The 72089-nt window shown below is 29.5% G+C and overlaps 1 protein-coding gene, 1 long non-coding RNA gene and 1 other non-coding gene across 5 annotated transcripts; 1 reads left to right on the top strand and 2 right to left on the bottom strand.

Annotated features, from left to right (window-relative positions):
• Positions 1–40225: 40225 nt before the first annotated feature.
• Positions 40226–47341, bottom strand: LOC129311740 (WD repeat-containing protein DWA2-like). Of its 3 annotated transcripts, none has more exons than XM_054954175.1 (14): positions 47219–47341; positions 46290–46444; positions 46109–46192; positions 45911–46043; positions 45257–45368; positions 44817–44916; positions 43500–43627; positions 43095–43164; positions 42816–42904; positions 42109–42154; positions 41490–41560; positions 41329–41405; positions 41198–41256; positions 40226–40841 (listed from the first exon to the last, which is right to left on the bottom strand). In XM_054954175.1, the coding sequence occupies exons 2-14, from the start codon at positions 46332–46334 to the stop codon at positions 40800–40802; spliced, it is 1056 nt and encodes a 351-aa protein (XP_054810150.1). In that variant the 5' UTR covers positions 46335–46444; positions 47219–47341; the 3' UTR covers positions 40226–40799. The 3 variants fall into 3 exon arrangements, with proteins under 3 accessions (XP_054810150.1, XP_054810149.1, XP_054810151.1); XM_054954174.1 differs by having other exon boundaries at positions 47182–47335; XM_054954176.1 differs by having other exon boundaries at positions 41329–41402; positions 47182–47335.
• A 6859-nt stretch (positions 47342–54200) lies between these two features.
• TRNAN-GUU (transfer RNA asparagine (anticodon GUU)) lies at positions 54201–54274 on the bottom strand. Its single transcript has one exon. It is a non-coding gene; the product is annotated as a tRNA-Asn (tRNA).
• A 15650-nt stretch (positions 54275–69924) lies between these two features.
• Positions 69925–70634, top strand: LOC129312073 (uncharacterized). The gene is made up of 2 exons (XR_008593449.1): positions 69925–70247; positions 70397–70634. It is a non-coding gene; the product is annotated as an uncharacterized LOC129312073 (long non-coding RNA).
• The last annotated feature ends 1455 nt before the right edge of the window (positions 70635–72089 follow it).

The raw sequence follows: 72089 nt of genomic DNA, 5'->3' as shown, positions 1-72089 counted from the left end.
GGAGCACTTAATATCCTAAACTTTTGTTTGGAGCAATTTTGTCTTGAAACTTAAAAAAAAAAAGTGTTTTTTCACCCTTGTTATTAAATCCATCAAATGTTGACCGTTAAAACTTAAGTTTGGCTAATAGAAATCCTTGCTGGAATTTGTAAACCTGACATGTGGAGTTTGATTGATGACATGCCTTGTATCTTTCTTTCCCTTTCATCAATTCTATGTAATTTTGTCACCAACCCTTAATGACTACTATTATACGAGCATTGAAGTGAAGATCTAGAGCTTCTTGAGGTTGTACGAAAGGTCAATTGAGTGAAGGCATGGTTGAATCAACCTCTCATACAATGAGGGGAGCTCGATGGAGGCTTGCAACCCTTAGGCGATAATGTGAGGTGCATCATGAAGGTTCAAGGAGGTTCTGTCATTATGGTGTGGTGGCTCCACAATAGACATCATGAAGTAAGGAAAATCCAAAGAAGGTTTTATGGCTACTATAACTATCATGATATTTTTGTCTTCTTGCATTATATTTTTCATTTGGGTGTTGTGTCTTCCCCATTCTTGAAAGTAGGGTTGTTGTCATTAGTTACAGGGTGAGTATGGTTTCTTCAACTAGCATGATGGTAAGATGGGGAAGAGGGCAAATGATGTAATTAATGAGTTTCTCTAGCATATGGAAAATTTGTCTATTGAGAATAATGAATGTGGAAGACATGATGAAGGAAATTTAATTGATGCAGAGGTTGATGCTATGTATGAAGAAATCAAGAAGATGCAAAGGAGGTTGAAAAAGAGCTTAAATGTAGCCTTATCCTATATGACATTGTCCTGGGTGTTTTTTTAATGTATAAGGGTGTATAATTTCGTTCCTAATCACTGGTTTAGGCATTAATAAGAGTCCCTTTTGAAAGGCAAACTAAAGGGGTTGCTTCCCTTCATATGTTGTAATGTTTTGGAAAGACAATAGGTGTTGTAATACTTTTGATTGATTGGCAATGAATATTACTATTGAAAAAAATTCATAATTCCAAATTTTCATTCCAATAGTTTGTATAAATCCCTATTTTGTTAAGCATTTAACAAATGAATTAGAGGAATGAAAATGAAATAGCACTGTAAGAATAAAACTTTAACATAGAAAGTTGATTCACAATAATTGAAAGCAACACTTGGTTCTATGTATAACCATTCCATGTCACACCTGAAAGTGTTAACAATTGGCGTGACATGGCTAAGCCAAAACATAAAGTGTCATACATGCATTTCTTGAAGACTTGATTACACCAAAAAGTTCAGAGTATTAGCACCATATAGCCAAACCAAAACATAAATGTCATACATGCCTAAACACAGAGTGTTACATAATGTCACCAAAAGTCATACTAGCCTACAATATTAACTTAAACTTAGTAAATATAAATTTCAAATCAAATGCTTCTATGAGTAGAATTCCTCCTCATATATCCAATTCTCTTTTCTCTATGAGCCTGAAGCTGTGAGGTTGTCATACTTAGTTCTCCTCCCCTTTTAAGGATTGTTGGATCAAAAAGAAAATTTTGAAGGTCCTAAATCATTTACTAAATGCAATCTTCTTGTAGTCTTCCTTACTTGTATTACCTTCTAGAATTTTTTCCTTCTCACTAGCAGTAACTTTTCCCTATGACTATCAAGGTAGGTTTCTTTATAGTAGCATTAGGAAATTTAAGTCATTGGGTCTATTTTGGCATGATAAAAGGCACAAATAGCATGTTAACAAAGGCTACCAGTGAGATCCCAAATCCTATAAGTGCATTTCTTTATGTTCAAATAAATATTATACCTATCCAAACCCTCTATCACCTCATATCCTTGATCGCCATTAAAATTTACCCTATATTTTACTACTAGATCCCTATTTGTGTTAAACATATACAAACACTTAGGGCTAAAATCCCCATTCCATTTCTCTACATCTTTTTTATCCCCCACCCATTTGGCTATCATCTGAAGCCTAATATCATCTAATATTCTAATCATTGGCAAAAACCTAAAGTCATCCATCCATGCATTAAGGCTTTCACTAATATTTTGCCCACCATCCAAGATAGGCATCTTGAGCTTAAGTATGCCTTTACCCAATTATTTAGAGGATATATGAATATTGCCTTTGCTACTTGCTCGCTTAACCTACCTAAAGCTTTGAGATTATTTTTAAATTGTTCCTCAAATGTAGTTTACGCATAAGTGAAAAACTTCTTCAACTCCATGTCTCTCTATTTCTTACTCCAATTGGCTTAGATATGTATAGCACACAATCTATACTTGGCTAGTGGAAACATTTTCTTAATAGCATCCATTAAGCCCTACATCAACATTTCAAAAATCATCACATGTGTTTAAGCAATATGAAAAATATCATGAATTGACAGTAGCTTGTTGTTTTCATGTTCGAAATTATTATTACCTTCGACTCATCCTTAGGCTCTAATAACTTTTGGAGCCAATGTATGAACAAGGTCCAACTTAGGGTATTTTCTTTCTGAGTTAGTCTAAAAGCAATAGAAAACAAGCCATTATCAACATTAATCCTTGTAGCAGCGAGCAAAATCCCTCGAGCATGACCTTCAAGGAAAGTCCTATTTTCTTAGTCTACAACCTGCTTTCCGACCAGCCTTGTAAAATAATAATATACGACATTTAGATCCATCAAGTAAACTAAACAAAATATATAATCAAAAAATTAAATTTCATCTTACCTTTAAAGAATTGAAGGACATGTAGAGCTTGCTTAAAACCTTTTTGCCATTCCCTAAAGCTTCTTTACTTACTTCAACACTTAAAGTAGAAACTGAATTTAAAGCTTTCACCTCATTACAATATGCTTCTATATTGTTAAACTCATCCTTGTAGCTTCCTCTATTTCCTTCATAATTATCTTCTTAGTAAGTTTGCACTTGTGTATGCTCATTTATAGTTTCAAGTTATCCTCTACATCCTTCTTTGTGTCAGATGTATTATTATATTATGGCCTTTCTTGTACCTTATTTTTGAAAAAGGAAGTTAGCCATTTTATTGATGCCCTTAGGTTCTTATAAACTGTTATGCATATATTGGCCAAACATAGTGTCTTCATCTTCATTACTAGGTTGGATCCATTCTTTGTGACATGTACTTGGAATGTGAAACCCTTTTGACAAATGGCCTTTACTCTAAAAAGTTTAGTCTATATCAACTTCAGTTTCACCCCCTTCTAATTTCATACCTATCAATAGCTTTTATGATCTCTTTTTTATCTACAAATATTTGGCCTACTATGAAAAATGGCCTAGTCTCATGTCTATAATCATCAATAGGCCTTCTTTCCTCCCCTACGAGCTCATTGTCATCATACATCCCTATTTCAAGGTCTAACACCTCATCTTCAAGTCCAGTATTCGATTCGTCCTTATCTAACTCATCAATTTCTTCTCCATCAACATAATCCCTATCCTCACTTCTTGAATCATCTTTTTCAAAGGACACTTCATTATTTGCTACATTGTCATGCACTAACCCCTTAGTAGCCTTATCCCCTTCAATATCATGAAAAAAATCTGTAACCTCAACCCTTTTTTCAACATTGTCAACAAAATTGTCCCTATCACCATCATTATTCAAGTCATAAGCAACCTTATACCTATTTAAATTGTCTTAGTCAATTGACACATTGTTAACATCAACTATTATTTCCTCACCTTTATGTTTCTCACAAACCTTTTCTTTACCTCACAAACCCTCTCCATCTTAATTTACCTTCTGCTTACCTCCATTTCCCTTACCTTGTTCTTCTTCACTCAACTTTCGCATACTTGTTTCTGACTTATCCTCAGTACCAAAAGCTATAATACATTTAGCTATTAAGTTATACCCTCTTAAGTTGTTCTCTTAACTTATACCACTCTTTTTATCTCCTATTAGTTGTGTCAAAGTATCTATTAGTTGTATCCCAATTTGTGTCCCTTCTCGTTAAACGACATCTCAGAATTTACAATGCTAAAATAGAAAATAGATTAAATTGACTAAGGATTCGAAGATTTTTCATTGGAGTAATGAAAAGCAATATCATTGCTAGACCTATGCATAGGCAAGGTTAGGTAGGCATACCCGTAGCCCTGCCTTAAGTCTCTTTGAACAAAAAAAAACCTTTCTCAAAGCTTGACCCTACTTGAAAGATGTCTGTTAATGTAAGGTTCGGGTGGGCATGGTTGAGTAGGTTAGGCTAAATGTCTAGACCTGCTCATCTTTTTTTTTTTGGAACATTTTAAAGCTTATTTGTTGGACCTAAAAATTGTAATGCCCTCACTAACATTACTATCCGATTCTCCACGTAATCTACTAAACAATTCAAAAAAATTTCTTTGAGAGGTTGGGATCTTAACATAAAATTTTTGCAAATCATTTCAAAAGTGTTCTATTCATAAAAACAAATAGTATATAGCGGAAGCAATTCATTTATGTATGTAAAAGTCAACTAAGAGAAGTATTTCAAACAATTAAATTTTGCAATACAAAACCTGTGTGCCATGGCTCATACCACATGTGCGGCAGCATGTGGCACAGAGGAACTAGCTCATGCTTTATGCCATACGCTGCAGTGCATATATCAGATTCTGTTATTAAATAGCAGTTTTTGAGGTGAATTTTAAATATACATGATTTTCACATTTGATGTCTGATTGGAGTGATTCAAGCACCCACACAAGGCTTGTTTCACAATCTAACCAATGACATTGATTTTATTTCAATTCAATATCTCTATCAAAAGTTAGATACCTAAGTGCATTTTGACCATTGTAAGTCAAAATCAATCACTTGAGTATCACTATTTGAAACCACAAGTCATTAGCCTTATCTAGGGCTTTGACTACATTCAAATGGACAACTTATACCTAATTGAGCAATTATACATGCAATATAATATGCATACACACATTTGACCTACAAACCAATCATTTCATATAGACTTGGGTATAATAACATTTTCTCTTATTTCAAGCATATGAGTAGCCAAACTTCCACATACATCCCATATATAATATATCCACACATATATGTATCCATTCTCTAGCCCATATTATCATATTTGCATCAATACATATACATACACCACATCGGGCTAGGATACAAAATCACCACACACATATAAACATTCATAACAATATGCACATATATCCAGATCCTATAGCAACTTATATATATATATATATATATATGCACACAAATACAACTTATATCTTTAAGTCATTACACTAATTCTTACAATGGGCTTTTCAAAGAAATTTCTATTCTCCACCCAATTCTTTTCCCTTCACTCCACTACTGCCAGAACCTGAAAAATGTAAATAACCACAGGTGAGATCAAAATTTCAATAATCAAGATAGCTCATTTAATGTTCACTAATACAAATAACCATATGAAAGTAACAAAAACCAAATCAATAGTTTATATAGCAAAAATAACATAGTTTCTCTTTATCACGAAGCATTTCATACAATCACATTTACTAGCATGATCATCTATCCACCGATCCTCCAAAGCTTCCCGACACAAAACTATAGGCTCTAATAGACCAATCACATATTGACCCAGGTACTCCTTTGGTAGTAGAAACACCCAACTAAAGATATCCTATCCCATCTCCGGACTATAGTTTCCCTTATCTCACACACTTATGATAGAGGTGTTGTTGACTCCTAACCTTACCTTTTCAAGCATTAAGGAGTTAACAGACTGTCCAGATGTCCCATGGTAATAATCTCAATATAATACTATACTTGATGACCTATGGTACTAGCTCGAATATAATGCTGCACCGGATGTCCCATGGTGCCAACCCAATCATATAGATTTGTTTGCTCACATCTTCACACACATACATCCACACATACCCTGGGTGATCTCTCACCCCCTATGATCATGCTTTTCACATATAATTTACTACTTTTCATATGTTATATTATATATATATATATATATATCATTTAAAACTAAAAAAATCATCGAATATTCATTCTAAAAATTGATTTCATGCTAAAACCATTTACATTACAAAACCATGCATAGAAATCTTATAAATAATGAGTTCATAATTGTACATTTACTTCTACACAGTTATAATAGTTAATAAACATAATGAACTATATAGTTACCTCAGCCCTACTATCCACAAGAAAGGATTACCCGTATTCCACAACCTTACTCAAATCTCTTTTGCTATTTAATTCATCACACACGAGAATCTACACAAATATTGACAACTAGAGTCAATTGTCTTATTGACTAATAGTGCCAATTATAGTAATTAAGCACCTAATTGCTATCACTTATTTTACTCATATCCATTCCAACATTCTACACTCAATAACTACTCAATTCAGGTACTGACACACCTACTATCAAATTTCTTTTAGTTTTCTCCCTCTAAATTAGGTTAACTTGAGCTTACAGTTTCAAAACTTTATTGTTCTGACTCAAACCAGTTACAAAGTCCTATTTTGCCCTAAGGAACCTATTTATTACTTTAGGATAAGAAATCATCTCCTTAAAAACCTTTAAATTTAATTTCTCAATAGTTTAAACTAAGAGAAAATATGGTAGAATAAGAGGTTAAGATAGTACAAGACTTACCCAATAAATAAGAAGTCAAAAATGTTGTCTTTGCTCTCAAGATTCATTGCCTTAGCAGAGCTCCTCTCCTTCCTCTCCCTTGTGCTTCTTTCTCTATTTTCCTCTCTATTTCCATGAGCAAGACATGTCCCAATTCATCAAAATTTTGTGTCATGCACTCTCTAACCGTGGCATATGGCATAGTAAGGAAATTCCTCGCTGCGCTCACACAATCTAATTTGCAATGTCGATCTCTCACTCTAATCTGTTCGCATAATAGCTCAAAGAATCAAAATAACACTCTACCATTCAAAATCCTAACTCACATTAAATTACTTAATTCATCCCTTAATTAGTATAAATGCAAAAATCAAGAATTTAGGATGTTACAAACATAATATTAGGCTTTAAAAAAATATTTCTAATAGAAATATAGCTTATCTAGCAACTCCTAAAAATCAATATGAATTAAATCATTTTTACCTTAATTAGCCCCTAAAATAGACATTTTCTAACAAAAAATTTTAGGTTCAATAACTTGAAAATAAATTTGAGCAAAGGAAATTTAAGATGGAATAAAGCAAACTAAATAGTAAATACATTCATCATCCATAAGCATAAATGAGATATGAGTGGATCTATCAGCCATTATAGGTTTAATTTTCTATTTAATGAAAGCTCCTTGATGAGTGACAAAACACCTAAAACTTAAACCCATTACACACTATCGTCCACAGCCAAATTAGAAGCAAACTCTTACAACTCACAAACCATAATACTTTCATCTTCTCTAAGTTTCAAAGAGAGATAAAGAAATATAGAGAAAAATTTGACACCCTTTTTATATGGGTAGCGACATATTTACAATCAATGACAACAAAGAGATCTAAAGCCTCAAAAGCAAAAGCCATGGCTTGAAGTTGCCTCCCTACAGTATTTTTTCAAAAGGATCTTAAGCTCTAAAAGAGATAAACCCAAGCTCTAAAGAGACCACCCAAAGCGAATCCAACCTCTAAATCTCACAAAGACCATGAGATGGATGACTAACAAAACTCTCTGAATAAGTAAAGCTCTCACTCATGATGGTTGAAGTCAATGGAAGGATGAATGATACTATCAAGTACTGACTGTAACATCCTAAATTCTTAATCCAAAAACTAATTACTAATTAAGAATCAATTAGTAAATTCATGGATTAATTGTATAATCATGATTTTTTATGGTGAGATGACTTTTTAGGTTGATGGTTGATTTAATGGATAGGATTGAATAGAAGAATGGTAATCTGGAGTAGAATATATAACAATAGTGAGAATTTTCTTACTTTCCCACACGTAACAAAAAGGAAAAGGGTGAAAAATGTGAGAGAGGGAGGGAAGGAGAAGGAAGACCTGGCTTAGTAAGGGCAAGAGATTTTCAAGTACTGGGAGATATTTCTGACTTGTTGCTTACCGAGTAAACTTCATATCGCCTTATGCTTCTATTCTAGGTTTAGGATATAGAGAAATTAAATAGGGGAGTTTTAAAGGTTTTTTTTTCTTAGCTTTTGGTAATGAAAAGATTATTAGGAAATTAAGATTTTATGACTAATTTAAAAGTTGACAATTAAGCTTTGAAGCGACAGGCTCAATTTAGCCTAAATTGAAAGGTTGAGAGGAGAGAGAGTTTGGTATGAAAAGTATTGAAGCCTATAAAAGTGATAAAAGGCTTAACAAGAATGATTAGAACTTAAGATGGTTAGATGAAAGTAATCAAATGGTTAACTGTGGCTAATTTTGATAATTAGTGCTTACGGTCCATTAGTTAATTGACTAACGGTACTCTTTTATATAGATTGATGTATTACACGTGTGACTTGAGTTAGTAGAAGCTAGTCGCTTAAGCGTATACCACGGGTAACCTTTTCAGAAACAAATGGGTTAAGGTAACAAGATAATTCATTCTGTTTATTAGCTAGTTTAACTTTTATAAGTAAATGTGCAATATAATATATATGACTTGTAATCATTTGCATGATTTGGAAACTTGCATGACCTTATAGGGAAAATTATTTGAATCACAAGGTATATTACTAAAGAATTTTTTGAATAGATAAAAGAGGTGAATGATTTTTATATCATACATATATATATATATATATATATGGATATAATAGAATTTTAGATAAAACACGTGTGGAAAGGCATGATCATAATAGGGATAGGAAGGAGTTATGTAAAAGATCATATGTCAACTATTCTCCTTAGTGTTTGATGGGGTACGGTGTTGAAAAATTTCTGTCCTTATTGCCTATATGGTATGGTGTTGGAGACTTTGTCCTTAATGTCCATATGGTTGCAATGTTAGATATTTACGCTCCTTAGCATTTAAAAGATGCATTATTAGAGTAATGACACCTCGATCGTGTATATGATAAAGGAAATCCTTAGCTAAGAAGTGGGACAGAATGCCTTTGGTTAGGTAATTCTACCATTGAAGGTGTGCTCAGATCAATATGTGTATAATTAGTCCAGTAGAGCTTATGGGTTCAATCGGGTGATATGAAGGTTCAGATGGATAGAAAGATCATGCAAGCATGTGGAAATGGTTTCAAGAGAAGTGAATAATTATATATATGTTTATATTAATGTTTGAAATAAGTATGATAATAATCATGTTTTATTTATTTGTTCATAGTTATTCTTATTAATAGATAGCTGTGAATTATTATGGTTACTGTGACTTTGTCTCACTTCATGATTACTATTTTATAGGTCCTAGTAGTGAGCAAAACAAAGGGAAAAATTCAGGCCAGGCATAGTGGTGCTACCGCCAAGTTATTGGAGTTTTTTGTAATGAATTTGTGTGGTGTAAATGTTTAATGAAATAAGTTGCCATAGAAAATGCAAAAGCATATTTTGATAGACTTGGGTGAATGTTTTATGTGTACCTTAGCCCTGTGTTGTGAAAATGTGTGAAATAATGTGAAATGTGATAGGAAAGGCTAAGAAACTTATACAAGTATATAAATGTGGGTTTGGAAGTGATAAATGTTTGAAATTTATCCAAGTGTATATATGTGTGTGAATATGGATAAGCCCCAGTGTGTGTGATAAAGGGTAAGTAAGTGGTCAAATTTGTATGTACATGTGATTTTGAGTATACGATTGCTTAATTAGGTGGAAAATGTCCCATTGGATGTGGTCAAGCCCTTGAAAGAAGTTAGTGACACTTGGTTTAGATTTGAGACACTTGGGTAAGCAAAAATGACATAAAGTGGTCATTTTACATCTAGGTGTCTAATTTTTAAATGAAATATTAGATTGAAATTAAACCTATTTCATTAGTTAGATTGTAAAATAAGCTTTGTCTAGGTGCTTGAATCATCCCAATTGGACATAGTATGTGGAAATAGCACAAATCGAAAGTTCATATTAGATAAACTATCATGACAACAAATTTTGTTATGTGCATCGTGGCATAAGGTGTTCATGCCATGGCACACGGCACAAAGTGTGGGTTTATGATTCTGTACCATATGTTGCAACATATAGCCAAGTTTGACTACAATTACTGTTTGCCCTTGTTTTCTCAATTATGATATTTATGCATTTTGAACGCTTTCGTTATGTATAAATATGTGTGATTAGATGGTTTAAACTATTTTTTAAAGGTTTTTAGAATCCCAACCATTTTTAGATAATTGTTTTTCTATATGTTTAATAAATGTGACTTATGGTAATATAAAGATTTAAGGACTTTTAATTATTTTTGGATAGTGTGTATAGATAAGTTTGATAATGTTGGAGAGGATATTACACCAATGACTGATAAAGTGAGATGAGGGGGTGTCATTGTGGAAAGGAGACAACTACATTTGAGGAGAGGAAAGGAGTGACAATGACATGATTTTGAGTGAGGAAAAAAAAGGTGTGTGTGACTAGAACTAGGGTTTCATTGCCAGCCAACAAAAAATTACCCTTATTGTAACACTTGCCCCGAGTGTTATTCAAAAATCACACAATTCAAATAAACTAAGTATGGTTAAGGAGTTAATCCTAAAACTAACTTAGGAAACAAACCATTTAAATCACTAAGCAGATGCATAATTGCAAAGTAAACATATAAAACCTTTTTTAAATAAAAAAATTTATAGGTTTTACCTATAGCACACGGAAGCAAGCTAGGCGAAAGTGAGGTAAAAAGATGCTATCATGACAGCATTAAATTGTTGTCATGATAGCCCTCTCAGGCTAACTTTCGGGAGGCGTCGTTCTGTCATCTAGTCCCCGATCGAAGAAATTTTAAAGTTCGCACATTAAATTTAAAGAGTACTACAAGTTTACTAAATTTTAAAAAGATCCAATAGTTGGATTAAAAATTGGACATGTTACAAGTTTGGTCATTTTTGCTGTCATGACAGCTTTTTTAGTTGTCATGATAGCACCTCCAAACTAACTTTCAGAGTACACCATTTCATCATCCGACCTTCAATCGGAGCAATTCTAAAGCTCATATGTCACTTTTAAAGAGTAATATTAGCCTATCAAATTTTGGAAAGATCCAATAGACGGATTGAATTTCGTGCATGTTGCAACATCATTACTGTTGCTGTCATAATAGCTCCTCTAGACTAAATTCTGGACTGCGCCGTTTCTCCGTCTGATGTCTGATCAACGTGATTCTAAAGCCCACACGAAGCTTATAAAAGGTTTTACTTGTGACCTAAATTTTAGAGAAGTCCAATAGTCGAATTAAGATTTCGACACCCGGATACAAAAGTATAGTTTTTTAGTAAAAATCATTTTCAAAATTATCTAAATCTCATCCTAATGGTCACAAACTTGTGAGAACACTTTGGGCATGTTAAATAGGACTAAAAAAACCTGATAGAATATTTAAATGATAAAAAAAAATTTTATACCAAAATTTGACCACTGAGGTGCCATTTCCCAAAATGAACTCTAAATCCTTAAAATGTACAAATCACACAAGAGTGGCCAAAACTATTTCGAATATCATATACACATATGAATACACATGCTAAACATTTTTACTTAGCTCAGAGATCTCTATGGGGCCCATACACCCACTCTCTCTATCCATGGTGTATGTTTGCCTATAACACACCATTTGTAATGCAACCACTTTGCATTTGCTTGTAAAATTACATATATACCAAGATAAATATTTGCTTGTAGTGAAAACTTGGTCTACTAAATAAATCTATCAAAACCACACACCATAGCCAAGTTTTCTAGCCACAAGTCTACAAGTAAATAAAAATTCATACACAAGCCATACAATCCACACATACTCACACACATATATATAATCACATCCTACTAGCACCCTAATTCTAAATACATTATAATAGATTTGCTCAAAAAAGGAGTTGTAGTTCTTTACAATTCACAAACAACCTCTAGCTCTGCTCCTTTCTCGGTCCTCCACTTATTCCTTTACCTAGACCAGGAAATATTGAAAAGAAAGGGGTGAGACAACCACAGTCTCAATAACAAAGAAATCTTCATTGATTATTACAAAGTAAGCCATAATCGAATAAATGAATAATAAATTCAACATAGTATATAATTTAGCCATTTAAAATGCATGAATGCATTATATAAGTCGGTATGACCTTTCATGACCAACAGAATGCTCCTTGGCACTCTTTAACTCACAGGTAAATCTTATACCCACTTGTACCTCCATAAGCACAAAATATAATCTAAGACATGATCTAATCCACCGAACCACTTATGCCCCTTCGACGTGAATTCTGAGCCGTCGAAGCTAACTCCCTCCCAGAGTTAGCCCAACTTACTCTCCATGTGAGGGCTACCTTGGCCTAGGCACTCAACGTCATACTCATATGTCGGATTCCCTCCCTCACTGAGAGGTGTCCAACACTCAATACACTAATCACTTTAATGCACTGAGCCCACAATACGTAAGGCAACACTAAGTACTGGCAATGTGCCATATAATATCAAAAGTCCACACCTTCTTATTGGTGAACTCCCATTGAGATCATGCCTTTTACTCATATCTACCTTTCTTGAGTATTGACCACTTCAATACTCCAAGGTAGGATGACATTTATAAATTTCTCTTAAACGATTCCTTAACCTATCTAAGGTACCTTACTTAGTTATACTTCCTTAAGTGCAACTTCTATTCTTTATGATTACAATACATGCAAACAAATCTTGCTTCCATAAAAATATTGTTATTAAGCAATTAGAAAATATATTTGCACAATAATCAAAGTAGTACCTCATAATCCCTTATAAAACACATTTAATCTTTTAAAACATGTAATGCATGATAGCTAGTAATATTTATTTAAAAATAGCTAAAACAAAGTAATAAGAAATATAAATTTCCCTGTTACCTTAACCCTTTGGTATCAAAAGAGTTTCTCTTCTACAAAATAGGACTTGGCTTATTCCTTAACTTCTCAATAAATTTCACCAACAATTTCCTACAACATATAAGTGATCCACATCACTTATCATGACAAATAGCATTAATGAAGACTATAACTCATACCGCACAACTTGGATAAATGAGTCATAATCTATTCTAATAGTCCATATATTAAACCAATCATTCACATAGTATCACTTAACCACCAAAACCATTTATTAGCTATCACTAGGTTAATTTTTAATTTATATAATTTTTAATCAATTAAAAACCTTCACTTAGTGTCACTAACTTTTACCATTAGCCCTTATAATGAAAACTAAACCTTAATTTAAATCTTATTAGGCTCAAATAAAAAAATTATAACTAAATTAATAGACTTAAATCATTGAGGAGCAAAACCCAACCTCTTAGGGTTTGACTTGTGCCTAAACCACCTCTTTTTATCCAATTATCTACTTAAAATATTATATCACTATATAGAAACTCAAAACATCCTCTCTAAGATTCAAAGAAACTAAAGCTTACAAAAATAAAGCCTTTGTGAGCAAAATTCAAAAATTTTCTCTGCTAAAAATTGAAGAAAATCAAGAGGGAAGGAAGAGGATTGAAGTAGGGAATTTAGTTATTATGTAGCTGAGCTTGCAACGATCGTAAAGCCTCCTAGATCTAAGCCTAACTCCCTCTCTTTCTCCTCTCTTCTTCTCTCTCTCTCTCTCTCTCTCTCTCTCGTGTGATTCCTTCCTTTTGGTTTTCTTGCTTCTAATTTCGTTTCTGCAACTAGCTTTTAAACAAAAAATTGAACTTAACACTTTGGAAAAAATTACAAGAAATGGCCTAACATTTTTTATTATAACACAAAAACCCGGGTCAACTTTGATAATTTTTTCATAGTTAAAAATCAAATAAAGCTAAACTTTTGCTGGAAAAAATTTAAACTCTAGATCTCTATCAAATTATTCAAAATTTTAATTTAATTATATATATTTTATTTTATTTTTTAAAATAAATTTGAGTTTTAAAATTTTTGGGATTTTACACTTATGACCATATGTTTCCTTAAAAATGACATCCTTTTAATTTTAAAAATAAATATATATATATATATATATACTCTCTAAGGTCACGCAAGCCTAATTGGTAGGACAACCCAACCTTGGGCCCTACCCAACCTTAGGTTCAGGCACAACTTGACCATGTCCATTTATTTTTTGGTAGTTTTTTACAAGCACGGGTTGGGCAAAAAATCATTGGGAAAGTTAGGCAAGTTGGGCTTTTGGGCTTGTTGTTCAGCCCTAATCACATTGAAAATGAGATTCCTAACCTGTAAAAGTTGATGATTTTTTTATGATGTACTATCCTCAAAGCCCTAAAGATTCAATTCCTTACATTTACCCCACAATCACACACTTAGCACATTTATTGCATTTGGGTTATCTTCTCTTTGAAACAAGTGGCTTGTCTACTAGCACACTCACCGCCTTCATGTCGCCTACTATTCAAACCAAATGGCTCATTGACTTGCACACTGTCACATCCTCACTTCTACTTACCTTTGCTTCTTACCCTAACTCTTCCTTCAGAGGCTTATAACCTAATATGATTAGTCAATAAGAGTGAGATTCGAGAGAACCTTAGTAGCAAACAATCACCACTCAAACATATAAGGCAAAGCTTGGCATTATAACATGCTTGCAATTAATTAAACTTTCATACATTACTTGAAACACACATAGGCCTATAACATGTCTCAAACATAATCTTATGTATAAATGCATGACTTCATATAATCATTTAACATAACAAACACACCAATTCATGTAAAGTTTGCTACCTCTAACTTTCTAACTCCTCTTGCTTTCTTTGTTTTCCTATACTTCCATACATGAAACTTTTGTCCAACCCTCCATTTCAACTTCCATATTACAATTGTTAGAGCCAATAATTGCATTTCTAACTCTTAACAACTTAAACTTATTTAATTCAAACTTTCTTTATCTTAATTTTTTACTTTATTTTCTATTTGACAAAATATTCTCACACCATCATTTTCCTACTCAATTTTTCATAAGGAATTCATTTTTCAAATCAAATATGACAAATTCCAACTCCTTACCCTTGAACCATGGCCACCCTTGGTCGGAATTACGGTATTTAAGACCATAGATTGTGCTTGTTTCCAAGATTTTTCATGCTTTGTAATTTCACATGGCTAAATGATAGGTTTAAATCATATTTCATGAATTTAAACTTGATTAAGTTCATTGCCTTATCTTGAAAAAAATTGGACAGCACCTTCCCTTAAATTCAGGCTTTCCAATTTTCACAAAATTTGCTAAACTCTTATTCTATCATGCCTAAACAAACTTCTTTCAACATCATTTCCATGGCATTACCATCATAAAAATCCTAAGTTTCCTCTTTACAAAAACAGGGCAGCAACATCTCATCATAAAGACTTAATTAAACTCAAAAATATTTAGCTTAAAATAAAGCTTGTGCTTACATCTTCTCTATGCACTAGCTTGTTTTTGCTTTCCCCATTTCTTCCTCTTTCTTTGCCACATCAAACTCGTCCTCTTGAAAATATAAAACCACATTGCTCTTAATAAGAGGAACAACTTTTGTGAAGAGTATTTTGAGATTTAAGGTGGTTTAGTGAGAGATTTAGCTTGGTTTTTCCTTTCTCTCTCTAATTCTCCATGGAAGCTCAAGCTTTTAGTAATAACCTAGAAATTTTAAGGTTGAAAGAGAGAGAGAGAGAGATGTTTACATTAAAATTAATTAATTAAAATTGATTAAAGTAAAATTAATATTATGGTAAGGTATTAAAATATATTCTTATTTTATTTATATTTATTTATATATAGGAATAGATTTATCAAATTATATAGAGGTCTAATGTAATTTTTCCTAAAAGAATTATCTTTATATTTTTGTTTTGTGTTATTTTTAGCCTTTTAAAAGGGAAAATGACAATTAAGGACCCTTTAAAAATATTAATTCTAATTAAGGATCATAATATTTTGAAATCTCAGTTAAGGACCATGGTTCTTAATTGGGTTAAAAAAATATAGTTTGTGAGGTAGGATTTACTAATGCCATTTAAAAATTCACTAACTCAAATTGAGAAAATTCTAAATGTATATTGTGAAAACATGAAACTACACTTGAGAATTAATTGTTCAATAAAATATCACTTGAAAATTCACTAACCAGACTTGAAAATTTTTTTAACGTATATTGTGAAAACATATAACCCCGCACTTGCGAGGTTATATGTTTTCACAATATACGTTAAAAAAATTTTCAAGTCTGGTTAGTGAATTTTAAGTGGTGCTTTTTGTTGAAGAATCGATTCTAAAGTAGAGTTTTATATTTTTACAATAGAAATTTTTTCAAGTCAGGTTAGTAATTTCCAAGTGGTACTTTTTGTTAAACAATTAGTTCTCAAGTGCGATTTCATATTTTCACAATATACGTTAGCAATTTTATTAAGTTAGGTTAGTGAATCTCCAAGTGACATTAGTGAATCATACCTTACAAACTATATTTTTTTATTTCAGTTAAGGACCAACTGGGATTTCAAAATGTTATGGCCCTGAATTGAGATTAGTGTTCTCAAAGGGTCCTTAATTGTCATTTTTCCTTTTAAAATTACTACAATACCCTTAATACACACATCTTAAGTAGTAGATTTTTCTCTTCCTCTTCCATTTCCTTCTCATTCATGACTCTACTATTAAAAAGGAATGGAGAAAGAGTAAGAGAGAAACCCATCGATTCTTCTTTCGGTCTTCGTCCTTTAACCTGTCGTTGGTATGGGTAAGTAAGGAACTTTGTTTGTCACTACTACAACAAGTTTTAAATATATCTAGGTTCCACTTCTCCTTCTATGTCGCACTCTTTTCTCCATTTCCCTTCTCTTATTTCGTGTTGGCACTAATTTGGCTAAGGGAGGAATTTTGAAGCTTTTTATCCATCTCTTCTTTTGCTTCTCAATAAGTTTAATCATAAACCTCTCCCTGTTATGTTGATGCTATGTGGGCTTTGAGTTTAAGGTAGATGTTGAATTTTACATTTTTTTTCCTTCCTTTGACTTAGTTGCTATGCATGTAAGGGAGGGATTTGTTTCTTGAACAATTCCTAAATTGTAGGCTTTAAAGCTCACTCTAGGTAAATGTGTTGTCTTAAGAATTTTTTTTATTGCTATACAATATATATATATATATATATTATTTACATTGATTCTTGATAAAGGATTACTTAAGAAGTATAGTTATTCAAATATTGGTATTTAAAAATTATTGGGTAAGATCTTAAGAGTTATGAAACTTAATTGATTGATTTGAAGATTCATGCATTAAAAGGAGTATGTTAAAAGACCTAAGAAGGAATCATATTACACTTGGGTAATTATTTGTGATGGAAAGAAAATAGACAAACTTTGAGATAAAGAAATGGTGATAATTTTAGGAAAAAGTTTATTTAAGGATTATAAAATATAGGTTTTACTTGTATTTCAATTGGGTTACACTTTGATATTTCAGGCTATGAGATATTGGTATCATAGCTTAGATTTTTCTATACTTTCATGGAGTAAGTGTTCTTTAGTGAGGTTTCAATTATAATTATAAATTTGGGTATAATTATATTGAGGCATTATTGAAATCCTTATAGGTTTTATAATTTTATTTTGTCTTTCTTGGTTTCATGTATATATTTTGACTTGTATAAATAAGTATGATGAATTTAATTATTTTTATGTTCTCTCTTATAGGAAGGATGCCCCTAAGGTCTCAAGTGCATAGTTACAGAAATGAAGCTTTTATAGAGTACATATTCAGTTTAATCCTTTACCCCTTAAGGGTCAAGGGCAAAGTCATACTCGAGTCTGTGGAAGGGGAAGAGGTAGGGATGGTAGAAGTACTAGACCTCTCATAAGTGTTGATCCTAGGGACGAATCAAATTTTTTCAATCTACTAATGTTGCTACATCATCAGTTCTAACTACTGAAGAAGGACCTCAAGTGATTGTTGAAAAAAAAAGGTTGCTAGAGTAAGCTTGATAAATTTATTAAACTAAAGCCCCCCACTTTCTTTGGATTTGATTTTAAAGAGGATGCAAAACAATTTCTTGATGAAATTGAGAAGCTTTGCCAAGCACCTAATTCTTTTGATGAGCAGTATGTTAAGTTTGTTACATTTAGATTGAAGAATATTACCAAGATTTAGATTTCCTCTGATAATGTAGGAAGAATTTAGAAAATAATTTCTTGATCAATTCCTTCCACAAAGTGTTTAAGAACAATGGGCTACTATGTTTAAGATATTAAAATACAATAATATGTCTATTACATAGCATGGGGTTCTTTACACAAAGCTCTCATGTTATGCACCTTATTTAGTTTCAATAGAGAAAAAATTAAAATATTTGTGTGGGGGTTGCCTTTACATATATATTGGCCTATGTTCCTATAGATGAATCAGTTTACATCATATGATGAGGCAGTAAGTTATGCATTAGGGTTAAAAATGAGATAAAAAGAAAAGGAGTCTACCAATAAGTAACATAAGACAGAGATGGATGTGAGATCACAAAGGAAGAATAGTTTCTTTAGAGAAGAGTGATCTTAGAGTCAACATCATCTGAAACCTCTACAATCAAGGCCATCTACTTCTTTTTCAGTCAATACTTTAGTGTAGAGATTTGTCTCTAGAAATGTTAGTTAGCCTTTACGTGTTTCAACTAAGTTATTCCAAAATTCCTTATGGTAGTTGTGAAAATTTTCATTTAGGGTAATCTCATAAGGTCACTAATGCTTGTTATTGATATGGCCAAACATGCCACTTGAAGAGAGATTGTCCTATGGTAATGTCATAGTCTTTATTTTTGTGCTATGTTATTTTAGCCTTTTAAAATTACAATGCCCTTAATACACACATCTTTAGTAAGATATTTACTCTCCCTTTTCATATTTCCTTCTCATTCATGATTTTGGAATTAAAAAGGGAGAGAAAGCAAGAGAGAAACCCATCAATACTTCCTTTGGTCTTCCTCTTTCGTCCTTTAACCTGTCGTCGGTGTGGATGGGTAGGAACTTCATTCGTCACTACTATAGCAAGTTTGAACATATCTAAGTTCCTATTCTCCTTTCTAGGTTGTGCTCTTTTCTCTATTTCCTATAACATCCTTCCGATATTACAAACACACAGGAAACCAAACATGGAATACTATTATGGTAATCAAGATTAATCAATCCAAAAAAAATGGTTATCATAACAAAGGTTATAAAAAGGTTAAGAAGTTGGGATCTCAAGAAAACTTTTTTTAGAATTCGTTTGAGCTCAAACTAAATTTTAAAACCAATTAAATAAGACAACGGAAGCATAGAAGTCAAAACAACACTTAAAATAATATTAAAACTATTTAGAAAATTTGCCTAAAAAATACACAGTACGTCGCAGTGAACTACGTTGAGGGGAACGTCCCTCTCTGTGCCTTGCATCGTGATACATGCTTATGTGACAATACTAACTAACATTCCATTTTTCCGTTTGATATTTGATTCAAGCAATTCAAGTGTTTACATGTAACTCGTTGAGCCACCTAGCTATTGGCACTAATCTCACACCCAAACACTACCCAAATCTAAAATGGTACATTTTCTTTTCAAAACTACCACTAAGATATCCAAACTTCTAAACCAAATGTCAATAATCGTAGAACCACTTAAACTAACTTAAATAGACTACAAACCACCTGTACATGCATTTAAATCACAACAATAATCTTCCAGATAAGATTTGCCATCAAAAGCCCATATTTAACATAAATTCCACAGGGGCAACAAACATACAACAATCTTTCTAATGGCCAAACAAACATATAAATCAACACAAATTAATACTTGCACTAGTATCTCAACGTCTCGCAGTTATTACAACATCCCAGGTTGAGATACTATATAATATAACAAAATTCATGCAAGTACTTACAAGATGACATGTTTTTCTTAAGTTGGCATGTGCATACATAATTCATTACAGAACTAAGTTAAGGAAGAAGGAATATACAAATGCTAGCTAATCCCCTCGATGCTTGGTTGCACCCTTCCTTCCCATACCCCTATCGGAGCCTTCACCTGTAAGATGTAACCACGAGGTGAGTCAAGAACTCAGTAACTAAATAGTCTAATCTAACTATTTATGTGAGAGAATATATAGTACATAATCAACATACCACTTTATACTCTCTTTATGTCTTCCAACTGAGTTTATGGGTTGACAACTCGATAGGACCAAGTTCACATGATGGACTAGCCTAAACTCACCATTAATAAAAGGCAACCTCAGCCAAAAACGCCTTCACCCATTATAGACTACAAATTCTCCCTGTCTCTGAATACTAAGGGTGTTGATACCCAATTTACCTTAGTAGTACTGGGACTTTTAAACAATATAATATTGAACATTGGGGCCCCTTCGATGTTAATGTACCATATGAATTTTCAAACAATGTCCCTAATCACACGCTAAGGTGAACCCTCACCCTCTCACAAGGATCATGCTAAACATATTGTCAATTATCCAACACATAGTCATAACATATAATTTTCATAAATATGCTCATTTCTACTTAAACCATAGAGTTTTGTCAATAATTGTACTTAAAATAGAATTTAGCCTTCCAAAAACCACAACACTGCAACATAAGTTGCCATTCCATTTCACATAGTTTTCAAATCATAAACATTTTATATTAATACTATACTAATACAAAACAATAACATTGGCTTTAAAAGCAATCATACAACCATTAAACATGCAAATAGGGAGGTTAAACAATCTAGTTACCTCAATCATTTTGTCACTAAAAGGATTAACGTGGTTAGACAACTGTTCCACACATATCCACTATCACCACAATGCTTGATCAAAGGTTAATCTATAAGATTAAACTCTTAATCTTCAATCCACACATTAATTACCCTATTCATAACACAACTTTGGGTACTCATTATACTAAAACCTTAATTTAACCCAGTCAATCCTCCCAACATACTTTATTAATTCTATTTAACACCCAAACACACTAAAAACTCCAAATCCCTATCCACATTGTTCTCAATCTCCCTATTTTTACTTAAGGTTCATCTAACCCATAACCAAAAATTTTGAATTGCTATATAATCCATAAATCTAAGTTTAGAGGCTTGATTTAACTCTCCAAAACCTTAACTAAGGCAATGGGTTTGGCTATTATCTAAGAACAATCAAAATAAGCTCCATAATACCCCAAGCCTTCGAAAATTTGCATATGGGAGGAAGGAGGAGGATAGAAAACTTACCCAATAACAAACAAGCTCTTAAATGCTTCCAAAAAGGTTAAAAATTCATGCCCTAATAGCCACAAGTTCATTCTCCATCATCTCTTGTTTTACTCTATTCCACTTCTCATTTTCAATCTGATTTCATGAACTGATAAGTGCAAATTTTTGCACATGCCCTGCGGCGCATGGCACAATAATGCCTAAATACATTTTGGGCCTCTTTTCGTGCCACGACCTACTCAAACTCTGATCTAATGCTCTCTTAAGGTTGTCCAATAATCCATTAGCTACATTAGTCTTCCAAAGATATCATTAATCAAAATTCACTTACTTTTATCAATATACCCTTCTAAACACTTGAAATTCCCAAAATTAAACTCCACGATGTTACAGTTCCCTTTTCTTGTTTCTTGTTGGCACTAATTTAGGTAAGGGAGGGAATTTTGAAGCTTTTTATCCATCTCTTCTTTTGCTTCTCAGTGAGTTTAATCATGAACTTCTCCACTTTTATGTTGGTGCTATGTGAGCTTTGAGTTTAAGGTAGATGTTGAATTTTAATTTTTTTCTTCCTTTGATTTAGTTGTTGTGCGTGCAATGGAGGGATTTATTACTTGAATAATTTTAAATTAAAGGCTTTAAAGGTCACTCTAGGTAAGTGTGTTGTCTTAAGATTTTTTATGTTGCTGTACAAGGAATTTTGAGATATATATGAAGTATAGTTATTTAAATATTGGTGTTTGAAACAAAAATATTGGGTAAGATATTGAGAGTTATGAAACATAATTGATTGGTTTGAAAATTCATGCATTAAGGGGGATGTGAATCACATTCCACTCGGATAATTATTTAGCTGAAGCAAACAAAGAAACTTTGAGATAAAGAAATTGTGATAATCTTAGGAAAGAGTTTATTTAAGATTTATGGAATATTAGTTTTCCTTGTATTCCAACCAGTCACACTTTGATATTTCGAGGTGTGACATATTTATTCTCATTCTCTCTCTCGTTTGTTGCAAATGATGGCTGAAAATGAGCATGGGAAGATGAAGACTAAGTGTTGTTGATTGTAGTGGAGGTTTAAACTACTAAAATGTCACCTTTCCTCTAAGTGGTCTAAAACTTTTAAAAATTACATTTTGACCCGGTTGAGCTTGCCATTTTTGGATTAATGTTCACTCTTGTTCATTTTTAATGTCGGAAAATTTTATCATAATCTTGTTATATTAATATACATATAATTACCCTTAAATATTAATAATTACCATTTGGTCTCAAATAGACAATTGCTCTTACTTGTTTTTCTTCTCTTTCATTTCTTAGCCTACTTATAGCTAAGCTATCTAAGAAAAAGTTAAGGATATTTTCTCTATAATAGTTAGCCAAATTTAAAAGGTCTCTATATTCTAAACTCATCCTAGGCCATCATCTTCCTTGAGAACTGTTGTGAACACCGTATTTTGTCCAAACATTTTTTTAATTTAATAATAAATAACCAAAAAATATATATAAAAATACAAAATGAAATTTAATCCTTTTTTAGGATTATATTTAAAAAAAACTAATTTTAACAAAATCAAAAAAAATCTTGTTTAAGTCTTTTAAAAATCTCTCTTAAATTATCCCAACCATTTAAAATATTAGGAATTAATTCTTTGAGACTCAACTATTTCTAAATTTCTCTCCTCAAATTTTATTTTCATTTATATATATATATATATATGTATGTATGTATTAATTAGAATTATTAATAAAAAAAAGAAGAGAGGAATAAGGTGGACAAAACGCTAATAGAATCTGCATTTTATCACAGCTCAAGGAATAGCAAAAATAGAGACATGAAATAGCAGTAAAGAAGCACGTATGAAGCACAGACCACAGAGAAAAGCACAGAAACACGCAAGAAAACAAAAAGCAGAACAGACAAATTCATGCGAGCAGAAAACTGGAGAGCATGCACACGTAAAACACACAAAAATAAAGCAACTCTAAAAAGACTCGTACACGTTGAAGAAAAGACAGAGATACAGACTGCAAAAAAAAAAAGCAAAAGCAGAGCAGAAATGCAACGTGCACACAAGAAGAAGATCCCGAGCTTCAATGATAAAGAGCAGGAGAAACAGCAGAAAAGGAGGAGAGAAGAGAGAGACCGAAAAAGAAGAACAGAGGCAGAGGAGAGAGTCCGAGAGAGGATGGAGAATGAGAAGTAGACAAAGAGTGAAAGATGAGAGAGAGATAGAGAAAGAAGAATAGAGGCAGAGGAGAGAGTCCGAGAGAGGAAGGAGAAGGAGAAGGAGATGAAAAGTGAGAGATGAGAGAGAGACTGAAAAAGAAGAATGGAGGCAGAGGAGAGAGTCCGAGAGAGGAAGGAGAAGGAGAAGGAGATGAAAAGTGAGAGATGAGAGAGAGAGACTGAAAAAGAAGAATGGAGGCAGAGAAGAGAGTCCAAGAGAGGATGGAGAATGAGAAGGAGACGAAGAGTGAAAGATGAGGAGGAAATCGGGAAGAACAGAGCATAAAGGAAACATCGCATGCATGAGAAAAAAAGAATCTTGAGAGAAAAGGAGAAGAGAAAAACAGACAAGAGAGAAAAAAAAGATAAAAAATAGAGTAGGAAGAGTGAGAATAAGAGAGCACGAGGAGAAAAAAAAGCAAAGGACGCCGGTCATGGGACCTTCGGCCAGACAAGAAAAATTAAAGGAAGGAGAGAAGAGGAAGACCGTGGAAGATAAGAAAAAACAGAGCACAGAGAATCAACGCAGAGGAGACTAAAATTAGAAGCAAAAATAAAGCCAAAGATGAGAGAGAGAATGAGCAATAACACAGGAAAGCTCATGCACGTAACTGGAGCTTCTGGCTATATTGCTTCATGTTGCATTTAACGGAGAGCTTAGAACTCTAGGCTAGTTGTTGATGAGACATGGTTTTTAGATCCAGATTTTTGTAAGGTATCTAAGCTGTGCAATGGTGATAAGACCACTCTTGTAACCAACACTTAATACAAGTATTGCTACAACTCGAGGATGTAGTCAATGGCAGTTAACTCAGGTAATATTTAAATTATGTCATCTCTCTTAATTTGGATTCATTGATGAACATATATTTATTGATAGATGTTAAGGGTGTGGACTGATCCAGATATGTTTAGGCACAACTCCAGGTGTATGTTTAGGCATTTAAAAATTTAATAATTAAATATTTTTTTACTAGAATTTAGAACATACATGAGAGGCATTTGACAAAAAAATAAAAAAAAGGAGAGCTTGTGAAAATATTGATAATTTGTGTGGTTGATTGGGGTTTGGAGCCGTATCTATCGTGGTTATGATCTTACTAAAAGTTTATGCCAAATCTAATTTTTTAGAATATATCCTCAAGTCAAAAGAATAACGAATTATCAAATTAATTTATTCTTTCCATTGCCTTTATCGCATAAATTGTTTAGCCAACCATAATATTATGTGTCGATTGCAAATACAAATATTTTGGTTATCTAGTTGTCGTGTGAGATTTTAAGAATCTCTATAGGCATTTAGAATGATTTCATACCGTGTAAATCAATAAGATTTCGCAGGTATGAAGATCAATTTTGTAGGTATTTATATGGGTTCCAAAAGCCCATTATTAAAATTAATTCTCTCTTTATAATAAATATTTAAGTCTCATGTGAGATTTCAAGAATCTTCGTAGAGACTTAAATTAACCACCTTATCATGTGGGATAATAAGTCCTCACAGATATAGTGATTATCAATTTTTATAATAAATAAATGATTTTTGTAAATAATTATATAATATACAATTTAAGAAACTTAATTAACTAAATTAATGTATTTAAATTGTAACCATATTTACCGATTATATCTTTTAGTCATGTGAGATTTTTGAATCTCCGTAGACTTCTAAGATCATCGTATTATCGTATGAGTCAACAAGACTCTGCAGATATAACGATTTAGCTTTTAAAATATATATATACATATATATTATATAGTTAATTAAATTAATTAATTAAATTTAATTCCTTTATCGTGTGAGATTTTAGAATCTTCGCAGATATTTAAGATAAATTATATTACCGTATAAGCCAATAAGGCTATACAGGTATGATGATTAAAATTGTAACATCTCAATTTAAATTTTAATAGTTAATTTGGATCAATAAAAATTTTAAAAAAATATTTAGAGGTAAGCAAATTAGTAAAGAGATTATTATTAGATTTAATTTAGTATAAATCTAAATTTTAAGTTATGATTTTTTTAAAAAAATAGAATTATTATTATTATTAATAAAAGAGAAAAGGAATATGTAAAATAAAAAAAAATAAAAAGGGGGATGGGGACGATTTATTGTGAGTGTGTGTGTTTGATATGATAAAAAAAGGAGAAAGAGACAAACCATTTTTCCCACTCACTTTCTTTTGTTTCCTTCTCCACATGTGCGTGCAAAATATAAAAAAAAGATAATAAATAAATAAGAAAAGAAAGAAGGAATATTAAATAAATTAAAAAAATGAGAAAAGGGAGGCAGACGTTCACGTGTGTGCATTAAAGAAAACAAAGAAGTGTGCATTAAAGAAAACAAAGAAGAGAAAGTAGGAGTGTGAATTATTATGTAGGACCCACACCATTTTACAATAAAACAAGCTAAAGACTTCTGGCTTTTCATTCTCTTCTTCCTTTCCATTTCTGCATCCACACAAAGAGAGCGAGAGCGACGCCACACGATGAAGAGGCTGACTAATTTAGAAGGTGAAGCTTCATAATAGGATACTTCAGATAAGATTTTAAGTATTCTAAGACTACTAGGTAAGTGTTCTAAATATTTTTTTAGTCATTTTTTTCTTTGAGCTGCAGATTTTAAAATTTTAAAAAACCTAGGGTTTGAATGATGGATGAATTTTTGATGAGAAAATCTGGTTGTTGATGTTGTTGGTAGTGTAATAAATATTATAGAGTATTATTTTGTTGATAGAATTGGAATTTGAGGCATTTGAGTTTATCCCTAGATCCCTATGGGTAGATTTTTGGTTAAATCTGAAAATATAAATTGATTTGTTGATATTTAGATGATTATTTGAGATGAGAAATAAATTATTATGGCTATAGAATAATGATTCTAGGCTTGAAATTAAGTTTGTAATTTTTGAGTATTTTTATGTGTGAATTTTTGAAATAAAAAGAGAAATTTTGATATTAGAAAATTATTTGAATGAAATTATTGTGAAAGAGACTATTGAATCAAGTAGATAGGTTTAAATACATGAAATTAAATTTTAGAATTCAAGAGACTAAGACTAATTTCTTAAAAATATATATATAAATAAAATATATATATATATATATAAAATAAATATAATATGTTAGAGTATGAGTGAAAATTGTGTTAATAATATTATTGACACATTGAGATATGATTAATTGTAGATTAATTTTCTTTTGACACCATTCAAGCTTTGGAAAGTTTTGAAAGTATTGTAACTTGAGGGGTAACCTTTGACCTCTCAAAAGTTGAGGTAACCGAGGGAAATCTATTTTATGTATTTGTAGATTAATTAATTAATTATGTTAGTGAAACAAAAAGAATATATATATGTATATATATATATATATATCTAAATTTGAAATAGTTGTTTGTAATGCATGTGACTTTGCTGAAACTCTATGACTTGTGAGTAATGAGATTAATGGTTGATGATTATGTGTACACTCTTAGTTATAAGTTGTGGATTATGCACAGTGATGAAAGTTGATGAGCATGTGGGATAATTTTGAAATATATATATATATGAGTTTTTTTGAAATGTATTTTCTGATGAGCATGATCATATGGCGGGAGTTCGCCTTAGTGAAGGAGTTAGCGATTATGCAAAATTCATATGGTACTTGGCTATTAACCAATAATCCTAGGGGTTATAGTCGCTAGTTACCTTGTAAGGTATTGTAGCATTATTCCTATTAAGGAACTTGACCCTACTGGCCTACCTGGAGTTTTGGGTAGAGCTAGTTTTGAGTATGACACCCCATAGTGTGTGATTTGGGGGAAACCGTGTTCATAAGTGAGTAAGGTGACCCTGGCCCGGTAGCCCCTTATGATATAATTAAGGCCTTGGATAGTCTCATCACATGGACGATCCCTTTCAGTTATTGGCCTACGGATTTCATGTCAGAGGAAATAAGGGGGGATATAAGAAAAAGATCGATCATGCATATTATTATTATCATGCCATTTGAGTGATTGATAGCTATGTTGAGAATATGATTATAATTGTAGAAATGAAAACATGTAGTAATTATGTGAATAATGTATATGTGGCTATTTGTGCAAATTTTATACTTGACTTTATTCTTGAAATTATTCACATGAGTTAAATGTTAATGTGATTAACATGTTATTAATGTGATTGTTTGAATGATCACCTTGATAAATTTATTGGCCACTTGCATTCATGATTAATTATCATGCATTTGTATAACTTAGATATACATTGGTTACTGAGTGGTTGTATTCATCCCTCTCTTTTAACATATTACAGGAGCTAGCTCATCTAAAAATAACAGAGGAAAGGAGCATTAGGCCAAGTGATAATAATCACTTCTGTAGGCCTCTCTCCTTTTATGTTGATATGTGTATTTAGTTTATGATATTGCCAATTAGGATAATATATTCTTAATCCACTTGCACTATGGGTTTTGTATTGGATAGAAAGACATTTTGGGCCCTTAAGAATGTGTTTTAATGTTTGTATTATAGTAATGGGCCAAAATATTTGTGCAAGTAAAAATAGTTATAATCATGTTTCCGCATATGTTTAATTAAATGATATGAGTTTTTAAAATATTTTAAAGACTTAGGATCCCTTTACATTAAATAGTTTGTAAAAAAAATACATGTTAAGAATTCATTTAGGTTAATCTCGTAATGAATAATCCATTTGGGTTAGTTATTAATTAACCATGATTAGTGTGATGATTAAGTCCTAATTTAGGACGCCCTTTACAAAAATTCTTTAAAAACATATATACATACTCAAGTAAACTATTATTAACACATAAAAATAAATAAATTAAATTGTTAAATTCTTTTATCGTGTGAGGTTTCGAAATCTCGACAGATATTTAGAATAATTGCATTACCGTATGAACCAATAAGGTTTTACAGGTACTGTAATTAAACCCTCAATCATAAAATATAAAAAAATAATACTAATTTTAAACCCTTTTCTTTTCTTTAATTTGAAATCTAAAAATTGAGAAAATAATTAAAATTAAATTACTTCTTGCAATTTAAAACACACATATCAAAATTTCAGAAATTGTTTTGTTTGCAAAATGGTGAGTTATTTCTAATTAATTTCTCTTCAAAAATATTTTTACCAACAAACTTTTAAACCCGAACTACATGGACTTTGATTCCCATCACAGGGTACGTAGGCCTCAGAGTCAAATTTTGAGTCAAGTCCGTCCTCCCTCGTAAATATATAAACATTTCTCACTTAATTTTTATTATTTTTATCAAAACATGAATATAAAAAGGATAATTAAAATACTTATAAAACCATATTAATAGATCACAACAAACTTTAGGTAACCGTTCTCATGAACGGGTGTTGTGGGATGCCTACCACCTTCCCCCGCACTCAACCGACTCCCGAACCTATTCTTTGATTTCGCAGACCATCCTTATCCTTCTTTTAATCGGTTTCTCGAGATTTTCTCAAAATCTTGGTGGCGACCCATCGTTCAATCCGGTTCCCGCCGCGAAGGTCGGGACCTCCGCTCGCGTGCCGTCCGTGTCGCATTTTTTCGGGTGTGACAACTGTCATGTACTTTATAACTCAACAACTTTCTACTAGGTCTACTACAACCATAAGATCTAACTACGATCTCAAGATCTAATCGCCTTCTCACTAAGTCCTCTTTAGATGTACTACAATTCATAAGATTTAACTACGATTTTTCTCTTGGAGACTTATGGCATAACGATAAAATTGTCAAATAACTCTACCTCTATTTAATCTACAACTTTACTAATTATTTTTCAAGATTGATCTTAAATATCTCAATTACTCTCTAAGGCCTTAGTTATTCCTTTTTTGGCCATCCTAAACACTTGTGGACTTTTACTTGATCATGTCTTAGGTCCAGACACTTTCTTAAAGTCTCTGAAAATATTTCATTTTTACTCTAGAATGATTTTAAAATTAAGATTTGATTCTTGAGAACCATTCTATTTTTTTAAAATATTTTAGGAACTTAAGATTACTTGAGCTTAGTAGTTTATTCAATAAAAGAATATTTTTAAACTTCTAGACCCAAAATTTAGGAATCGCAATAGATTGCTCAACCTTGAACCCCTTTTGTCTCAAACTCTTCATTTTTCCTATCTCGTACAGAAAGAAAAACGTGGATCCAATTGTTAATGTCTACTCAGCTCATCCGTTCAGTGCCATGTGTCATTTTCATTGGTCAAATTTAAGCTTTGGCTGTGATTTAACGGTGAAGTGAAAAAGTATCATTTTTTATAATTTCAGGATAAAATTGCTCTAAATAAAAATTAAGGTACTAAAAACCTGACCAATTCAATAAATAGGGATCAAGGATTAAGAGTTCAATTAGGGTCAAAGCAGACATAATAAAATAATATGATTTAAATAAGTATTCATTAATTATCAATATATTTATTCATATTTAAGACTTAATATCTTATACAATATATAAAAATAATTCTGATAAGTTAAAAAAATTTCACATAATAATAAAATTAAAGTGACAAAAATAATAATAAAATATAAACATAGAATTAAAAAGAAATAGAAATAAAAAATCTACAAGTTAAAGAAATAATTAAAAAATATATAAATATATAAATTCAATTAATAAGAAATTGAAATATGTGAGGCGCGTGAGTAGTGACACACATGGCAAATGTGTATGGTTCAATCAAAAAATAAAAAAGAAAATGTGCATGGGAAGGGGTGATGAAATGACAATTTGGAGACCTTGATTAATTAAAAAAATTAATAAAACTATTATACCCGTGGCTTGAAATTTGACTAGCATTAGCCATTTTATCTCCTCCTGCATTTTTCCTCTGGTTCAGCCTTTCTTTCTCTCACAAGAATAGCCCCAGTAGCACGAGACAGAGATTATGGCGAGTGACGGACAACGGTGACAGAGTTGGTGGTAAAGTAGAGTTGTTGATGAAACCCACGGAGGGCCTAGAAGGTCGAAGATGAGACCCACAAACGACAGACACATGGAGTTTGCAAACAAAAAGGTTGAGGGTCTGCTTTTTTCTTTTTGAGCAACTCATAAGCAAGAGATCAAAGCCAAGAGGCGATTGACGAGAGGCTTTTACAATTTTTTTTTATTTTCATGTAACTCGTCTGACTTGGGTTGGACGAGTTAATTCAAATTAATTCGGGTGACTTGAGATTAATCCTGGGTAATCCAAGATTAATCCCGAGTTAACTAATATTTAAATAAAATGCAAAATCAAACCAGACACACTGTTGGTTTGCCATTCCAACCGGCCTATCTGGTATGAGTTTACAAACCATGCAAAAATTTAAGATATCGAACACTTTAGGAAAAAATTTTACAATATTTTTATTATTTAACTCTTTTTTTAAGAACATAATTATTAACCCTTATAGTTTTACTAAATTTTATTTTTAGTCTTTATATTTTTTTTTAGTGTAGAGGCTATAAGAATTGAGACTAAGAACACCATAAAAAATTATAAAAACTATAAGTAAAATATAATAGAATTATAGGCACAGGTAATCATGGTAGTTTTTTTTTTTTTTTTTTTTGGAGCAAGGGCGAAGGTTAGAATGCTCACAACAGGAAAGCCGGGTCCAAACTCCTTCCGGGGCACGGGGTGTGCCTTCATTTCTTTTATCTCCTTTTTCCCTCCATTTCTTAGATCCTGGCCCTTCAATCTGTGTAGTTCTCATCTAACCCTTTAAAGTGCCAGTTATCATCCAATATGTTGCCTTCTTATTTTGAACAATATCCTGTCGCTTCAAACAACTTCCTCTCAAACCGTTTCGGAATTTTTTTATTGAAATAAACATGGCTTTTTCAAACTATTTAAATTAAAATTTTATTCTTGTATTTTAAATTAAAATTATTATAATTTAATCGTTAAATATTTTTTATCTTTTTTATATTACACATAAATAAAAATATTAAAAATGAGGGAAATATTGTTTCGGGGAGTAAAATCTGTTTGACTAAAAACATTAAAAAAATAAGTATGTATGTATATATATATATATAAATGTATTTATACATATAGAAATATTTTTTCATGTTGGCTATTTTATAATATCTTATGGTGTTTCAAAAGAAATTATGAATTGATTAATAATATTAACCACTATTTAAATTTATTTATTTCTTGAAATTGTTTTTTAACAGTATTAAGGTGTCATTAACCAAGGTTTTAATTGCCTAATGTTTATGAGTTTCCTGTCCATAAAAAACAGCGCAGATCGCACAGTTGGATAAGCCGTCCCAAGCTTTTGGGCATTCTTCTCCTCTCCTTCTCTTCTCGGGGTTCTCGTGAGTAATTATGTGATTTTCAGTGTTCTGGATTTTACGGGAGAGTTTGTTTAATTTTAAAAAGATGTTACAATTAAATCGTGTATAGGGAAATAACTTTTAAAAATAATGTTTTTAAACATGACTTGAATAATATTTTTTATTAAATTTTCCAACTGTTTATAAACTATTTAAAGGCTTGTTGATTGCTATCGCAAGTATATAAGATCATGATAATAAATTATTTGAATTATTCCAAGTGTCAAATTCACAGAGAAATTGCGCTTTTGTTAATTTAAATAATTAATAATTTAAAAAAATAGATAAAATGAATAATTTGATAGAAAGATAAATAATAAAATAAATTAAGAAAATGATGATGATGAAAATACAATCACTTGAAGTATTGAGATTTAAGATTCATCCTATAGGTTATTAGTTTCTACTTTTTGAGTTGACTCTAATCAATTATAATGACAACTATTCCTAAAGTATCCTAATATTCTTCCAAATTATTAGTCTATTTTTAATTAGCATTAAATTCGTTTTCACGATACCCAAACAAGTAATTAAATCATAAAGCTATAGTTTAAATCATCACAAATTTTTAAAATTATCTCTAGTCTAGTTATTTATATTTATTTCTCTAAATCTAAGTTCTTTCTTTACCTCTCAATCCATTAAAATTACCCATAGATTTGATTAAATGGTGGCCAGTCATTAAATTAACATGAAGAGCAAGAAAAATAATTATAATTGGAAAAAAAATATTCATATACACAAATGCAAAGATTCAAAATAAAGAAAGAAGAAAACTAACTCTTCAATTGGGCTACATTCCTACCCCAATTGAGTAATTTAGAAACACATAATAAAATTAAATAAAACCGTTCTAAAATTTTTAATCATAAAAAATGATCACAAAGAAAATTAAAGAGTAAAAAAGAAATAATTATGACTTGTAGAACTCCTCAACGATCTCACTTTCAATTTTCAGAATGTTTCTATGAGCTCTAAATATCTTAGAGAGAATTCTTGATATATTCAAATAAGTAATTGGATGTCTCTTCTCTTAATGGAGTGAAGTATTTATAGTAAAAGTGAAGACTTTTTCTTTTATTTTTTATCGATGTGAGATTCTAATATATATATACATATCTATATTAATATAAATGACATCTAGCGTATTATCTCCCATGAGATTTACTCCCTTATGTAGTAGCTGTTCCGTCACCATATATTCTTTTTTTTCTTTTGCATATTCTTATTTTATTCAATCTTTTATTTTCCCACAAAATAAAAAAAATATGAGCATATTTTATATTAAAATTTATTTTTACATTATAATTAAGTGATAGAAAAAAATATATAAATATTAATTAAATATATATAAAACTTTAATAAATATAATTAAATATAGACTAAAATATATACCTATTTAATTATAAAATATGTACTTATTACTCATTTCTATCAAAATATGTTTGTATGTGTATATATAAATATTTGTTTCTATCAAAATATTTGCATTAAATTTTTTAATAAATTTCAATCAATATGTCATGTAAAATCAAAATGAAATCTGTAAATATGTAAGGGAAAAACAGAGCTTGGCTCCCTCCAAAAAAAAATAATTATGATTTATAGAACTCCTCAACGATCTTGCTTTCAACTTTTAAAATACTTCTACGAGCTCTAAATATTTCAGAGAGAATTCTTAAAGTACTTAAATAAATAATTAGATATCTTTCCTCTTAATAGAGTGAAGTATTTATAATTAAAGTGGAGACTTTTCCTTTTATTTATTATCAATGTAGGACTCTAATGCACACACACGTTAATATAAATGACATCTTACGTATCATTTCGTGTGATCTTTCACCCCTCTCTCTCTTTACCCCCTCCACACATGAGATTTACCCCCTTGTGTAGTAGCTGTTTTGTCACTATATATATATATATATATATTCTTTTTTTCTTTTTCTTTTTCTTTTTTTATTTAATCTATTATTTTCCCACAAAATAAAAAAATGTGAGTAGATTTTATATTAAAATTTATTTTTATATTATAGTTAAGTGGTAGGAGGAAAATATATAAATATTAATTAAATAGATATAAAATTTTAATAAATATAATTAAATATAAACTAAAATCTATATCTATTTAATTATAAAATATGCACTTATTACTCGTTTTCATCAAAATATATTTGTATGTGTATATATAAATATTTGTTTCTATCAAAATATTTACATTAAATTTTTTAATAAATTTCAATCAATATGTCATGTAAAATCAAAATGAAATATGCAAATATGTAAGTGAAAAACGGAGCTTGGCCCCCTCCAAAAAAATAATAATTATGATTTACAAAACTCCTCAATGATCTTACTTTCAGCCTTTAGAATGCTTCTACAAATTTCAAATATCTCAGAGAGAATTCTTTAAATACTTAGATAAATAATTGAATGGCTTTCCTCTTAATAAAGTAAAGTATTTATAATTAAAGTGAAAACTTTTTTTTATTCCTTATCAATGAAAGACTCTAATACACACACATTAATATAAATGACATCTAGTATATCATCTCCCATGACCTTTCACCCCCCCTCTCTCTCTCCCCCTCCACACATGAGATTTACCTCCCTGTGCAGTAGCTGTTCCGTCACTATAAATATATAAATATGTGTATATATATATATTTTCATTTTCTTCTTTTAATCAATCTATTATTTTCCCACAAAATAAAAAAAATATGAGTAGATTTTATATTAAAATTTATTTTTATATTATAGTTAAGTGGTAGGAGAAAAATATATAAATATTAATTAAATAGATATAAAATTTTAATAAATATAATTAAATATAAGTTAAAATCTACACCTATTTAATTATAAAATATGCACTTATTACTCGTTTCCATCAAAATATGTTTGTATGTGTATATATAAATGTTTGTTTCTATCAAAATATTTACATTAAATTTTTTAATAAATTTCAATCAATATGTCATGTAAAATCAAAATGAAATATGCAAATATATAAGTGAAAAATGGAGCTTGGCTCCCTCCAAAAAAATAATAATTATAATTTACAGAACTCCTCAACGATCTTATTTTCAGCCTTTAAAATGCTTCTACGAATTTCAAATATCTCAGAAAAAATTCTTAAAATACTTAGATAAGTAATTGAATGTCTTTTCTCTTAATAGAGTGAAGTATTTATAATTAAAGTAAAAACTTTTTTTTTTATTCTTTATCAATGTAAGACTCTAATACACACACATTAATATAAATGACATTTAGCATATCATCTCCCATGATCTTTCACTCCCCCTCTCTCTCTCCCCCTCCACACATGAGATTTACCTCCTTGTGTATTAGCTGTTCCGTCACTATATATATATATATATTTTTTTTTTTCTTTTTTTCGTTTTCTTTTTCTTCTTTTATTCAATCTATTGTTTTCCCACAAAATAAAAAAATGTGAGTAGATTTTATATTAAAATTTATTTTTATATTATAGTTAAGTGGTAGGAAAAAAATATATAAATATTAATTAAATAGATATACAATTTTAATAAATGTAATTAAATATAAACTAAAATCTATATTTATTTAAGTATAAAAAAGAACTTATTACTCGTTTCCATCAAAATATGTTTGTATATGTATATATAAATATTTGTTTCTATCAAAATATTTGCATTAAATTTTTTAATAAATTTCAATCAATATGTCATGTAAAATCAAAATGAAATCTGCAAATATATAAGTGAAAAACGAAGCTTGGCCCCCTCTAAAAAAATAATAATTATGATTTACATAACTCCTCAACGATCTTATTTTTAACTTTTAAAATGCTTCTACGAACTCTAAATATTTCAAAGAAAATTCTTAAAATACTTAGATAAGTAATTGAATGTCTTTCCTTTTAATTGAGTAAAATATTTATAATTAAAATGAAAACTTTTTTTTATTTCTTATTAATATAGGACTCTAATACACACACATTAATATAAATGACATATAGCGTATCATCTCTCGTAAACTTTCACCCCTCTCTCTCTTCCCCTCCGCACATGAGATTTATCCCCTTGTGTAGTAGCTGTTCCATCACTATATATATATATATATATATATTTCATTTTCTTCTTTTATTCAATCGATTATTTTCTCACAAAACAAAAAAATGTGAGTAAATTTTATATTAAAATTTATTTTTATATTATAGTTAAGTGGTAGGAGAAAAATATATAAATATTAATTAAAAAGATAAAATATTTTAATAAATATAATTAAATATAAATTAAAATCTATACTTATTTAATTATAAAATATATACTTATTATTCGTTTTCATCAAAATATGTTTGTATGTGTATATATAAATATTTGTTTTTATCAAAATATTTACATTAAATTTTTTAATAAATTTCAATCAATATGTCATGTAAAGTCAAAATAAAGTCTAGAAAAATGTAAGTGGAAAACGGAGCCCCCCCCCAAAAAAGAATCCCATATATTACTTGAAGAAAATTGAAAATCACAGGAGAAAAATGTAAAAATTAATTTTATTCAAACAAAAAAATTTTAATAATTTTAAATTTTTTTCACTCAAACAGTTTATATTCACCGAAACAATATTTTTTTTATTTTTAATATTTTATTTATAAGTAATACAGCAAAGATAAAAACAAATATTTAATGATTAAATTCACAAAAACTTTAATTTAAAACTCAAGAATAATTTGCTTATAAAAAATATGAAACACAATAATATAATTTTAATTTAAATAGTTTTGATAAAATTTAATAGAGTTTGTTTTTTTTAACAAATAAAGCTGTATTTATTTTAATAAAAAATTTGGAAACGGTTTGAGAGGAAGTTGGTTGAGCGACAGGATATTATTTAAAATTATAAAGACAGTACATGACAGTTGGCACTTTGGATGGTTAGATGAGAATCACACAGATTGAACGGTCAAGATATGAGAAATGGAGGGAAAAAGGAGATAAAAGAAACAGAGATATCCATGCCTAGTCCGTCTTGGCAGTGTTGAATGGGTCCCACAGAGTTTATATTATAATATTTCTGGCTCCCACGTGATGTGTACTTAGGGTTTGATTGCGACGTGAAGGGAATCCGATGCGCATGAAAACGCGTAAATAAAATAAAAATAAAAAAGAAAGGGGGAGGAAGGAGCGTATTTGATTGATTGGCTCCTGGGAGCGGCACTGCTATAATATAATTGTGGGTTGCGAGCGAGCGAGTAAATCCAGAAAAGCAGAAATCAGAGAGCGAAAGGAAAGGGCGAAAGAGGCTGAAGGAGTGGTGGGAAATGGGTGATTAGGCAAAGCAAAGCAACGAAGACGACGACGGAGGAGAAGAAGAAGCAACGCTCTCTGTCTGTGCCTTTGCCCAACCCACCCATGCCTACCATTTCTTCTGCTTCCTCTCTTTCCACTCCTCTCTCCTCACTCTAGCTCTTCTCTATCTTTCATTTCTATTTCCTTGTTCTTGTTTTTTTGTTTTGACTATCTGTGGTTCTGTCTGGCTCATATCTTGAATACTCGATCATGCAGACAAATTTGCTAGAGGAATTTTAGGCTTCTTTCAGCTTCAGAAGATTAGATCTAGAGTGTTGTTCTTTAGTTTCTCACCTGTTTTTTTTTTTGTGAATTCTGCAGATGTGTGAGGCACTATAAGTGGTATCACTGATGCAGAAATCAAAGCCAGTAGGAGGCTTCTGGGGAGCAGATTGGGTGCTTAATGCTTACTACCAGCTGATAAATTTTAAATTTCTAATGTTAAAACTCGATTCGGATGCGTTAGATCTCACTGAAGCCATCTATGATAAGAACGAAATTAGGGCTTTTTCCCATGATGATGATGATGTTCTTTATTTTCTTGTTCCGGTCTTTTTTTTTTTTTTTGTTAAGGCCAATTGTTTTGGAAATGGGATAAAGATGCATTTGATTATACTGTTGCTGCGCACGAATTGGCTTAAAATCAATCATTGTAAGAAGTATAGCTAATCTACAGCTATAAAATTAGTATTAGTTAATAGTAAATAATAGGCGAAGTTCTTCGCAAAAAAAAAATCGATGTTATATGGACCAACAAATTTTTTGTCAAAAATCACGTCTCAGCAACTCTCTCCCTTAAAAATTATTTTTAAAAATAAAAAAATAAAAATAATTTTCAGTGTTTTGGAATTATTATTTAAGAGAATTAAAAAAATAAAAAAATAAAAATTTATTTTTATTATTTTTTTATTTTCAAAATATGTTTTATAAAGCACTAATTTTGAAAATAATAAATTAAAAATAATTTCAATCAAGCTTTTAGTTTTATTCATGTTCTCAGAACCTGTTTTCAAGTAACAATTGCAAATTTTTATTTTTTGTAGATTTGTTTTTCGCTACAATAATTCAACGTTTTGTTTTCAAAACTCGTTATGAGTTAGAGTTGTACAAAACTGTTCCAACTCTAAGAACATGAAAATGTAAACCATAATCAGACTAGGCTCAAATAGACAGGAGATGGTGATTGATCCTTTACACACGCAACATGGATGATCTTGTTTTTCGTACGACATGGATCATCAAACTTGTTTTTTTCTTTGAAAGCAGATTTAGGACTTCGTTTATTTTGTTTTTTGTTTTCACATTCTTAAAACTATTATGCAAATTAATTTTCTAATCAAAAAATGAAAAAAAGTACTTTTTGAATCATTATTTGAATAGTATATTTAAAATATTTATTTTATTATCGTAATTGTCACTATACCCCATGTAAATAAATTACAGGCAGAATATGCATAAAATAATGTACTATGATATAATTTGCCCATCAATATTAAAAAAAGTACAAAAATTCTCAATCCGCAACTACATTATCAAACATTGACTGTGAATATTAGAAACACCTTATTTGACTTGAAGTGTTTACACGAAAATATTTGTATTCAAATTTGTTCTAATTTTCTTTTTTGGCCGACAAATTTGTTCTCATTGACAAAAATAAATCTTTGGAACAATGCTTTTTTTTTTTTGTCACACAACCACCATTCGATTCAAAACTCGCCTAAAAGCTACACTGACTCTTGGCTCTCTCTTCTCTTTGCTACTCTAAGTTAATTCGAATTGTGTTTTTATATCTGTGCTGGTTAGGATAAATTTGAGCACATGTATTTTCTCATTTACACTTTGGGTCAAATAAATTTGAAGAGCTTTTTGCACCGTTTTTTAAGTTTTATGAGTAAAATTGGATCATAACATAATACATATGGTAATTTAGTTCATGAAGTTAGGAATCATGATTCATGTAATTTTTAAATGGTGTGATGATTTCTACCTTTTTAATATATATTAACAAGTTTTATCATATTTAACATGAGGGAAGGATGATTTAACTCATTTTTATCTTAATTTTTTTAATTTATTCAATTTCATTTTATTTTAGTAAACAAATGTGATCATAAATATTTTTCCCCTTAATCTATTTATACATGGTATAGCGAATAGGATTTACAATCTTTATTTAACAGACATGTTGCCTCCATTACGATTTGAAGAATTTTGTACTGTTTTTTTAGAGTTCACGAGTAAAATTGAATCATACTCCAGTTAATTATGCCAATAGCTCATTGCATAATTCTTTACAGGTAGATTCACACTTAACCTACAATAGGCATTAGACATATTTTTTTTAAAACAATTATGTATAAAGATTAAATATAAATCTCACGTACCCTTACAATTTATTTCTTGGTATTACTTTACTTCTTCTCATTAAGCTCAAAAATGCATAATTATGAAAAAAAAAAATCTAATTCTTTGTCAGTGTCGGACCCCATCAATCTGCTCTGCTGGGAAAGATCAGATCAGAGACCACCCATTTACTTTTTCATTGGCTAAATGTCAATTTATTAGAGTGCTTGAAGAAAGTTGTCCTGGACAAAATCTAGCAAGATCGTCACGAAAATTTTGAATTTTATCAGAAAAATAATTATCGAGAAAAGTGAAGAGTGTGAAGAAGGACTTAGCATGTTCATGAAATTTCCAGGACAATAGGTAAAGGGACTGGAAAATAGTCACACCAATAAATGTCTGCAGCTCAGCCCAGCCCGGCCACTTCATCAATACTACTCGATCTTATTTACATGTTTTACAAAAAAAAAAAAAGTAATTCTAACTATAAGATATTGAACAAAAAAGATGAAACAATCTTTCAGTATTATCTTTAACTTGAGAAAATATTTGTGCACATGACAAGATAATTCATTGTCTTTCTTCAATTAACAAGAGTATGATTGAAAAGTTGAGATGTTTCATAACCAAATAGAACAACATAACTATTCTTTAAGTACATAAAAAATGTCTCAAACGTCTTCAGAAAGCAGTAGTTATTACAGTCACAAGACATGGTGAAACAACCTCTATTTCCCAGAAAAACAAAAAGAAAGGAAAGTAAGGACTGGCTCAATTTCTTCCAGCACTTTTCCCTGTTTGCAAATTGCAGTTTACAGTTTACTCATGAACTCACAAAAGGCACAAGCACCTATAGCTACACAGATTAAACGATGACTAGGATGAGCTACATACATGTCCCTCGACTCACGGAATAATACGGGAATCGAATTTAAAGTTGAGAGAACAAAAAAGATTATAAGGGAAAAAAAATACTCATTTCAAAAGTTATTGTGATTACTGGTAATAGATGTAGCATGTCAACCAGTTGAGCCCAGACGTATCCACACACGATGAACGAGAAGTCAGGTCTTCGAGAAAATACTCCTTTCTGGAACTGGACGAAAGGCATGCAATTACTTTGATGCACAGAACAAGAAAGCCAGGTGCAATGAAGCCATTGATGTTGAACTTTCACATTTTGGGGATGAAAGGTTTAACCGATTCTACAACAACCTGTTTTGAGAGAATATCAAACCAATGATGTTGTTAGTGCAATCATGCAAAACGTATCCTTCTCTAGACTTTCAAAGATGCTCGAATGTAGCATGTTGCACCCAAACCCACTTCACGAGGCAATTTTATTTTGTGGTTTTAAAGTCCCTGATTCAGACCAGTATGAACTACATTGATTTTAATCATAGCAGCCATTGGACCAAGACCATCCACGTAAAGAAGTAAAGGGGAAAAAAAAATCAATCTAGGGCATGCAGACGTTCCAAAGAATTATATCTCTTATTTAGCATTTTGCCATCAAACAGAAGTTCCCTCTTCATAGTCAAAATTTGCCATCAGTTTGCTTGCGATCTTACCCTTCCATCATATGATAATGATGCAAAGATCCAAGGTTCACGAGAACTCCATGCAAGGCCTGTAACACGAAGCAGAAAGTGTCAAGTGGAAGTCACTAAAAATCTAGTATCATATAAATTTAAGCACTTACCATAAATGCTGTCTTCATAATCGCTATATGTATTCAGTAATGGGTCAACCCAATGGGTTGGTGAATCTGCGTGCCTGCTGACAAATGATCATAGATGAATTGAGAAAAAGAATAAGCAGTGGTCAAAGAAAATGTTAGAATATCCTAGACGAGAAAATGACCTTTCAGATGTTAACACATCATTGCTTGATGAAGCCAACCACAGGTTCACAGTTGAGTCAGTGCCAGAACTCTGCAATTAGGACATTTCACAACAAAAGCATCAATTACGACAATATCCCAGAAGCGAGAAATAATCCAGTTCAGTGGTTACTAAGTCTAAAACCTTTTTTTATTAAAATACGGAAAATATATCATAGATATAATACTTTTTCTAAAAGAATGAGTAAGCTCCAACAAAGTTCTCAAAATAATGAATACGAATATATCTAACAATACTAATTTCAGGATTACTATACTAGTCGCACGTGATACTGTCTAACATTATAGAAACTGTCAACTTACATTCATTAAAATGTTAGCTATTTCTTGTACAAAAATATTTCATTTAAATAATGACAATGAATTTAAGATTATTTTATTATGTTAAATAAAATACGTAATCAATACTATATAACTAATAAAATTTTATAATACTATTTGGTCTAATGCATGTTGCCTTGATTTTGGAACCTCAATTGCTACCGTGTCCTACAAATTGGGAAATGGCTCTGCACTCATGCGCCAGTGTGTGGGCTGAGTTACAAATAGATAAATAGATAGAGAGGGAGGGAGGGCAACCAATATCAGTCTTTCATACTCAGGGTTACACTTGACAGTCCACGTCCTGGAAATACAAGCAACACAGTGGGGCAATTAGAGGTCATAAAAAAAAAAATGAACAAATAGTTTTATATTCATAAAGGCATATCAAGAATCTAGGCCCATTTATTTTATTTTTTTATATGAAAAAAATAACTTTTGTGAAGTTTAATGTTTGTCTAAGCTTTTGAGAATAATCAAAACATGAAAAAAAAAAAAGTTTTTGATTATTAGGAAAAGCTATTTCAAAAAGCTTTAGAAAACAGACGGATATGACAGATAAGAGAAAATATCATAAAATGTGAAGATACATAGAGATATCATAAAATGTGAAAATAATAAATTCTTTTTATAAACAAAGATACATGAAAATATCATAAGATCTGAAAATAACTAAATACTAATCACTTTTTTATTATTGTCACCAAATGCAAATAATTTCTGCTTTTTATAATATTTATACACAACAAATCACTAAAATCTCTTAACTATCTAAAAATCACTAACTTTTTAAGCTTAAACAAATGGGCCATCTAACTTATTTTTTCATTAAAAGCATAAGAACTATATCATGTCTTAGTATTGAATATACTGCAGCTGTTTCTCTCTCTTGTTTTCTCTTTTATTTCAGCGGAGTTGCTAAAACATTAGTATGGTCAATGAAATGGAAATGTAGCTGAAGTTACCAATGTGTATGTCCTGGAAGTTCTTGGGTGGGAACTTTGGGCTTTCTTAGATCCCAAACGTGTATCCCAGATTCGTGTTCTGCAGTAACCTAACAGGGCAAATTTTGATTTTTATCAATATCAACAAATACTGACATTTCATATATATATATATATATATAAATTATGGGTGAATTTCAGAAAATTTATATACAGTATCACAAAGATAAAGTACTATTCTTAAGAGAATGGATGCACACATATAACATAATAAGGAGGCCCACAAAATTCATCTCTTACAAGTATGTGCTCCTTCTTGTAGTTGTAATCAACGTTTCGAACATGGGCACACTCAACTGAAATCGTCTTTCTGAAAATGAAAGAACATTGTTATCAGACACAAGTCACAGAACACTTTCCAAGGACATCCTCCAACCATATTGACTTATAAGTGTTTTACAAAATAGGATGAAAAATAGACAACTATTGCTTATATTTTGACTTTTAAAGTTTGATAACTATTTTGCAAGCCTGAAAGTGTTTGACTACATACTTCAAACAATAATATATCAACTCTTTTTCTCTGAAACTGACAAACACAACAAAATCCTATTTGTACTCCACTCAACTGATGGCAGATTTTCATATCAGAATAAATTATAAGACAATAGATGAGTGCTTGACAATTTTATGGAGCTTACATACTTCATTGTTCGAATATCCCAAAGTTGGACAGATGATTCACAAGTAGCTGCAACGGAATTCACATCATGTGGATCCCATGCCCCTCCAGATAAGTTGTGCAGCATGCCAACTGAATCTTGTGATTGGACCTAGAATTTTTTTTTTTTTTTTCAGGGTAAAAAGTGCATGAGTGGATTAGTCAGAATCAACAGAAAGTCCATGGCAGTCATAATTTACAAACAGGAAATGAGGTGTGGCAATAAAGCATGGAAGCCCCCACAAGCATCTTTGGTAATAAAACATACAATGTATCTAACACCAAACCCCATAAAAATTTGTCATTCTATCTGATTTTCATTCTTTTTCTTTTTCTTTTTTTGCCAAAGAATCTGACTTTTATTCAACTTGCCATAAGTATTTATTCAATATGGACGCTGAAATCTTCACCCTAATAATTTACCTTTATAAATGAACAAAATAAGACCCATTATTTAATTTAAGCACCAAACATATTAAAGGAAAATTATCCACCTCTTCGTTTTCCATAACATCACTTGTTTGAATTGAACTTTCATAATACAATAGGCTTTTTACTGCAGACATGCATACAAACCAATGTCTAAAAACCACATTAGTCATTGAACCAATCAAGGCATTATTTCATAGTTCACTTGTTGAACTAAGGCCGAACCATGATCAAACTTGGTAATAATAAAATTTAATATTCTTATTTTATAAATTGAAATAATATATAGAAAACTAAAGAAACTATTGCTAATAGATTTCATAACAAGATATTCAACTCCAAATAAGTTAATATTCATCTACAATTACATATTGAACTCAAAATAGTCAACTAATAATCAATCATCATAGCATTTAATAAGTAATTTCTAATTATAATAATTATGTAGAAGAATAAAAATCATATAATATTAGATTAGAATATAGGGAAACAAGTTATCACAAAAGTGGAGTTATTTTGAACTAAAAACTAAAAAAATTCAAAAAAAAAAAATTGAATTGGTTGAACCAATAACCTGGCCATTTTCCCAGATTGACCAGTTCTCTTCCCGACCAGTTCTATAGAATTCTTATTGGTTTTGGCACTGGTTCATCACCTTTTGACATGTCTATCTAGATTTTCATAATAATGATACAATCAATATGAATTCTTCCTCCTCCCAAAAAGTGCTCAGTTTCACCAAAGAAAAGGACGGTAACTTAGCCAGTGATAACAATCTCAATATCTACTTAAGAATATTCGTATACATGTTCATTCATGCAAGCCTGTATCATCATTCAAGGATTGCATAAACTTCACCATGAACTTCATACCTGCGCAATTTTCTTGGAAACATCTAAGCTCCACAAGTACAGATTTTCCTCATCAATGCTGATCAACTTATCATGCCTCCCAGATGGCCACCAAAGAATACTGTTAGGTGAGGAACATATAGTAGGGAGTCAATAAAAAAAAAAATATATATATATATATATATAGGTTCAAACTTGATCTGAGAAATAAGCATATGGTAGACAGTAAGGTTATTAGATCACACAGCATTCAGCAGACCTTTCATTACATCAACAAAAACGTAGTCAAAAAACCAGGAGAAATTACTCGTTTTCATCTTGTTCCTGCATCTAGAATTCTACTTTTTCACTTAGTTATTCAAGACTTTGGCAGTGACTCAACATATAAATCAAATGCAAAAGATAAAAATGACGTATTTTCCCATAGCACAGACAAATTGTAAGTAGGAATTACAACTCACCATTTAACCTTACCAGCATGAGTATCTAGGGAGCTAATTTTCTCTAACTGGGGGGAATTTAACTCCCCATATAACTCCGGGATCTGCCATATTGCTGCTCCAAATGATTCACCTTCATGAACATGAAGATCATCAAAAGTCTTTCTAATCTGGCATTGATAGCTCGCACCATAATGATTGCATTACATTCATCTGGTACTCACTCCCATGAGATGATCATGATACAGAAGTAATCTTAGGGTCAATCAGAGTCTCTATGTTTTTTTTTTTTAAAATTCTTTGGCCTTTTTTTCACTGTAATTACAGCTCTAACAACTGAATGGCTCCTAATGCTCTACTAACATAATAAAATGCTTTCAATGCGCCGATTTGCAAGTCCTCCTCACCTCATATATGCTAAAATGTTAACTAAATTACAATGTAATTCAAAACTTATTCAGGTCTAGTTGGGGACATAAAAAAAGATAGGTAGCTGGAGAAAATGAGAGAGTATTATAGAAGAGAGAATATGAGAGAAATGTAGTAAGTACTGATCTATGTGAGCATCTTCTTTATAGTAAGGATACAAGACAGCACATTGATGAGCAATGTCTGCAAAATAATCTAATTATTTACAATCAAATCATATCAACAATAACTAAAATAGGTCAATACCAGTGGAGTAGACAGTTGAAAAGATCCGCTGATCAAAAGGACAGGATGAAAGGTCCCAGATCTCGCTGGGGTGCGAAAACAAGCCTTCGCAGAATAATTCATGTCCACTTGGCGAAAGCCGAATCAGATGGACCTGCAAAACAATAATTCACTATCTTTGATGTGCATGAGAATGCATGTTAAACCTAAAGTACGAACCTCATTTTCTTCTTTAAGGCTAAGAGTTCCTGCAAGGAAACTAGTGTGATCTGTGTCTGCCTTCACATTTGATATGCATCTAGCCTGCACATTCAGAAAGGTAAGGCCAGAATGAGGATTGGAAGTATAAAGATTAAACTGATTTGGAAGAAGAAATAGGTTATGATTCTGGGAACGTTACCTGATATTTCAGACCATATCCAATGCCAGACAATGCTCCTTGCATTGCTGCTTCGTTGGAGGTTGAATCTACTAGCTACTCTCCAAGTGAAACTTCACTCAAGCTCAATGGAAAGCGCAGACTTTAAGCTTTCTCTCTATTTTAGGGTTCAAATTCTGCAGAGAAGATGATTAATCAATTTTAAGCTTCACTGGAGATTCAACCTACTATCTGATCTTTGAATTGGTTTGGTTTTATCACCCATAACAACTGAACCGATCTAGTTGATTGACTAGAAAATTAAATCTAAATTCTAATGAATTCATATACATTGACTCATTGATCATAGCCAAACCAATTCAATCAGATTAGAATCCTTAATTTATCCAACTATACCTACAAACATAGGCGGACCTATACTAACGCCCCCACTGAAATCTTTGAAATATGCATGGTTGATATAATACCCTTTTAATTTTTGTTCCAGATACTTTTACACAACTTGAGCCAAGTCATTTACGAGATCATACATCACAAATGCCCTGAGAATTTTCCAAAATTGATGATAATATAAAAAGATTAATAAACAGAATGCCAATGCACAACAAATCCAACACTGCAAAACCACACAATCCAAACCATACAAATTGCTAGCAGTCAAAATGAAGAGGGAAGAAGTATAATATCCAATTATACACCATTCACGCAAAAATCAGCACACAAAAAAAGAAATCAACATGTAAATAATCCCAAATTCAAAAGCGTCAATATTCAAACGATTACACGACCAGATTCAAAGCCAAATTAAAATGAAAAATTTAAAACAAAGCAAGAACAGCCACGCAGTGAACAGAGGACGCGGGGAACAAATTCAAATCTAGGTTCAACGCCAGATTTAACAAATCAATCTCACCGGATTTTGGGAGTAATAAAGGCCCTAGAATTCGAACCTTCTCCACTGCTTGCCCGAGAACAACCACGCAGGGCTGACACCGGTGTACGGCGTCCGACAGAGTGTGGAATGCTTGTTCGTCGACGAAGGGAAATGGATCCGCCCCGCATCAGAACGTTTTATTTTATCATGGGGGTCATAATTAATTTTAGGAAGAATTTGGTGTTAGGTCGAAAATTAATTATTCAAACAGTAAAATTAATTAATCCAAATATAAAATTTATTTTATTGATTTATGTTTCTGAATTTATAATATAATTATTTTTTTATTTTTTATTAAGAAAATTCTTTCATATCTAATAAGCTTTGTACCGGGATTTTATTTAATAACTTTGGATACATCAAATGTATTTTTAAAATTTTTCATTTTTTTTTATTTCTCATACCCTTCTCTTCAAAAACAATTTCCAATTAATTAAAGGAGAGCCTTAGCTTTTAGAGTAATTATCATTAATAAAATAAAATTAACATTCACCTCAACTTTCACTTAATAGTGATAAATTCTTTTTCAGATTTTCAATTCATACATTCATTTTGGACAAATATTATTCCTGTTTCAGAAGATATGACTCTTGAAGATGATAATATTTTGGATGAAAATCTAAATAATGACACTGAGCAGCTTCAATGAGTTCATTGGGTTAGAATCAGATACACAAAGGAAAATCCAATTGTGCCACAGAATAGACATTCAATGGAGACTTTCTTTTAATGGAATCGGAAGAGTTTTTAATGGAATTGGAATCGGAATCGGAATTGGAATTGGAATTAGAATAGAATTGGATTTAAAAGTGTGTTTGGTATAATGATGGAATCCTAATATAATTTTAATAAAATATAAGTATTTAAAATAAGAAAAGACTAAAGTGTCCTTTTTAAAATTAAAAAAAATTACATTGGAGGAAAGAGAAGGGGCAAATTGGAGAAAAGGAACCATGGAATTGGATTCCATGATGCATATGATGGAATTGAATTCCATCAAATTTCCTTAAATCCTGATTCCAAAGAATCATAATTATTGCATACCAAACACACATGTTAACAGATTCCATGTCCAATTCCATTTCTTTCTCCATGATTCCAAACTACCAAACGGGGCCTTATTGGTTTGGCATATTCATTTATAGGCGACTTTCTTGAACCTTGTAGTGTTGAAGATGCTTTGAAATTGAGTTAGTGAATAAAATTCATGATAAATGAGTTCAATGCTCTTGTTAAGTGCCCATTTAGATTTCAGTATGATATAATAAATTATAAAAATAATTGATTAAGTGGTAGATTTTAATCATAATTGATTGTGTTATAACGCAATCTGTTTAAATATTATTTTTTTTAAATTGATTTTAATAGAATTAAAAATATTTGGATAATTTATTTACAATCAATTTTAATTGTATAAATTATCATAAAAAATATTAATTTTTTAAAATTAAATTATTAATAAATTTGTATTTAATATTATTAAATTTGTTTTTGAAATGAATTTTATTTTTATTAAATTTTGTGCTTTTTTTATAATTTTTTTGGGTTTTTATTTGTAATTTGCCCAATGCCTTTGATCAGCTTTTCCCCAGACACTCGGGCTTTCGGAAAAAATTGATTTTAACACTAATAATTGATTAATGACAAAAGGTAGCGTTTGAATATTTTTTTAGTTAATGGATTTTTTTAGCAAAAAAATTGATTATTTGCCCAACCAAACAGGCACTAGACATCAGACTTAGCTTAGGTATTAGCTTCTCATACTAGACAAAAAGTACTTGCAGACTATAAATGGGTATTTAAAGCAAAGTATAATTGTGATGGATCTTTTCTAAAGCCTAAAACTAGACTTTCGGCTGAAGATTTTCAACAACATCCTGGAATACTATGATGGAACATCTGGTCCGATATTGGAACATTTTACTTTCAGATTTACACTCACCCTTGCAGTTTGTTTTGGACGGCATTTTAGACAAATTGATGTCAATAATACCTTCTTAAATGACTATCTATAAGAAAAGGTGTTCATAAAGCAATTAAAAGGTTTTATTTATAAAAGATTTCCAAATCATATTTACTTGCTACGTCTGATTCTATTTATAAGATAAGAAAAGAAAGAATTTTTTAATTCTATTTATAAGTCACGTCATTAAATTTTTATTATAAAATTCTTTTTTTATCATTCATTAATGTTAAAGAGAAAAAATATGTAATTAAAGTATGTATATTTAATAGGAGTAAAGTTGAAAACTTATTAAATTTTAAGAGAGTTAATGAGTTTTAAGGTTTTTCTTGATCCTAATGAAACAAGTTGAAAGTAATTTATAAATAGGATCAGAGGAGTATTTAATAAAACTATATATGGTATGCTTTTTAAGAAAAGGGAAAAGGAAGAAGCTATATATGATTTGAGACAAGCTCCTTAGGCTAGGTTTGATAGATTGAAAATTACTTTATTGGACTAGAAATTTAGAAACTCACAATGTGACCGTAAGAGGTCTTCACTGGACAAGATCATATCTCATGTCCCTTTTTTGAAAAAGTTCAGGATTAAATTTTTATCCCTTATCTTATTTTGTTACAAAAATCATCCAGTCTTATTAAAAATCAAAATGAGATCAGGACATCTCGTTGTCCCAATAAATTAAATAATGTGAGATAAAAGTTTGGATAATAACATTAATTAAAATTTTAAATAACATAATTTATTAAGTTTAAAATCAAAACAATAGGAGTATATAAATCAAAACAATTTACAGTCAATTATTGAATTACATCAATCACAACTACAAATCTATAACACATTATGATAACAATTACAACTAATTTTTAGGTTGTAAGAGCAACAACAATAAATAAGACAGACTCAATATCAACTCATTGTTCTTCTTCTTTAGTTAAGATATGTTAAGTTAATTATTCTTTCAAAAATAAAACAAGAAATATGATATAAATAAAAGTTATTAAATAGATAAATATAAAAATAAAATATATTAATATAATTAATATATTATAAAAAAAGATATTACCATGTACCACTTACTCTGTATTAAAATTGTCAATATAAAAAAATTTTAGTTTTATATAAGAATTGCATGAATTGAAATTGTAATTGATATAATTAATATAAGTATAAATTATATTAGTATATTTAATGTATATTGTAAAATAAAAAATATATATATATATATATATATATATAATATAATATTCAGGATGGGACAGGACAGAACAGGACGTCTCGAAAGCAATCCCATGTCTCGTCCCATCTCGCAAAGTTACATTCCAATTATTTTCTGAGCTGAGACAAAATTCATTTTACTATAACCAAGATAAAACATGATCAATTAGAATAGATACAAGTTGAACATTCTTTATGATAATTTCTTATTCTTTTTCAAAGAAAAGACAAGGCAAATGTCTGGAGTCATATAATCATCACATAAACAACTCTACTGTGCTCATTTCATTTATCAGAAAACTCAATTCTTTATTTCCACGAAAACATCTCAGCCACTTAGACGATTTCCTTAGAATTGAAGCTTACAGAGATGCATCAAGTCTTTATCTTAAGCAAGAAAATAATTATATTCTTGAATTGCTCGAAAATGTTTGGCATGGCCACGTGTTCTCCATTCCCAACACCTCTCGTGATCAACGAAACATTATCAACTCATGGTAGTACTCCTCTAAAAAATCCAATAATGCACAAAAGGGTCAATCGTAGGAGCACTTCAATATCTAGTTAATACCAAACCAGATATTATGTTTGTAGTGAACAAGCTCAGTCAACTTCTTCAATCATCAACAAATCAACATTGGCAAGTAATCAAATGTGTTCTGTGATATCTAAAGGGAACGACAGACTTAACATTTCATTTGAAACCAAGTGATCATTTGTGTGAGAAATTTGTAAATAGAGTCGACTATTATATGTAAGAGAACGTAAGATTTTGGTAACGGCTCTTGTCACTACAGGGACTATCAAGTGAAGAAAAAAAAAAGGACACTTGTAATGAGCCCACGCGTTTCCCACGCATGAAGGATATGAAGAAAATACTTGAAATTAATGAAGATTTCAGCATTGAGAAAAATAGTCACATTGGATCAAAGTGTTTTGTTATACCAAACATGAAACGTATGCTTCCATTAAGAGGACTGTGTTGGAAGTGTTGATTGAGAAGCATGTTGGAGATAGAATTGTGAATGACTCTCTTGATCCTTTCGCAAAGAAAATTATGAAATTCCCATAAATCATAAATAATTATAAAATTGAATGTCATGAGTCTCACATCAAGAAGCATTACAAGTAGTGTGGGGTTTATAAATGTGAGCGATTCTCCTATCCAACAGACTAATTTTTTAGAATTGACTCTCTCTTTAAACTTGTACTCGTTATATTGATGTTTTCATTGAAAAGCCGGTGTTACAAAAAAGGCTTCCCATAAAGAGTTCTAACCAGCAAGAGGTTGAGTGAAATGCTGCAAAGTGAAACCATTGGAGACACCAGATCTTGATCGAGTCGCATTACTTTAAACGATGAATTTTCTATTTTTTAAATATTCAAACACTAATTGAATCCCAACATTTTTAACCAAAATTGCCATCAAACATAGAATCAAAATTGCTTGAGCTTATTCTTCTGCTGTATCGGGGGGCAAGTGGTCTTTTTTTGCATAATGATAGCAATTTTGTTATATATATATATATATAGTTGTGTTCAAGTACGCATGACATTAATATAATTGCTCTATGGATAGTTGATCCCCATTAGGATGATTTGAGTTTATTAGGGTGAAATTGAAAGAAAAAAAAACAAATGGGGTTAATAAAATAATTAAGGATGTTATGCAAATTCCAAAATCCAAATAGGAATTCCAGCACAAGTGACTCATTGTTATGGCTCCTCCAAATTGCATGCGTGTCTTTTTTCTTTTTTCTTGAAAATTTTTACATCTACTATTTGAACTAAAATTGAAACGTCATTTACCATGATTATAGCAAAAAATAGACTAAATAATTGAAGAGTCAAATCCAACAAGCAATCCAACAATAGGGCTGATTCAAATCATGATGAAATAACCTGACTAAATCAATTTAAGTCTATAAATCCTTTAAGATTCAAAATCCTTATCTAAACCGTTGCCTCACTATAAACTATGTTTTCAACAAGCTCCGAGCCTTGCAAGGGCATAGCCACTTTCCATGAATATTTTAAGGATAGAGGCTGGCAGCTAACCTATACACATTGCAAATAGGAGATCATGTCACAAATTTTGGTGGCCATGCCTAATGAATCCCTTATACTTTAGACACCAGCTCCAAATTTTGCAGGGGCAACCGTCTTAGCTAAATCAAGTATAAAAGAAAGAGAAGATCACAAAAAGGTGGGAACTGAAGAATAATCAATCACTGAAGTCCATTGCACTTTTAACTTTTAATTCAAATACTTTTAGCATCATCTTTAAATTTGTAATTTTTAGTACTTTGTAATTTACGTAGTCTATTAATCAAATACCTATTATTCCAATTTCTTTATATATTTTACATTTGGATAAATTTTGATAAATGAACCTAGGAATCCTTTATTATCATTTGAGACTTAACATTTCTGGCACACCTAATATTTTTGTTGTCCACAATGAACCTTTTCTTTTTTAAAACTGTCTTAACTTTTTACCATTAATTGAGTAGGAGTTTTATGATATTTTTCTTTTCATATGTATTCTATAATTTGTCACTTTCTTCAATAATGAATTTCAAAAAAATCATAAGTAAATCTAAAAAAATGATATAATGCCAAATTTAAAGATTCGAGTTTCGTCTATAGCTAAAACAAAAAACGAAAGTAAACAAATATAATCATAGTCATGGAGATTTTGGATATTTTGACGCCTTATTGAAATTTACTTAAATGGTACATTATAGAAGAATTACTTGATCCTTATTATGAGTCACATAAAGGGTTATTAATTAACATTATTCAGTTGCAAATTATCAAAAGGAGAACTTAATTCAAATTTATCATTTTTATATAACTCCTCAAATGTTGTGTTTTTCTCTTTAATAGGGGCAAAGTTAGAATATTTTTTAAATTTTAAGACAAATTTAATAAGTTAACTGCCATTCCTTAATTTTAATAAGGCAATTGAAAGTAACTTGTAATAGAGATTGGATGTAGTAGTTGAACTATGAAAAGTAATTCCAGTTTTTTAGAAGAAGACGACTAAGGTTGCTCATACTGACCAATTTTGATCTCTATCTTTCCTTAGTTGGTTGCACTCATGATAACGATATATAACCCCATTTTATCATATAATAGCACAGGTTATAAATATAGGAAAATCACCTATTATTCTTCACTTTTGTATAAACCATTCTGTGGCGGGAAGTATATAGTACCACAGGAATGTCAAATATAACTAAAGTTAACAACAACATAATTTTAATAAAGCAGTAATAATGGCATCTAAAACAACTTTTAGTTAAGGCTACTGGTGATGAAAAAAATAATTTCCTAGTGCTTTCTTATTGTCTTCCTCCTAACAACACTACTAATTTTAAGTAGCAAAACCAGAACTGAGGTTAGGGGAGGCTAAGGTTTGTTTTATAGAAAGGATTACTACAAAATTCATCGTAATAAAATTACAAAATTAAAAATCAAATTTACAAATTTCAGAAGTTTGACATTTAAAATTTAAATTAAATTAATTGATCCTTTTGAAATCATTCTATCATTCTCCCTAAATTTTATTGTAAATATAATGTCTGTGGTTGATCCAAAAAAAAAAAAATCATTCTGTCCTTGTTTCTCTATTCTAACGGGGAGGAGCAATTTTTCTTATATTTTTTGGAAATTACAAATTTCTATAACTATTTTCTTCTAATTTTGCTTATTTATACTGAAATACTAAATTTAAAAAATTATTTATAATGTGGTCCTTGAAAATGTTCATTTGAGTTCCCAATAAATTCAGAGGGAACGAAAAAGAGAAAATCGCTAGAAGGAGGGCTTGAACCTCCGACCTTGTGGTTAACAGCCACACGCTCTCACCAACTGAGCTATTCCAGCAATTGATGTTGATTGAGCTATAACAAATAAATTACTATATTTTATATATCCAAAAACTTTTTCATAGATTAGTTTCATTTAAATTTTTTGACGTGATATTTGTTTCATCAAACCGATTTCTCATATGATAGTATCATGGATTAATATTTAACAAAGCATTAATTTTATATATTGGGATCTGGTAAAAATTTCTAAATATATTGAGTTAATTTAGGTGCATAACAGCGAAAGAACTCGTCCGAAAATACGAAGATCACAGAACCGATTCCCATCTTCACGTCATTATCTGCATTGTTTAAAGTCAGAAGTCAAATATTGAAAAGAGGAAAAGGAAAAGGAAAAAGAAAGAAGAAATTAAAAAAAAAAAAGTCCAAATTTATTAGCAGATGGGAAAATTGGGCATATAGGAATGGTAAAAAGGGGAACAAAAGTGGAGGTCGCGCATGCGGGATCCAATGCGTTGCCGCAAGAAAAGCTTGAAACGGCTAAAATGCGCCTCCCTGTGGGTCCCACCTTTGTTGACTCTGCCTCACTCTCGAGGCCTCACGCGCCGCTCTTTGTCCGCCATTCCTCAGACATTGCCGATTGCCCTTTTCCCACTACGTCGAGTATCCAATCATTGTTCTATTTTTTTTCCCCCTTCCATTTAAGATTTTCGTAAAGTATATTTAATAAATTTTATTAATACGTATAATTTTATTTAAAAATATTTTATAATTTAAAATAAAGAGAGTAATAAATGAATGCTATTCTCTTACTTCCATCAATTCAAAATATAAAATATTTTTAATTATAATTTACTCTCTTTGTTAAAAAATGTAAATTATTTTTTGTGGAGTTGGATATTCAAAAATATAAAATATTTTTAATTTTTTAAAGTGTAATTATGGCCTTTTTTTTCAAAAGTACATTTGTTAATAGTGACTTTATATTTATTATAAGGTGTTTAATAGGGATAAATATGAAAAGGTTGGGTTAGTTTGAAAGTAGGTAACTACTTTATTGAGGGTAAGATTCGATTAAAAATGCCTTATATTTTTTAACAAAGAGAGTAAATATTAATAAAATTCAATTATATCTTTATTTTCAGTTAAAAATATTATAAGTTTTTCTTTTTATCCTTTTCCCTACTTACCAATAATAAATTAAATGAAAGAGATAATATTTTTTTAATAAAATACTATAACATGAGAAAGTGTGATTCTCCTTATATGTCAATAAAGTTTTAGCTATCATGAAAAATAAAAAAAATATAATAAATACTATACAACAAACCAAGTTAATAAATGCGAGTGTAAAATAGGAACAAAAATTCAAAACCTATCAAATATCTTATATTTTAAACCATGATGAGTTAAAAAAATGTCTTATAATTTATATATGAGAGAGCTTTTTTTTTATACTTTTTCCTTAAAAAATGTAAAGTATCTTTAATTAAATTCTATCTCCTAATAAATTAATTAATTTTTTTCAAGTTAATGTTATTTTTTTTCATATTTACCATTATTTAATAGAATGTTTCAATTAAAAATAAATATAAAATAATTTATTTATTAAAGGAATTTTTGGTAAAAAAATATATTAATTATACCTTAAAATACTTAAAAATATTTTATATTTTTAACACACATTCCCTCATAAAATGTCATATATTTTTTAATAAATAAAGTATATAAATCACTTTTAATTATCATATTAAAACTAATTAACTAAGAATGGCTAAATAGGTAGTTAAATCATTGATATTATTTAAAAAAAATTCTTAATTTACTGTTATTAAATACATCATTTTTAAAAACATTTTAACTCGCAAGTACATCCTTCTATCCTTTTGAAAGTACAAGATTAGGGAAAAAAATAATCAATGGTCCTTTTTTATGCAAAGTAACTTCCAAAAAACCCTTATAGTTGTATGATGAAGTTAAAGAAAAACCACATCGTGTATTTCTTAGAAATAAATAGTACGATTTCTTGCACTTTTTTATGCTTTATGTTGATATACTCACAACTTATTTTATTTTATTTTATTTTATTTTATTTTGAAGTAGCGTTTCATGAAGCAAAATTGCATGATCATGAACGATGAACCACTAAGGAAGACAAAAAGTTGTGCAAAATAATAAAGCCGATTCTTTTCCTCTCGAATGGAAAAGCCATCTTATGTTTGCGACGTTGGGATATTTATTTATAAATTTATATTAATTAATAAAGCAGATTAGTTTTCATGATTTTTTATGAACTGTGATAGGCAAACTATACAAGTGAGTCTAATGAACAAAGGCTTAACTTATAATCTTATAGCCGTCAGTTATTTTCTATCTTTTAACTAATTGAGTAAGAGATAATGAAATATAATTAATTAATTTATTATAGCAGTTATTGATTTGGTCCATATAAGTCAATCAGTCGATAATCACAAACAGAAGATAGTTTTTCACTTACTCTATTATATCTGAACTCTCTACAAATTATGAGAGTCTAGTGAATTGTGTGTCTGTTTATATTCAAGATAACCGAGGTATCTCAAGCAATTATAGATTCTTCAAGTACGCACATATCATTTTACTCAATCTTATTTGTTACATTAATTGAGATATAAAGTTAACATGTAATTTATTTTCTATATTATATTCAATTGATTTAAATATTTTGTGTTGAAAAACATCATTTGAAAGAGGATAACTTCTTAAATGGCGTTCAAATTTTTTAAGGATTAGTTTTACGACTGCCGGCTATAGGGATACGTTGGATAATAAAATAATATATTGTGTTGAATTTAATGAAAATAAATGTATCTTTATTTATTTTGATTTTCTCATTTTTGAATGTAATAATATACCAGTCGTCATATATATATATATATATATATTGGGCCATATACTATAAAAAAGTTAAGTGACAACAAAAGTAGACATTCGTTTAATTTTAAACAATTTTAAAAATAAATTTTTTTATTTATTTTAGAATTTAAATTGCACTGTTCGATCATAGTATGAAAAACATCATTACGGTGATTTTAATTTGAGTTTGAATGAAAACTTGAGACAACTGTTTTTTTTTTTTTAATTCCAAATTTGGCAAGATTTTTCACGTCTCGTAGAACTCAACATCTCCCCAAGAAGGAAAAAAAAGAAGTAAAATACTCCTTTTTTTAAAAAAAATGTGTTAAATGATTTTTTTTCTTTTTGGTTTAATCGAAAAGTGTAGGCCATGGCACGTGGTTGGGACTTGGTTTGAGGCAGTCCCAATCCCCCCACCAAAACCAAAAAAAAAAAAAAAGGAAAAAAAATCGTGGAGATAAGATAACATTTGGTTGATGACGTTATAATGAGGTAATGCTGAAGTATAATACTCAGGCAATCAGTGAAATCCGACGGTCGTTATTACTTTATGTGATTTGCAGCGCATGCGAGAAGTTCGATCTGGTTGCTCTGCAAATTAACCTTTTTTTCTTGATCAAGCGTAAAATAGTATTAGTATTTAATCTTTATAAATTACTATCTACAACTCAAATATAAGCTTAATATTTAATTTTGAATGTAAAATTGAATCTGAATTATACAAAAATATTCATAAATTTTAAGACAAATAATTTTTTAACATTCAAAACTTGAAAAAATTCCTGAATTTTCAAGTTTATGTTGACAGCCACATGCTATCAATCATTTTGTTATTTTATTAACATAACATGAAATGTTTTCCATTGAGTACTCCTTTAATTTTTTTTGTTAAAGTATATTTTGATTCTCTAACTTTATATAATATTTCAATTTGATTCCTTAATTTTATAAAATATATTTTAAATCCTTTAACTATAATATTAGTTTTAAATAATTATTTTTGTGTCAATTATTATTATTTTAAATGATAATATTTTATTAATATTTAAAATTTCATTGTAAATAATTTTTGTGATGAAACTAATAGTGTTAGAATTAAAAAATTAAAAATATGCTTTATAAAATTAAGAGATTAAAATAAAATTGTGTGTAAAATTAAAGAACAAAAAAGTATACTTTAGCTCAACTTTTTTTATAAGTTGACTATTTTCTCTATTCAATATTATAAAACATTTTTAACATATTATATAAAAATATAAAATATTTTGAATTTTTTATAATATAATTCATATGATTTTTCTAAAAAATTTCTTAATTATAGATGTAATTAAAAATATTTTTTCAAAGGTTTTTTAATTGAAACAACCTATTAAATAATAAGAATAAATATATAAAAATATATGTAATTTAAAATTTGCATTTTAATATTGAACAGATGAAGCAGGAAAGAGGTGTTGGTCCTAATAAAAGAAGTTATAACTACTTAAATATAAGATATTAGGTTTGAGTCCATGTGAATATAAAAAATATTTTTTAAAAAAACTATCTTCAATTAAATTCGATAATATTTGAATTTGACACAATATATTAAATGAAGTCCTCCTCACAATGGATCCCATCTAATCCTTGCTTTTCCTTCTAGAGTCAATTTCTAATCACCGTCTGATCAAAAGCCACGTATTTTATTTAAAAACCAATTACCAAGCACTTGATGCAAATAATGATTTAATTTAGCCTTATAAGGACCAAGAATTATGTAAGGATTATATAAGGAGGTAATTTTATTTTTGTAGTATTTGCATAAATATTATTTGAGCTTTGACATTTGCTTTCATTATTGTTTCGTGATGAGTCTCCTAACTCAAATACTCAATTCATCCTCTCTCTTTTCTTTTTTTTTTCTTTTTTTTGAGCTAAACTTTAAATAATTTTGTTATTGAACTTTGCATTTAAAATTATTTAAATACTCAGTTGGTGTTGGACAGCGCAGGAGGCAAGAAGACATTCCCTGATTTTTGTCCTCGTTCCTTGTCCACCTTTTCACGTTATGGAATTATGGATCCTATGTCCTACACTGTTTTGGTTTGGATAAAAGCAAGGTTTAATTGGTAATTTTGTCCTTAAGTCTAAGAATATTTGGAATTATAAATTTATTTTTAAAAATTTTAATTTTGACTTTTAATTAATAAAAAAATTATAAATAAGGACATCAAAAATTATAAAAAAATAATATAAAAAATTTGAAAAGATTATAAATTTTTGTATGGTACTTATTTATAATTTTCTGTGTCTTTTTTTTTTCAATTTTTGATGTTTTTTTTGTAATTTTTTAATTAATTAATAGTTAAAGTTAATTTTTGTTAACAGTAAGGATGATATTACATTGTTTTTAAATAGTAAAGGGAAACATAGCATAAAAAATAAGTTTAAATTTTCAAACAGTTTTTGACATACAGTTTAAGGATAAACTTACCTATAATCCTAGAAGAAATCTAATATTTTTTTTTATTACCCATATAGGTACATATTGGTATTATATTTTACATGTTCATCTTGTATCTGGTACCAAGGAGTCAGATTTAATTATCAATTGCCAAGCTGAATTAGAAATAGATCGTGAATATAAGTTAGTAGTAACTATCTGATAAAATTAATAATTACACATGCTAATCATACTCTTAAAATTAAATTATTATATGGCTTATTATGTACCCTCGAGGCTTCAGAGTCCATCCCTATATATATATATATATATATCACCTTCTAGAAGAACTCCATGATTTTTTAAAGTCATTTTGCATAAAAAATAGACTATTAATTATTTGCTTTTAATTTTTTCCCTTTACAATTTTCTTTTAATATGAGAGATCAATCCATGCTTCCCTCTTCTACATATTAAAAATTAGTTAGATATTAAAAAAATAATTTTTCATATTTCTTTAATCAAGTTTAAAAAATAGAAATTCTTTGTCCACCATATTTCTCTATAGGAAAAAGTTGGAAACTTCCTTTCGATCCTTCACGTTCTTAGTGTGCTACCGTATTGTGGTAATCCATTGCGTTCACTTATTTATTATTACTGCAGTGGCGGATGGGTATTCCTAAATAAATATTAAATATATAATTTTTTTAAAATAGTCATAAATATAATACTTTACTAAATTTTATAAGTATAGGTCTTGTATTAAAACTATATAGAATGATCCTATAAATAGGACCCATCTTATGAAAATGAAAAAAAAAAACTATTTATAATAAGTAACCTCGTGGAAGATTATAATAATGAACCCTTCATTCAAATAGTAGAATATTCTTTTTTTTAAAAAAAAAAAAGCACAAGAAGTCTTAGCATTACAGTGGATTAATAGATTAACCGTTAAAATATCATTACATATGTTAAGAGCTTTTGTTTTTTGTTTGATAAATATGTTAAGAGTGTTAAAAGTTAAGAATACCATTTCAATGTAAAAGTTTTTTTTTTATTAGTTTAATTAGTCATATGATCATTTACTTTAAATCAAGATGACATGTCAGACTAGGTAAAATCACAATCACTTGACAAACTATGTGACATGATATAAATGAGAGCCCACTAAGCTATTTTCTAATAACAGTAATAATTAATAATTATATATTTGTCCAAGTGTCATCTCTTAAATGACGCAGCTTTGTTTGATTAATTTTCCAAAGTCCACATGGCCCTACAAAAATGATAAAAATGAGGTCATTTAGTGATGTTGAAGGGACGATTCTTAGAACCTTACTTGACATACAAGATGATAAAAATCAATAAATGACCATATTATTAAGTTCTCATTTATATCATGCAAAAATTGCAAACAGCTTAGTGAATAAATCGTTGTAACTTCGAAATTTGGAAGGCTATATTGTGTATAAATATTGTGAATTATATATATATATATATATATATTAAATATATTTAATCCACTACTAGAAAAATGCAAATTAGCGAGGAAATTTAGTGAGGGATTATCTATTCCTCTCTAAAATACCAAGTTAGCGAGAAAATTAGCGAGGGATATTAATTTCGTAGCTTGACTTAAAATTAGCAAGGAAATTAGCGAGGGATTGCCAATCCCTCTCTAAAATAAGAGAATTAGCAAGGAAAATAGCGAGGGACTGTCAATCCTTCTCTAAAATAAGAGAATTAGCGAGGGATTTAACGAGGGACTGTCAATTCCTCTCTAAAATAACAGAATTAGTAAGAAATTTAGTGAGGGACTATCAATCTCTCTCTAAAATAAGAGATTTTGCTAAGGACTGTCAATCCCTCTCTAAAATAAAATAATTAGCGAGGGATTTAGCGAGGGATTCTATCCCTAGCTAATTACTAAAAAAAATTACCTTTTGACAATGACTTTTAATTATACATTTAATTATTTTCATTTAAAAATAATAATTAAATTTAAAAAATTAACTAAAATATTTATAATAAAATTATTTAATATTTTCTTTATTTTAAGTTGATTTTCATTAATAAAATAATTTTTTATTAAAAATATAATATAAATAATAATTTAAATAAAATATAAATATTTTTAATATATTAATAATTGAAAATAAAATTTAATATGTATATGTGTGTATTTTTATAATATATTATTTAATATATTTATGTTGTTAAATAATATATATATATATATATATTTAATTTATCATATAATGCTTAAAGGTGCCTTTCAGTTCAACTGGCAAAGAAGGAGAGCATAAAGCTTGGAAGGTATGAGGTCAAGGGTTCAAACCTTGGCTTTGGTATAAACATAATGAATATATGATATGATAAAGAGTAAGTGATATGGCGCAAGGTGGACAATGATGTGTCATAAGTTGTCGCACATGTAGTGAGTAATAAGGCAAGAGATAGTAGGTGACATACAATTCCTCGTTAAATTTAACGAGTCTTTTTTTTAGCTACGAATTTAATAAAGGATAAAATTTATAGCTAAAATGCAATTTAGCTACAAAAATTAGCATTTAGTGAGGGATTCATCTCTCGCTAAATTCAATTTTTCTAATAGTGACCCCATATTCTAGTGCTCAAGACAAATTTTCCTCAACCCATCTCATCAAAAAAGATAGTTCCCATGAGGGTCCCAAATTAGAGGAAAATTCGTCATCTTTAATTAATACTCAGTTTTTAATTTCTTATCCTGTGCTGACAGAAAAGAGAAGAGAATTGTCTACGAAAAATAGGCCATGCGTAATGCAAAATTTATATACATGTTTATTCCAATTTAATAAAAATATTATTGAGGTAAACTTGTCTCAAAAATAGTTTAATTAGATATGAGACAAAGATAATAGCTTTATAATATGTAACTCTCTCAATAATTAGCATTAGCCACAATCACACGCAAATTATTTAAATTAGTTACAAAATCACTTGAACCATAAAACAATCACAAATGGCTTTAAATAATTTTAAGTCATGATACTAATAACTTTTTTTTTTCTATGGAACATATCTTAAAGCTAAGACAACGAGTTATGCATACATATATAGTTAGTATTTATGACAAAAAAAAAGAAATTTAATTGGATAGAAATTTGCAAAACCAGAAAAAAAAAAAAAACGTTGCAAATTGACATTGTGATGAGAAATATTTAGGATAAATTGGCTCTCTAGCCAAAAAAAATCTTATGCCCAGAAAATATGAATCAAATTTTTGAAAATTTTGGAATATGAAAGATTTACATTGATATACAAGAAATTAATTATTAATATATAAGAAGTTTGAAAATTTAAAAATTTACAGGAGATTTATCATTGATATATAACGATATATTATTAACAAATATAATAAATCAGTCACAATACAAAATACAATAAATGTTGAGTTTTTTGATTTCATCCTGTAATATGAGTTATATCTGTAAAAATTTTAAATACAATAAATGTTGAGTTTTTTGATTTGATTATATGATATGAGTTATAGCTGTAAAAGTTCTAAATATTTATCATCCCATAATCTATCGTAAATTTTCTATGATTTGCACTCAATATCTTAGGTCTTCTTGACTTAAATTGAAGAGACTTAACATGATTTAGACTAAAATATCAGGAGCTCGTGAAACCCTTTTCGGACGGTAAGCTCTCTCATATTGAGTGTTTAACGTTTGCATTTCTAGAACTTGAGCTTGAGACTTTGATTTCAATTCCCTAATTAATTAAACCAAGAACTCAGTGTTTTGTTTTAATGTATTGCTTTGAAGACATATATGTTTTTGTATTAAAAAAATAAATTCATTTTAAAGCATTGTAGAGGAATCTAAAAACCGCTGACTTATTAGAGTGCTTTTTGTTGAATTGCGATGCCGAATGTATAGTAAAATTATTAAAAGTAAAAGAAGTGTGGACGCCAAAAACAGGAGCTTTCTCCATCATGATCTAAAGTGTGTTTCTATGTGTCTCTGTCTTTATCCTACCAGCAGTTTGGTACACTTATGACTTTGCTCTCCATTATTATCATTTTCTCAGATCTCAAAATCCAAATGCACTTTGCCTTTGTGGTCTCTCTGTCCTCACTTCATTTTCACTTTGTCTGACACCCATTTTTCCAATTCCCTCTTTTATACTTTCCCAATTAATTATTTTATGTATCTATAATATAGATCTCTGCGTGTAATTGGTTATACCATTTTCGTATATTTAGAATATTAGTAGAGACTACATAAAACATAGGTTTTGGTAATTCTTATTTTTAATTTCACCAATCTAAATCACAAGTACTTTTACATTTGTACATGCACTACACAAAAAAATAGGTTTTTGTAATTCTTATTTTAAACCAAAACTTTGCACTTTTGACGCACTATTACTGTAGAAACCACAAGAGAAATAGTAGCGCTTGTGAAGTGGTCTGCCAAATGAGACTTGAATCATAGGAGAATTCAAATTAATATGTTAAAATATTTTATGAATTGTGGATTTACATTAATTAATTATGAGTTTAAGTAATTAAGTTTGGTTAAACATTATTAAGCCTAAAAAAGATTAATTTTTATAATCTTATGTGAAATGTAATTAGTAGACCGTATAAGTGAGTTCATTAAATAAAGGCCTAATCTACAATTTTGTATTAATTAGTTTTATCTACAAAGCTAATTGGTTGAGTTACATCTAGAGTTTACAATGACTAATTATATTAGTGGTAATAACTAACACATGATCTTCAATGAGCGCAACATCCCATCATTTTTTACAAACTTATTTTCTCTGCTTTCTTTCATGCACTTGTTCTCTTTGAAAAGTTAAAGTAGTTTAGTAGGTTGTAAATTTGTGTGCTCTTGAGATATAATTAAGATCTTTATTTAAATTAGCATATTCTTGAGAGCAAAATGTTTCACATATATGCTTATAAATCCTTTTATAATTATTTTAATTTATCATTGTGATGCTTTTAGAATAATAAACATCCATGAATAAGACGAGAGTTTTTCCTTCAAATAATCGATCAACTATACTAAGCTTTATTGGCATAATACACATAAATGTGTGTGTAAGTATGTAAATAACTAAAAAAAATATACGTACATTTAATTTAATGAAATATAAAAGTCTTAATTAATGGAATATTCCTATCCCTTTTAATTTATTTATTGCTATAGGGCAAAAGAAGCATCATTATGCCTTTTGAAATGATCTTATCATTATTACATAATAATTGAGAAATTATTATTCTTGTTAGGTTGTCATAGGTAGCTAAGATAAATACAATCCTTTGGAAGAAAATTGGCATTGTGGAAGTGGGAAGAAGAATGAGACATGTATTATGAAAATCGTGTGTGTACTTTTAGGCGTAATCAATGGGAATTTTGATGAGCGTGGGAGTACAATGTCTTTGACTAGGACTTCTTGGAGGAGACATGAATTATCGGTGGTGGTTAAGACTTAAGAAAGTTGTAAAGGGAAAAGAATATAGATAGGCAGGCGTGTTAGAATTTCCAAGTCTCCTTTATTTTTTTTATTTATATTTTGTTTTTTTTTCTGATTTTACAGCAAGAAATTGTATGGTTTTTGAAAACAAAAACATGTCCTTTGTGACAGCCTAGATAGTTCAAAATGTTGAACTTTTGCTTAGTACTGCGTATAGTTCACATATATACTGCTACATTTGAGCTTTAAAACGTTGTCCTCTCACTGGTCGATCATTGATCATGTGCAGCACGTATTCATGAGGTTGTCATTTCATCAATGCGTAAAGATATACAGGAATGGAAAGTAATTTTAATTGAATGATATTTTAATAAAATAATTACTTATCTTTAAATTAATTTTATTTTTTATATTTATTTTTATTTAATAAGGTATTTTATTTTAAAAAAAATATAAAGTAATCTATTTAATAAGAATATTTTTTTTAAAAAATAATTATTACATCTCAAAATATTTCATGTTTTTGAACATCTAACTCTTTAAAAAAAGTCTTACATTTTTTTACGGAGGAAGTATACATTAATTAATTCTTTTCAAATCAATAGTATCTTTCTATTTCTATATTTAATTATTCTCTCTAGATCAAAATATAGGGTATTGGGAATTAGTTCATAGTTTACGAAAAATATTTTTAACTTAATTTCTTAAAAGATTTACATCTTTTCAATTTTAACCTCATTAAACACACTATATATAAGTTCTTTAATAATGACTATTAAAATCCTAATACATCATAATTTCAAAAAGAGTAATAAATGAGTAGGGGTATAATTAAAAAAATTATAAAAGTTAATCAATATCCTATATTTTGAACCAAATAAGGCTTCTAAAAAATGTTATACTCCTTTTGTCCCAAATTTTAAGACATTTTTAGATAAAATTTTATATATCAATAAAGTTCATTAAACATATTTTATTACCTTATTTTTTTAAAATAAAAATATAAACTTTTAAAAATGCCCTTCATTTAATACTTTATTAATAAAAAAATATTAAAGAGAGAGAATCTATGGAAAGGATAATATTAAAAAAGTATCATTAATAAAATCTTATTTTTATTAAAATATCTTATATTTTGGAGCGTTGAATTTTTTTTAAAAGTGTCTTATGGAGGGAGTATTTAATGATGTGTTTACCTAAAGGTGAAGTGTTGGATGATATATTCATTGAGGATAGTTTTGAAGAAAAAAAAAACTCATTAATTACATATTAAAAAACTAAAAATATTTTACATTTTTTAATATTCAATCTAAACAAAAATGGCTAGTATTGTTAAACTAAAAGAGCATAACTCATCACTATCAGAGTCTTCACATTACTAATGTGAGTAATGTCATTTAAATTGAAAATGCCATTACAATAATGAAATTTCTTCCTAATTAAATAATTTATCCAAGAATGAAGTGGATGTTTTCATTCATGTAAGTCGAAAACTGTGTAATTAAATAGACATTCACTTAATCATCGATATATATGCATATGACTTAGAATATAGAGTAATCATCCATATACAAATAAGTCAATGTAGTGTGTGTGTGTGTATATATATATATATAAAAGAGTAGCTATCCACGCCATACTGGGATCTTGGTATCACTTACTAAGATTCATGAGAACATTGTGTGGGTTAAGGAATTCCTTCAATACTTGCATCATATCAAACTTTAAGTTAATGTGAATAAATTAATTTCACGCCACATCTTAATTTAAAAATCATAAAACATTAAGGTTATGTTTGGATTTTACTTTTATTGGCCAAAAGAATTCTTGTAAAAGTGGACTTTTATCCTAACAAATGTTTAACCACTTGTCAAACTCAATGTACAAAATGAAAAATATACATGAAAATTAATTTTATGAATAAAAATTAAAGAAAAATTACATCGAAGTTCCATTTAATACAATTAATTATTTAAAGGTCCATTAACAATTAAATTTAGGAGAATGACAATGAACCTAAAAGTAATTAAGGTCCCATTTGGTTCCTAAACAATAATGGAATGAAATAGATTGAAAAAATTAAAATCAAAATGAACTAAATCATCATTCCTTCACGGTAAGCATGATAAAATTTATTAATATATATTATAAATGTGGAAATTGGGAATCATCACACTCTTTAAAAATTTTATAAATTATTATTCTCAATTTTATGAATTAAATTACTCTTTTTTATAAATGTGTTCACCTATCTCCTTTAATTATCTTATTTTTATTTTTATTTTTTTAATTCATTTCATTCTGTTCTTTCTTAATAGGCAAATGGGATTTAATTGTATGGAGTGAAATTTTAAAATAATTCTTTCAAAATTAAATTGGCTGATGGCAAACTTTGAGTTCAAAATTTGAAGTTGTAAATCACACATCACAGGAACTAAATTTGTCAATCATTTCACTTCGATACAATGGATCTTCTCATGTCAAACTCATGATGTGATGTGAAGTTTGTTGATGTATTAACTAATTGGCTTAAAAAATATATTTATCTGATCTTATTTATAAATTATTTTTATTAATATTAATATAATAAAAATATAATAAATAAAAATAAGTAAAATTTTAAATATAATTTTCAAATAAAAAGTAAAAAATAAGTCAATCATATAATATTATTTTTTTATCTTTCTTTCTTTTACTTTTTAAAGGTAATTTAAAAATTTTAATTTAAAATAAAATAATTTCATTAATAAATGAATTGTAAAATAGATTAAATTATATTTTTTAAAAATAACTTATGTACTAAATCGGAAGAGTATATACAATACAAAATAGTATAATTTGATGCCAAGTTACGTTGGTGGTTAGAGTGAGAAGTGAAGAGTAGATAGACAGTGTTGATTACTCAATGATGCATGGGAAGGGTGAGATTGAATAAAGTTAGAGGATAGGGTCAAAGGAGGAGTTTGGACCATATGGCTGAGAAGAGTTCACAACAACCAAGGCTAATGCCCCACTAAGGACCAAACGCATGTACAAAGCATGGCAATCAAAACCAACCACCATCATATATATATATATATATATATTCATGCGTGCCTCTCTCTCCCTCGCAATAATGGGGCTAATGAATCCAAAAAGTTGCCCATAAAAAGCTCTTCCTTTTTTGTATTAGTGATCTCCCAATTCCCTCCCATTAGTCTTCCTCCCCTCTCTCTTACCACTCTTGCCCACGTTCTCATTCTCTCACATCATCAATCAATTACTCTCTCTTTCTCTCTCTTCATCCATCAAAATTTAAAAAAAAGTATTATTCTGATTTACTTTATAAATTATTTCCATCAATTTTATTAATATTAATATAAAAAATATAATAAATAAAATTATATAAAATTTTAAATATATTTTTATATAATAAATTCAAAAAGTCGCATTATGATTTATAAATCAATCTAAATAAATCTTTTAAAATGTAATTTATAAGTGGGATAAAAAAATAGTAAGGTTTTCATAACTCATAATATAGTTGGATCAAGTCCGCTAGTACTATGAAGACCTTATTGATATTATTTATAAATATTTTTGTGAATGTTTTTTGAGTCAGGAGACATGCATTAGTTTTAAGTTATTGCCTAAACTTTTTTTTCATAAGAAAAGTAGTAAGGTGCAAATATATATAGAGATAGATAGATACTTTGTGACAAATTACACATATTAATGAAGCTTGTTAAATATAGTTTATAATCTTAAATTTTTAATAAACTTTAAATCCTCTTCACGAGAGCAAAAGAAAGAAATTTATTTGAGGAATGAGATCATGAGGGATAATATTAAAATTATTATTATTAATAAAATTATATTTTTATCAAAATATGTTATATTTTGGGACATCAAATTAATGAATTATTTTAAAAATGTGTTATAAATTGAAAGTATATAAGTATATATAAATAATTAAATATAAAAATATAAATGTATGATCATGAAAATTCCAAGAGCCTTGGAATCCGAGTTAGTGGAGTTTTTTCATTCCCCACAAACATGCCCTCCCCACCTCCTTGCCTCTTTTTCTTATTTCCCCACTTCTCTTTCTCTTTTTCCAACAAATAACACCAAATACTCTCTCTTCTCTCTTGTTTTTAAATAAATAGATAAATACATTTCTTAGATCTTCTTCATTTTTTTACTCAAATCACATCAATTTTAAACGCACAAATTTAATTTGGATTTCATGAATATTATATAATTTTTTAAACTTATATAAACATTTCCTGAAACGGAAAAATGCATTATACTACATATCTCATGTCTAAAAAGCCAAAAAAGAAAGGCCCTTTCTCTTCTATGTTTTCTAATTAAATTGTGATATACCTTTTTGTTTTATAAATGATCTTGTTGATTTTAAATACATAAGATATGAGATTATGAGGTCTATATAATTTAAATAAAATTTTATTCTGATTTAAAAAATAAAATAAATTATATATTTTTAAAAAAAATTAAATAAATTATATATATTTTTTTAAAAAATTAAAATAAAATTATAACAGTTTATCATAAAAAATATAATACTTTGGTGATTAAATTTAAATAATTTTTATGAACTACTCACACTAATAATTTTTGGACCATTCTTAATAATTTAATCAAAACATTTTTGGAAAGTTGATTATATTTATTTCTTCTAAGTAAATAATGAAAATATTTTTATAATATAATAATACTTATTTTTCAAAAAAAAAAATTCACTCTACCATAAATTTGGCCAAACCCATATTATTGTATCAGAAGACCAACCTAACCATCTTTTTTTTTTTTTTTCCTTCTTAAATTAAAAAAAATAAAACTAAGGAACGAAAAGCTAAAACCTTGCCTTTATATACGACCCATCATGTCCCCTCCCTTGGCCCTATGCTCATACTCTCTTCTTTTTCCTACTCTCTCTCTCCCCCTACCTTTGCAGCTTAATTAGTTAGCTACCCACCTTCATCATCTTCTTGAAGATGAATCATAGCCAAAACGATGCGTTCCACAAGACCGGTGGCGGCAGCGGCGACGATGAAGGATGTTATGTCCACCGGAGACGGTGGCGTTGGTGATGTCAAATAACGCAACACAACACAAGAAAACGAAAAGGCTTTGCAATTACGCTCTCCTGAGTTTCTAGCCCCCTCTGGTACGTACGTGCGAGAGGGGCAGAATTGGGAGATCGTTATTATTGCATTGCGGGGAATTGAGGGTAGCGGTCCGAATCTTATCTTTTAACTTTAGCTCTTTGGTCCTTCACTTTCTTTTTAATTCCTTGTTTAACCCTGGTTCTTGTGCTTTATAACGTTTTAGCCACTGATTCCACTTTTCCTTCTGTTTTTTTTTTTCCTCTGATCAAAGCATGGGATGTAAGAGATGCATACGAGGTTATAGCTATGAGCTTCTGAGGTGGGTTTGGTTCAAAGTTTGGATTTTTGGGACCATATTTCATGTTTGAAGGGTTTTGATCTCTCTTTAGAGAGAGAGAGAGAGAAGGATAGAGAGAGAGGGACTTGGTTTGTTGTTAGTATTGATGCTGCTTGGCATGCATCACTTACACCCATCAATGATATGCATTTTTATTTTGCTTTTTCTTTTTCTTCTCCTTCTTTCTTTTCTTTGTTTGTTTCATTCTTTGTCAGTCTCTGTGTCTTCAGCTTTTGATTTGATTTCTCTTCCTTCAATGGAAGATGCAAAGCAGAGACAATGATGGCTTACCAAACGAGATAAAAGAAAATGAGACAAAGTGAAAATGGTACTAAAGGTCACAGAGTATGACTTTGGTGAAACCAAGTTTTTCACTTTTGGACTTTTATTATTATTGTTATTATTTAACCCTTCACGTCAATTTTCTCTTGACTGACACAAATGATCATCATGACGAGTTAATAGATAATTGGATATTCTAATGTGAGTGTGGTTGAATTGAATCACAAGATATGAATCAGATTGGATACTTGTTTTGTGTCCTTTTCTAATAAGCTATGATTTATAAATTATATAGACCTAACATGGAATGATACTAACTTTTTAAAGTCCATATTTGTGTCTACGTACGTTCCTGAGAATATAAATAATCAGTTTAGTCTCAAATTTTTCCAGTTGGGGTCTAATTTAATTAATACCTTCAATCCATATAATAAAGATTCAACAGAGTTTTATGTTAATTGTCAAGGGTTCAAAAATTACAGGAACACAGGCCGATTATAAACAACTCTTTTCTTTTTATCAAGATTTAGAGCCGATTATACAGAAACACGGGCGTGTTTAAAAATAAAAATAAAAAATAAAAGAATGAAGGTTTTGTTTATATATATAATTTAAATAAAAATGGAACCAATACTAATTTGTAAGCATTCAAAGTTTGGGATCATGTCAACAATTGTTAATATAAAAGAATTTATAACTAAAACAAAAAAGGTTTGCTTGATTGACTCAACATTAACTTATGTTTATGCTTATGTTGAGTTGTTTAATCAATAGAGGATAATTATGACCCGGAAAAAAGAAGGAAGAGAATGAGGGCAGTATAGTTTGGATATTTTTCAGGAATCTAATATGATCTTGTGCAAAGATCTATATATTTTTCTATAAAATAAAAAAATTAATAACTTATATACTAATAATATACGTTGCCAAAAAAATCATGAAAAATATAACTTTAAGAATTCTGTGTGATGTGATGATATACTGACTTGTAATAGAAAATATAGTGGGGTTGACATATTGATACTCGCATATAGACTAGCTACGTAATTACTTCATTTTTTTAAAATTAATTTAAGGAATTCCATCAAATAATTTCAAAATATATTAAGTGAGTAAAAATACAAAAAATAAACGTGTGCACAAGGTTTATTTGTTTCCTTGATGTCTATTTTTTCACAATAATTTGAGCAATAATTTCAAATTTCTAAAACTTTCTTGGGTAAAATATTTTGTGAAACTTGAATTTACAGATGAGACTTATTTTATTTTTATTTTAATCTCCACTCAAGTAAGGGTGAGTAAAATCAAATCGAATCAAATTAAATTTTATTTAATTGATTCGGTT

The sequence above is a fragment of the Prosopis cineraria genome, unplaced genomic scaffold, assembly GCF_029017545.1.
Source record: "Prosopis cineraria cultivar Desert tree isolate PC_DT_omini unplaced genomic scaffold, ASM2901754v1 PC5, whole genome shotgun sequence".
NCBI lineage: Eukaryota > Viridiplantae > Streptophyta > Magnoliopsida > Fabales > Fabaceae > Prosopis > Prosopis cineraria.
Note: the sequence above shows the minus strand (reverse complement) of the source record. Positions and strands in the feature narration are given on the sequence as shown.

Coding starts and splice junctions, on each gene's coding strand:
- LOC129311740 (XM_054954175.1), bottom strand. CDS start 46,334: ATGCAAGGAGCATTGTCTGGCATTGGATATGGTCTGAAATATCAG. Junction 46,044..46,108: donor GCCTTAAAGAAGAAAATGAG/GTTCGTACTTTA, acceptor ATTGTTTTGCAG/GTCCATCTGATTCGGCTTTC. Junction 45,369..45,910: donor TTCAACTGTCTACTCCACTG/GTATTGACCTAT, acceptor ATGTTCATGAAG/GTGAATCATTTGGAGCAGCA.